At 37.1% G+C, this 72,089-nt stretch overlaps 1 protein-coding gene across 2 annotated transcripts; it reads right to left on the reverse strand.

The window, feature by feature from the left end:
- Positions 1–678: 678 nt before the first annotated feature.
- Positions 679–47,804, reverse strand: LOC131149132 (chaperone protein dnaJ A6, chloroplastic-like). Of its 2 annotated transcripts, none has more exons than XM_058099251.1 (8): positions 47,666–47,804; positions 43,020–43,189; positions 37,497–37,638; positions 37,293–37,350; positions 16,792–16,834; positions 2,234–2,282; positions 2,033–2,113; positions 679–1,947 (listed from the first exon to the last, which is right to left on the reverse strand). In XM_058099251.1, the coding sequence occupies exons 2-8, from the start codon at positions 43,124–43,126 to the stop codon at positions 1,093–1,095; spliced, it is 1,335 nt and encodes a 444-aa protein (XP_057955234.1). In that variant the 5' UTR covers positions 43,127–43,189; positions 47,666–47,804; the 3' UTR covers positions 679–1,092. The 2 variants fall into 2 exon arrangements, with proteins under 2 accessions (XP_057955234.1, XP_057955235.1); XM_058099252.1 differs by having other exon boundaries at positions 43,020–43,137; positions 47,666–47,770.
- Positions 47,805–72,089: the final 24,285 nt, after the last annotated feature.

Below are 72,089 nucleotides of genomic sequence, written 5' to 3' on the forward strand. Positions count from 1 at the left end.
ATACAAATGTTATAAAACTGAAAAACTGATTTTTTTTAATGATGTAAGAAAAAACTAAAAATAATAAAAATAATTTTCTTCCAAGTAAAAAGTCCCTAAATACTTTTTTCCCCGCTCACCACAATTCACAACACATCAGCGACTCTGGGCGCTGCCCCTGCGTCCTTAAAAGGATACTCTTTCAACGTTATGAAAAGAAGAGATTCCATATTTTCATATTTAATTATTAAAAAAATAAAAAATATATCAAATTTATAAATAAAATTTTAATTTTACACATTATTAATATTTATTTTTTCTCAATTTTAATCATACAAAAATAAACTTTCATTTCTAATAAAGTGTAATGTAGAAGAAAAACATAATGAAAAATTATTTTTCTTTTTTTTTTTTCTTTTCTTTTCTTAAGTAAAATTGTTGATCCGCTAAAAAATAGTAAAAATTATAGAAAAGCCTAAAGTAATCAACCTGTAGAACACTCCAAATATTCCACGCCGGAGGTTCGGGAAGGAAACCCGTCTTCCCTCACAGCTCTTTACAAAGGTCATTCAATCCTCCAAAAATATCTGCTATGGAAATTGTGTAGGGTTTTCTATGGATACTATAACGTGCATCCCAATCTGTATATGGTAATTTGACTCTGCTAAAAACAATAAACTCCGTCTCAACGCCAGTTCAGAAATGAGAAACTGATCCTCTACATTTCACAGGGATTGACAATGTAATGCAAAAAATAAAGCCCAAACATGTTACAAATTCTATGTGCCATTAAAATTTTATGATCAAAACGTATGCAAAACTTCAAGCTCTTGCATTCGAGCTAAGCGAAATGTCCCTCACACCTTAAACTCTGTTTTTTGCAACGGCCCAGCTCGTTTTCCCCACCCCGTGTCTACATGGGGCAAAATTATCATAAAATAATTTTACCTACAGCTAGAAACACCTGCTCCTCCACGCTTCAAACTGGTCGAGCAACTGCTAAATTTTCCCTCAAAAGTGATTTTCCTAGAAGTTGCATCCTTGAAGGGCGAACATAATTATAACCGGCAAGGGGCGTATACAACCTAAACAAGGGCGAGGCGCATCAGGCAACTATCTCCGGCTGCTTGCGGTCGTTCCCTTGCTTAGATCGGCAAGCTCCTCAACAAGCTTTCTCTCTTCACTGCTCAGCCTCTTAGGAATTTCAACCTGAACACGGACCAACTGATCACCTCTCCTGTTACTTTTATTTAGGAATGGTACTCCCTTCTTTGCCATTACTAGTGTTGTGTTTGGCTGGGTTCCTGCTGGGATTTTTAAATCAACCATGCCATCAACAGTTGGAACACTGATTGTCGTCCCCAGGATTGCATCAATATATGAGACCTTGCAGGTGTACAGAATATTAGTGTCATCGCGTTTAAGTGTAGGGTCAGGGGCAACGTCAATAATGACAAACAGGTCACCTGGAGATCCACCACGCCTACCAGCATTACCTTCAGATCGGACCCTCAAACGGCTGCCAGAGTCCACACCAGCAGGAACTTTAAGACTGATCCGCTTTGTTTTCCTGACCCGACCATCCCCTGAACATGCACTGCAAGGGGTGGAAACTTCACCAGTCCCGCCACAAGAGGAGCAGGTCATAACCTGCTGGAAGACACCCAATGGGGTCCTTGCCGATGAGACAACCTGGCCTTGTCCCCCACATGTACTACATTTGGATGGCCTGGTCCCTGGTTTGGCTCCTGAACCATTACAGGTCCCACAATTCTCCAGTCGACTTATTTCAATTTCCTTTTCAGCCCCAAAAACTGCCTCCCTGAAATTTAAGATTAGATTGTAATATTCATCCTGACCGTCAACTGCTCTGCTCCTGGAAGCTCTGCCCCCCATGCCACCCATGCCACCCATACCCCCCATGCCCTCGAATAAAGATTCAAATAAATCAAATGGATTGCTGAAATCCTGCCACAATAGAACAATCAATTGCACTAAATTGAAAGCATCTTTCTAAATCATTGAATTTTTCCATCACGAAAGTGTTACTCACCCCCATGCCCATCCCAGCACCTTTAAGTCCAGCTTCTCCATATTTGTCATATAAGGATCGTTTCTCATCATCTGACAAAACCTGGAGCATAAGTTGATTTCAGACACATCAATAATTTAAGCTCGTGGTTTTTAAAACCGCCATTAAAAATCACGAATCACAAAGCAGAACCAATGAACAATTGAAAAACTAAACTTTTACCTCATAAGCATTGCTAATTTCCTTGAATTTTTGTTCTGCTCCAGGATCTCTGCAGCACAGAATAAAATGATTCCAGACGAACAAAGGAAATGAATATTTGTAAACATTGTTCACACACACATAAGCTATTGTGAGGAGAAGATTCAAGTTCTATCAGGGAATGTTATATAATAAGAGGAATATCATACAAAACCCATGAAATAAAGTTTGATCCCATTCAAGGAGATTCCATGAATGTCATTCCAAAAATATAAATTTTGAAAATTTTTGGAGATTGGATACAATTAGTAATTCATGATTTGGGATACACAAAATCAAAGCTCCATTCTCCATTCCATGCCAGCTTATAAGGAAGTGCTTCATTTGCTCATCCGAAGACAGAATAAACCCTAATGTTTTGCCTCAGCAGGCTGGTCCAACTTGGTTCGACCAAACTGGTCACAGGCCATTTTGGTTGAGACCCCAAAACTGAAAATTGCATGAACTGGCAGTGACCCACTAACCCGATCCGAGCCAGTCTGAACCGGACTAGACCAGGGTCAGCACCAGATCAACTCAGCTCTTCACAGAGAAGAAGAAGAAGAGAAAAGTAAAATAATAATAATAATAAAAATGAAGATACAGAGAAGGCAGCCCAACTCAAACCTGAGAGGATAAGCATTGAGGTTATGACTTACGAGTAACCGCCAAACCAACTTGTTTAATTACCGAGTACAGAATATTTATATGAATAAATATATATACACAGAGTGAGTAAATAGTTAATCACTCAATTGAATCAAACACTTTCACGTCTCTATCTTTCAATATTTGTTTCATGAACAATAATAATGATGATCATGATTGTGATCATGACCATGATGACGATGGTCATGATCATGACCACATGATGCTAATAATAATAAGTTTCAAGAACATTTTAGAAAACAGTACTAGTTTTATCTAGAATATGTTAGTTAATCTAAGTGGCTAACAGGTTACTATGACCAACATTTTTGTAATATTTTCCCTGACTGGTGCAATACTATCATTGTGTGTGTGTGTGTGATGCAGACATCACCAGTTCAACCACCAGATCCACGCACAGGTTCAACAAGACAGACCCAATGCTTTTCAATGTTGAACACAAGTCACTGTTTTAAATCTATTAGTTCAACCTCATATGCTGCTCCTCATATTTTTTCTCCTCAACAATTTCCTCAATAAGCATAATCCTCCTACTATTTTCCATTTAGGGATTGAACTTTGCAAGAAATTCCAAGCAAATCATTGCAACAAAATCTTTTAATTTTCCTATGTATTCATCTCCATAGATTACATCCATGAGTGTACAGAAATGGGTATGACAGTGTGCTGTTTGTAATATAAAATAAACTCCCTCCTACACTGACAATATTCTGCCATTTTCTTCAAGTGTTGATGCTATCCTCCAACCAACTGGGATCTAATATTTTGTCCGCCCACACCTCCAGTCCTGTCTAAGATTTGTCCTTCAGGGAGTCAAATTTAGTTTGTTGCCTCAAGAATGTCTAGGTGGTCAGAGCACTGTTCAGCAGATTTGGTCATTTAAAGATGTGGGGTACAATTCTATTTTCTACCATCAAACCACTACAAGAAAAATACTATTGATTGAGAATGTGGAATATATTAGTTGCATGATACAAGGAAATAGAGGAGTTGAATTCATTCTCGCAGAGTTCTCCAAAAACAAATCTGGGACAATAGAAGTATCCTTCAGACATTTAACTAGCCAGGCCATGATTGAGGATATTTCTATCACAAAGGAATCTGCGCTTGACCTGTTGAGTGAAATGGAGATGTTAGGATCTGAACCCATTGATGTTCCTATGGGTCCTGACATCAAATTAGAAGCAGATGACGAATCATTGACAGATCCATTGAATTATCTCACGCTTATCAGACCAGATATTTCATTGCGGCTAATGTGATTATTCAGTTCTTAGACACACCATGAACAATTGGATGCCACTCTGCTCACCTTGACACGTATCTCAAAAGTCCATTGGGTCAATTTCTATAACAGAGTCAATCAAACTCTGATTAAGGGATAGACAGATGCAGATTGGAGTATTGGACTGGATCTTCATCAAGATTTACTACTTGAATTGTATTCTTCTTTCAGGGAATTGATGTGTTTGAAAAGCAAGATTTATAGCATTGCAAGGTATAGTACTGAATTTTTGAGTGCAAATCACGACTCATACCACTTGCATGATCTGGTTGAAGAACATGTTGGCTCTTGAGTTCCAACATTCATAACCTATGGAGTTGGGAGTGTGTAAAATCAGACAGCAGCACATGTTGCCAAAACCCAGGACTGTACAAGAAAAAGCACATGGAAGTTGAATGTCACTATGTCGGAGAAGAACTTCAACAGAAACTAATGAGGATCGTGGACTACCCAAGTGAAGTGGATAAGCTTGATTTGTGTTGAGCATGAGAAAAGGCATTATGTTAATATACAAATTCTATAAATACTAGGCAACAACAATGGCTATGCCATCTACTTTTTAGTACTCCACAACTCTCTCTCTCATGAAATATCGTCGTAAACATTAAAATTAGATCTTCCAGAAGAACAGACAACAACGATAAGGATCTCCAAGAGCATTTAGCATTCTTCCCAGAAAAGAGATCTCACTGGACTCGGGATTCTTCATTATTGGAAAGATACAATGAATATCAACTCACCCATTCCCATTGATAAACGGCAACAAGTGAAAAACTATAGATGGAAGACTCATTACGATTCAACAAAAAAGAGTTTCAGTTTTCATAGAGCAACACTTGAGCATGAACACAAAACAGAACGTAGAATAGGATATGTGGACAGGCTTTTTTCAGTACATCATCAAAATTACTAAATCCTGAATAAAATGTAGCAGAAGCATCTACCCTGTCATAGTGTTGTAGAGTCACTAAAATCTACATAGCTATCTGACTCCTTTATCTTACTTAAGTTTTTTATTAATCCACAATTCAAAGTTACATATTAGAAATTTGTAAAATAATAGTGATATCATCACATCTTTCCCATAAATTTCATGGTAACATTGAATAATGCATCCAAAATTGCTAACTATTTGGAAGTCATGTTCCAAATTGCAGTTCACTAGAGGCATAGTGGCATAATGAATTATGTTTATTATGTCCTGCAGGATAAAAACAATGAAAGTGCTCCCAATGCAAAGACTAATGATAAGCAAGCGGAAGAGTTATCCTCGTTGTTAGTATTGTTGAATAACTGTCACATTTCTTTGGAAGCAAATAGCCATTCCTGGCCCTTCAATCCTACCAGGGTGTATTCTTGCAAATCCTTCAGTGAATTTTTTACTGATTCTAACTCTTTTCCTCTCTACAATTCTATTTGAAAGGCCTAAGTCCTCCCAAAACTCAAAATTTTTATCTAGTTTGGTTGCACTAAATAGAATCAATAACAATAACTTATTGCAGATTAGATGACCGTAAGGGACCTTCTCCAGATGTCAGTATGCTTTGTTTTAACTGTTCTGAGTTAGCATCTCATCTTTTTCTGCAGTGTGATTTTGCCTCAAGGGTAAGCAATAAGTTTTTTTTTTGTTGAGAGAGTGTTGGGTTTGCCCAAAGATGGTGGAGGATATTTTGGAAGTTTGTTTTGTTGGTTTTGGAAAAATAAAGGACAGGCAGGCTTTGGAAATGTGCTTTCTTTGCAGTGGTATGGGGGCTGTGGTTGGAACATAATGAGCACATTTTTTCGAGAGAAGATTGTTAAGATTCCCAAATCAATTGGGATTTCTAATTAATGTGTTATCATTCCCAATTTATGATTCCCAAATCAATTGGGATTCTATTTAATGTTAGGATTTTTATTTGACGCGTTAGGATTCCCAAATCAATTAGGATGGAGTCCTTTAAGGACTTGGATTGAGATATTTTACATTCTTAATAGAAGTAGGATTCCCTACCTTATATATATGCAACCCTAGGGACTTCTTCATTCAAGCAACAACATAATTCAGCAGTTCCATATGGAAAATGGGCTAAAGGTTGAACTTAGCAATATGCTTAAGCCTCAATTTGAAGAGATCCAAGCATCACTCTCAAAACTACTCATTACTTCTTCCCATATAAAGAGAGAAGATTGTCTATACATAAGCTAATCGTAAGGAGCAACTGTACGTGCACGAAGGAGGTTACCAAGGAGAGTGTGACCATGGTCCTTCTCATATGAAGGTGGAATTTCCTTGGAGGGATAGTGATGACCCTACCGGCAAGGTTTCTAGGGTTGAAAAATACTTTCCCTTTCACCACACTCTCTGGATGGCAATGCTATTTAGAGGTATGACTGGTTTGAAGCTCATTATGGAATGCTTATATGTGTAGAATTTGTTTCTGAATTACTTGCTCGATTTGGGCCCACTAGATATCAGAATATTGATGGAGAGCCTGCCAAAATACGCCAAAGAAGCACCGTCTTGGAGTATCAGACCCAATTTGAGCAATTATCAAATAGGACTAAAGATTGGAATGAAAGCCAACTCGACGGTACTTTTATTGAAGGTCTCCTACCTGACATTCAACGTGATAAGGCTAGTACTGATAATTTCATGGACACTAAAATTGCTAAACAACTAGCCTATCCTATGAGGAAATATGAAATGTTTGATGTGAAGGTTGCAGATGGAAGGACTTTGACATGTCAGAGCAAGTGTCCAAAGGTTAAACTTACCATGCAAATCATGGGTTGTATGTTGATTTCTTTTTTGCTACCGCTAGAAGAGAATAAAGTTTGGGTATTGAATGGTTAAGGACTTTAGGTGACATTGTGATGCAGGGGCAGCAACAAGGTTTTGCAGCCATGGAGAAATTAGAAGAGGGGAAGGGGAAGGGGAAGGGGAGAGGAGATGCCAGGGGGGGACTCACGTTCACTTCAATTCACAATTATCAATAACTGCCTACAACATAGCTTTCATACAGTACTTATAAGAAAGCCCCTTTACATGAAATTACACATAAACCGCTAAAACTACATTACACTACAAATGTACCCCCGATTTACACAAATATTACAAACAACCCCCAAATACACATAATCATATACTAATTAATACAAAACACACATAATAAACTACTAACTAAAACCCCACAATTCCTTGACCGAACTCTTCTTAATTATTTTCCAACAAGGATCTTCCCAAGGTCTTACTTCTTGTCCCACATCACATTGCTTGGAATTTGTCCACACTAGTTTCACCATGAACGGCTAGAGAGTGACTCTTAAAGGCTAATATTGTGGTAAAGTCACTACAATTTCAAGTCATCGTATAGACAAGCTCCTTAAAAAGGAGGGAAATGGCTGCTTGGTACACCTTCGAGCACTAGAGGAGACACAACATCAATCTGGCCAAGATGAAGGGCTGGAATCTCTTATTTCAGAGTTTTCTAACCTATTTTGTGGAGCCACAAGGATTGCCATCTCAACGAAAACATGATCACTGCATTCCTCTATTTTTCAGGTAGTGCCCCAAATAACACCCATCCTTATCCTTATTTTCAGAAGGCAAAAATAGAAAAGATAGTGTAAGATACTGGTATAATTCAATCAAGTGTCGGACCATATTCTTCTCCTGTCTAATTGGTGAAGAAGGATGGCTATTGGTAGATGCGTGTTGATTATCAAGCATTGTACAAGAACACTATAAAGAATTAATATCCTATCCCTGTTGTGGGTGAATTGTTAGATGAGTTGGGAAGTGCTCAGCAGTTCACCAAACTCAACTTGAGATCAAGCTATCACTAGATTTGGGTACATGAGGATGACATTCAAAAGACTGAGTTTAGAATTCAAGATGACCATTACAAGCTCTTGGATATTCCTTTTGGGTTAACCAATGCATGTTCCACCTTCCAAAGTCTCATGAATAACATTTTTCAAACTTACTTATGTAAGTTTGTTCTCATATTTTTTTATGATATCCTGATATATAGCTTATCTCTTGAAGATCATTTATGTAATTTGCGAATTGTACTAACCGCACTTTGTGAGCATCATCTATTTGTCAAGAAATCAAAATGCAGCTTTGCTCAACTACATCTGTAATACCTCAGGCATGTTGTTTCCCAAGAACATGTTTTAGTTGACCCTTCTAAAATACAAGCGATGGCCGACTAGCCTATTCCACAGACAATAAAAATGCTGCGATGATTTTTGGGGTTCACTGGTTACCACCACAAGTTTATCAATGATTATGGAAAGCTTAGTGCACCACTAACCATTCCATCACGGTTGTAAAGCAGGCAGGGATAACATGAGCATCGGAGGTTCAATTCACAGCGGTGTCAAGGTCTTGGTGCACTTTGCAGCCCCTCAGGGGATCCCATCCACATGATGTAAAGGAGGGGCCATGGGAGGTTGACCACTTCCCAAAAGTCAACCCAAGTGTGAATAAGCCATGACTGCATTCGGATTAACATTGGGAGGCGCATCAAGGGGTAGGCGAGGGGGTCCAAAGGGCTCGTCGGTGGCTAGAGTTCCCAAGTGAATCAAAAAAAAAAAAAAAGGGATACATTTAAATGGAGCAAGGAAGCTAAACAAGCCTTTGTCAAGCTTGAGCATGCAATGTAACACCACAGCAATTCTTGCCTTCCAATACTTCAACAAGGTGTTTATCATTGAGCTTGATGCGTCAGGAGTTGGCATTGGTGCAGTTTTAATGCAAGACAAACGTCCCATTGCCTTTATCAGTAAGGCCATTTCTCCATCCCACATCCACATGTCTGCTTATGACAAAGAGATACTAGTCATTGAGATGTAGGATAAGAAGCGGCTTTTTGGATGGATCATGTCAACCCAATTAGGAGGCCTATGTCAAAGAATAGGGTGAAAGGTTTACTGGTTCTGAAACCCAAATGTGCTTAGTTAGTTAGTTGTTTAAGTATGTGTGTGTAGTTTTCTTGTATTAGGATTATTTATGTTGGTGGCTTGTTTGTAGTAATTGTGAATTCTAAGGGTATGTCTGTAATGCAATGTAGTTTTAGGGGTGTGTGCAATTTCATGTGTTTAGAGGCTTTCTTATAAATAGTGTGTGAAAGCTATGATGTAGGCAGTTGTTAATGAATTTTAATTGTTGAATTGAACCTGAGTTCTCCCTTGGTATCTTCTCTCTCCTACCTTCCATTTCCTTCCTCTTCTAAATTCTCCCATGGCTGCAGAACCTTAATGCTGCCCCTGGATCATTTGGTATCAAAGTGCGACTTCGATCTCTGAATGTCAGTTTAAAACCAAAAAAAAAAACAAAAAGCAGTTCTGCAGTTTCTAAACTTCTTCAGAAACTCCAGTCATGTCCCATTTTTCAAAACAAAATCACCTTCCAAACCCCTTTCCTGCAACAGCACCCATCCCATTGAAAACAGAGAACCCCAAAACCCTCACCCTCAAGTTTTCATCGCCATAAGACCATTGGCAGAACCCCCACGCACAGGCCAAACATACTCCAGCTGTCGGCCTTCAAGAATCCCTATAGTCCTGTGTTTTTCTCATCACACCACCACCACCACTGTGCTCCCCACCCATTGATCTGCACTCGCCTGAAGTTTCATCGCCAGAATTTTGTCCCCAGCGACTCACGCACCCCACGCGCCAGAGAAGCGTGTGAGAAAGTTTCCAAAAGTCTACTGCAATTTCCTGTCTCGTGAAAAATTGCCTGCAGCCATGATATTTCAAGTTTCTCCATGATAATTTGATCTACACAATATATTGTAAGCAAGCGCAGTAATGTTTTTTTTGCTGCAATTGTGAGTTTTGCTAGTGAATTTGTTTCATTTCTGCATGATACTGAAGATAAAATGTGACTTCAAGACTGTTCTTAAATAATTGAAAGTGAAGTTTCTGGTTTGCCTCATATAATTGCATCATGGTGACCATTGTTGAATTGTCTGCAAAGGTGGAGTTGTTATCCGGTAGGGTACAAAATATGGAAAATGCTTTGGAGGCTATTATTGGTGCTTTGAATAGGCTAACAACTGAAGTTGCAGCCTTAGTCAAAAGGCCCATGGAATTTCATGCCAAACAAGATAGTGGAATAGCTGCTGTCCCTCATGCTTTGAGTTGTGTGAAGGCCAAAATAATCATTTAAGCGAATTAAACTAGAAGTCTTAGATTTTAATGGTGATGATTCTCCTGATAAATTTTATGAATGGGTGTATTCTTTGGAGTACTATTTCAGATGGTATGACATGAATGAGGCTAGAAAGTTGTACTTCGCTGAATCAAAATTGAAGGGAACTGATCAAAGTAGGTGGATTAAACAAAGGGAGATCTTTAGAAGGAGACTTGGTGAGATTACATGGGATAAGATGGAGCGAGCCATGCAGGAGCAATTTGTGCCTCCCAATTATCAGCAGCATGTTCATCTTCAGCTCTTTGATTTGAAGTAAGAAGAAAAGATAGTGATGCAGTACACTAGTAGATCCGCCATTTGGCTACTCGTGCCAATATAGAATGGAAAGAGGACATTATGATAGCTTTACATAGAAAAGTGTTAAAGCCAGCTATTGCCTCCAAACTTGCTGCATGTTGCCTCATCACAGTTGGGATACAGCACAGGTTGCCACTCAGATTGACAAGGACATGCAACATAATCCTCCTAGAGCTACATCAGCCCTTCGGTTTGAGAAGAGTACTAGTCGAGTTGTACGAGAGAAGACTGTTGAGCAATTAGGTAAAGGTGTTCAGACTAATAACTCTTGGGAAAACTCCTAAGCATTCTGGAACAATATATAAGAGCCAACCATCACTCAAATGCTTTAAATGCCAAGGTCTTGGGCATTGAGCTGCACAATGTCCTCACCAATTCTTGGTTGTAGTAGGAAAGGACGAAGAAGATGATGATGGTACTCAAGTAGTTGAAGCTGAAACAGAAATTCCAAGTGACTTAGATGATGATGGCAATTTTTGAACCTGTTTAGTGCTTCAACAAATGCTCTCTTGCAAGGTTAAAGAGATAGAGGATTGGAGGTGGATCAACATCTTTCAAACTCTAGTGATATGCCAAAAACAGCTTTGTACCTTGGTTATTGATCCTAGTAGTTGCAAAAATGTAGTTTCTAAGTGAAGAAGTTAAATTTGGAAGTTGAGCCTCATCCCAAACCATACAAATTTGCTTGGGTGAATAATACCAACTTGAAGTTCCGTGATTGTGGCTTACTTACCTTCAAGATAGGTTCCATTATGGAGACAGTACAATGTGATATTCTTCCTCTCAAAATTTGTCTTTTGAGTCGACCATGGTTATTTGATAGGAAGGTGAAGCATAATGGATATGAGAATTCTTATTCCCTCTCCATTGACAACAAGAAGTATAAGTTGATGCCATCACGAATTCTTCCATACACCAAGTTGAAGCATACTGCTGGTTCCTTTCTTATGAAACGAGATGACTCTATTCATGGTGATGGACTCCTTTGGTATTTTTCCCGTCGAGTTCTTTTCAGGAGGGAATTGATGTAGGACGAGAAGCGGCTATTTGGATCATTTCGACCCAATGAGGAGGCCTACGTCAAAGAATAAGGTGAATGCTTTATTGGGTCCAAAACCCAAATGTGCTTAGTTTGTTAGTTGTTTGTGTTTGTAGTTCGCTTGTACTAGGATTATTTAAGTTGGGGGCTTGGTTGTAATTATTGTGTATTCTAGGGGTATGTTTGTAATGCAATGTTGTTTTAGGGATATGTGTGTAATTTCATGTGTCTAGAGGCCTTTTTTATAAATAGTGTGTGAAAGCCAGGATGTAGGCAGTTGTTAATGAATTTGAATTGTTGAATTGAGCGTGAGTTCCCCTTTGGTATCTCCTCTCTCCTCACTTCCCTTTCCTTCCTCTGTTCTATTTCTTCTAAATTCTCCCATGGCTGCAGAACCTTTGATGCTGCCCCTGCATCACATTGTGCATGCAGTTACAAAGTAGAGACCGTATTTAATTGGATAGAATTTCCAAATCTGAATTGATCACAAGAGCCTGCAGTCGTTTTTGGAGAAACCAATCCCTTCCATGCAACAACAGAGGTGGGTCACTAACTTGCTGGGCTATGACTATGAGATTATTTACAAGAAAGGGACCAAGAATGTGGTGGTAGATGCACTCTCACAACTTCCTGAACAAGTTGAACTGGCAGCTATTTTTGTACTTGCATGTACTACTCTTGAACAAATTGAATGGTGGCAAAACCCAGAGACTAGAGGTATTATCCAAATGCTACAAGAAGAGCCAGCTTTGATCCCTCCTTACTTTTGGGACTCTTTAAACTTACGTAAGGGGAGGATTTTATTAGAGCCTAATCCAGCCCACAAGCAAACCATACAGCAAGAATTACACGCATCACCGGCTGCAGGTCACTCTGGTTTTCTTAGAACCTCAAGAATTTCTCAAGAATTTTACTGGAAGGGAATTAAGGGTAAAAACAAAAAAGTTTGGTAAAATATGATGTTTGTCTATGACAAAAAGGTGAAACTGTGGCAAGTCCAGGCCTTCTACAGCCTCTTCCTATTCCAGAAGAAGCTTAGATTGATTTCTACATGGATTTCATTGAGAGACTACCATCTTCTCATGGTAAATCTACTATTTTTGTTGTTGGGGATTGTCTCACAGAATATGCTCAGTTTTGTGCTATAACTCACCCTGATATTGCTACTAGTATTGCACGTATTTTTCTTAAGAATATTATCAAGTTGCATGGAGTTCCTCAATCTATTGTCAATGATCATAACAAAGTCTTTACCAACAACTTTTGGAAGGATCATTTACGTTTGCAAGGAACACAATTGACTATGAGCACTATAAATCATCCACAATCAGGTGGACAAACTAAAGTTGTCAACAAGCGCTTGGAGACTTGCTAGCAACAAACCAAAGGATTGGGTGCAAAGGCCTCCATGGGCTCAATGGTAGTACAATACCACTAATCATTCCTCAGTCAAATTGACTACATTTGAGACTGTTAATGGTCGCCTCTTGTTCTTGCTAGGTATTCAGCTGGATCATCCAAAGTCGATCGAGTTGACAAGGAGTTACATGATCGAAACAAAGTGCTTCAGCTCCTCAAGGAAAAATCTCATTGCAACTCAAGCTCATAAGAACAGCAAGTTGATAAGCACCATAGTGAAATGGAATTCTCAATGGGAGATTGGGTATTATTTCTCAGGCTACAACCCTATAGACAACACATATGACTATTGGTTCTTCAATGAAGTCATCTCCTTAGTTCAATAGGCTTTATAAGATCCTAGAACGTATAGGCCTTGTTTCTCATTGTCTTGACTTACCAACAAGTTCTAACATACATCCAGGTTTTCATGTCTCTTGCGTCAAAAGTTAGGAGTGCAAGTTACTGTGCAACACCACTTGCCTGATATTTCACCTACTAGTGAGGTTCAAGTGCAGCCACAAGCAATTCTAGATCATCTTGTGGGCCAAATGTAGAAGTCAAGACATCACAGAAGTTTTAGTTCACTGGTCACACTTACTAGTTGAAGATGCAACTTGGGAAATTTATCAATCCTTGGAGGAGAGATTCCCGGAGTTTATTGCTGCTAAGGCTTGAAGTCAATGCTGATTTGGAGCAGGCAAGAATGTTAGGATTCCCAAATCAATTAAGATTTCTAATTAATGCGTTAGGATTCCCAAATCACTTGGGATTTCTGTTTAATGTTATGTTTCCCAAATCAATTGGGACTTCTAATTATTGTGTTATGATTTCCAAATCAATTGGGATTCTATTTAATATTGGGATTTTTAGTTAATGTGTTAGGCTTCCCAAATTAATTAGGATTCAATTGATTAAGGACTTGGATTGGGATATTTTACATTCCTAATAGAAGCAGGGTTCTCTACCCTATACATATGTAACCCTGCAGAGCTTTTCCATTCAAGATTTCATAGCCTTCGGCTAATTTGACCCTATTTTTCTTTCTATTTTCCATTCTTTCAATTTCCCCAATTTTTCTATGATAAAGCCCTAGGATCTTATCAAAGATTCATTACGTAGCATCTCTTTTGTGTGCTGGTTATGGGAATTTTAAAGGAGTGAGCTTTTTGTATATTCAGAGGTGGAGATATTTGTTGGTTTGATATTCCACATCAAACAGTGAAGACCTTCAAAATACCAAAAAGAATGGGCCCAAAAAGAAGCATAAAAAATTACTTTCTCCTGAAGTAAGAAAGAAGGGGTCTTCTTCTCTCTGAAAATTCTAGCATTACTTCAATCTATAGCACCCACAGCACTGTGAAAACTGCACAGATGCGAAATTTCCTTCCTATTTTATTCTTCCCAAAGCCCCAAAACTTTACCTTCTAAAAGTCAGAGATAAATTTTAAAGCCACCCAGTCTTCTCCAAAAAACAAAATTTTATTCTTCCCAAAGCCCCAAAACTTTACTTTCAAAAAGTCAGAGATAGATTCCAAAGCCACCCAGTGCCCTCCAAAAAACAAAAAACAGGTTATTCCACGTGTCATGCCACCTTACAATGAAGAAATAAATGAACAGATTCTCAATTGAACTACAGCACAGCATACAAATATTTGGACTAAGAGCTTCTGTAGGGCCCCTTGGTCTGTAACACATCATTCATATTGATCTTATTAAGTATGTGAGTCCAAACGAAAGCTCAGACTTTAAATGGAATCTTTGCTTTCTAGACAACTTTGTTTAATGAGAAAGGGCTAGGATTTGTGGATTTGATGAGATTAGAGAAAAAAGATTTTGAAGAGAAGACCCCAAAGTGTCCCCAATCCAAAGCCTTGAGTCCCCACTCATGTTTGGCAAGAAAGAACCCAATATGCTAAGCAATCGAGTTAACTCATCAACCTCTCTTTCGTTGAGACTTCTACAAAAAATGAAAATCCCAAGAAAAAGAGCACCACCTCCCCCCCCCCCCCCAAAAAAAACAGAAATAAAAAGCTGAAATTGGTGCCTCATGGACAAGGGAAGTCTAAACAAACGCAGCCCCAACAGCTCCAGCAAAGACTCACCAACCCACAAATCCTCCCCAAAATGAATTTTATCCCCAATCCTTGCTTTACAACGAATGAGCAGAAAGAAAAGACAAGCTATCTGTCAAACAAACTTCAAAGGACTTGCCTGAGTAGCATTGCAACTTCCTTTGGATCCCACCCATTCCTGAGCTGGAATTTTTTGCTTTTTCTTCTTTTTTATTTCTAGTTCTATTTCGTATTTTCATCTGGTTTGTCCCAGATTTCTTTAAGGATATCCTATTCTCCTTGCTGTAGATTCTTAATATATTAAAGAACCTCTTCTTTTGCTATCCAAAAAAAAAAATGCAAAGACTAAGATACTTCGCTCAAAAGCCCCCACTGACATGAACATAAGGGAAATTGCCTGATGAAGCTGCCAGTAACAGGTCAACTCAGAGGCCAACATGAAAGAGTAGGAAATGACAATGAGATTTATCCTGGCACTCGCCAAGCCTGCATACCCTCCTACAGGTCATGCTTTTTGAGCACTTTTCTTTTGCATAAAAATAGTTTTGGATTGATCCAGAGAGAAGACAAACACACAGATTTGCAATTTCTCCAACAGGGGGCCATAAACCTGAAGCCAAAGCTGCCTACAGATAAGGAAGGGCATACTTTTGCCAAGGCCTATTGGCTGTCCCAACCATAGGATAAAGTGTTCAGATTGCCCCTATACTTTAAATACTAGTTTTCTCTAAATTATATTTCAATATTACCTCAATACCTCCAATATACAGTGATAAATTTTATAATCCTTTTTTCTATTTTTAATATTTGAAGTCCATAAAGCTAATTCTAGTTTTTCTATTTACAGGTACAATTTTAGTTTCATTCCTATCATTAAATAGCTATTGTTAACACAAGAATCCCCATATTGACAACCATGCTTCTAAACTTTGTAGCCTCAATACCTGTACGAGGAAGCCATCTCCTTCTTGGATACTCCTTAGAAAATTCCATACTTTTTACATTCTCAATTTCAGATATTTTTCCAGCTATGCCTAGTCATTTTTCCTAGGCTTTATTCATTCTCTTTAGATATGACAACAATATACTGGGATATTGTTTATCATGAGAGATGAAAAAGGCATGGTGAAATACTATCAGTGACAACCTGAAATCTATATTTGGCTATTTTATAATAAAACTGGTATGAGAATTTGGATTGGAGAGGGATTTTAAGTGCTTTTATGAGTATGCATGCACCTATTACACACACACACACACACACGTATATATATATATTGTGCCTAAAACAGTATTATGCATACCTAGGTTCACATGCCATACAACAACAACAACAAACCAAGCATTAAGTCCCACTAAAGGAATTCTCATGAATCATGTCCACATTCAGAATCATGTCGTGAGGCTGATACCCTATATAAAGTATAAGAATAACATTGCGCAACTTGTTCACAATCTTTTTGGCTTTTCAGAATGAATGAAAGAGGAGATTGCCAGTGTTGTCACAAAACAAAGAAATGAAAGGGGAGAGACTAAAAATGTAAACAGAGAAACATAAAATCAACTCACTTGCTCACATCTGGATGGTAACTTCTAGCAAGTTTTCGATAAGCTGAAATTTGACGAGCATGAAAAGAGTAAGATTAAATTACTCACTGCTAATAGAAAGCTAACCAAAAGTAAAAATACAATTTTAAGTTTGGTGCCCAACCAATGAGATGATAATAGGTAAACTAATCAACATAAACAATTCAGATTCTGGTAATCATTTTTCATTTCCGGTAAGTAAAGGAAACTTTACTGAAGAGGCATCAAGGGGATGCCAGTTTAGGTATTTCTTTACATGTCATATGAAAGTTTATCCTCCCTTTTATGAATTTTGTGAGGAAATCCTATGCTACAGGGATGCAGTCAAATTCATTCAAAAACTGCTTCAATTGTGAGTTTGCATCAATTCATTTTGACAGTCTCACTTTTTAAGAAACTTCTAGCTCTCAGAAAGCAGGATTTGGCTCAATATTGCCCATTCTCAATTCTGGGCTTCACTTGAAACAAGAAGTCATCAGTTAGTGGGCATCCATGTGAAGGCTCAATGAATCATGATCATTAGTTCATACTATCTGAGATATGTGTGTGCATGTGCACGTTTTGCTGCTGTGATCTAAAAATATTAAGATTCAATGCCAGAAAAGCTGTCAGAAACTGACAATGCAATGCCAATCTCTGCTTGCATGAAAATGATTAACAGCGGATATCATCAGCCTCTCCATAACTCTTTGGTTAACCACTTATGTAGTTACTTTTCCCATCATAAATAAAATATTAAGCAAGCTTAGATTGTCCAGAAAATGCAGAGAACAAATAATAATACATTTATGCAATTTGTTTATAAATTCAAATGTTATTGATAGTTTTTCAATACGTCTTCACAATTTTCTATAATACTATACATTTTTTTTATGATAAGTAATAAGTTTATTGATATCAAAAATGAACACTAAGTACACAAGGAGTGTACATGGGGTAAACAAATCAAAAACAGAAATTACAAGAATCTAGTAAATCAAAAACAGAAGAAAATGATTGGTTTCGCAAAGCAGCCAAATAATCCATCAAAGTTGTAAAGAAAAATAGCTTCAAGTCCGAAATGGATCTTTCCTTACCTTCAAAACACCTACTATTTCACTCCCTCCAAAGACACCACAATAAACAATGAGGAACCATTAACCAAATAAACCCATTTCGATAACGACCAAATCTGCCTTGCCAACATGCTAGAAGTCCCACTACAGATTGCGGCATAACCCAGCTCACTCCAAACAAACCCAACACCATAACCCACAAGTCCATTGCAACCGTACAATGAATAAAAAGATGATCAACCGTCTCATTATTACACTTGCACATGTAGCACCAATCCAATATCCAAACCTTTCTTTTTCGTAAATTGTCAATCGTTAAGCATTTCCCTAAAGCAGCAGTCCAAACGAAAAAAGCTACTCTAGATGGAATTTTCTGTTTCCAAATACTTTTCCAAGGAAAGCCACAATCTTTGGAGCCCATTAAAATACCATAATAACCTTCAACCAAGAAGCCCTTCTTCTCTATCAGATTTCCAGCTCATCTTATCCTCACCGAACCCCTTCACCGATGCACCACATATGGTATCCATAAAACCAGTCAAGTCCTCTAATTCATGAAGATGCATACCCCTAAAGAAACTTACATCCCAAAACAAGACTCCATTATCAAACTTCATAAGCTCAGCCACGCTAGCTTCTTTATCTCAGCAAAATCTATAGAAATCAGGATAGCTGACTGCAAGAGACGTCTCACCACACCAATGGTCTTGCCAAAATTTCACCTTAGACCCATTTCCAATATCATATAGAACGTGGCACAAAAAAGAAGGCCATCGCCGACTAATATTTTTCCACAAGCCAACACAATGTGAACCATAAACAGGCCTAGTACACCAACCACCCCATTCACAGCCGTATTTCACCTCTTATCACTTACCTCCAAAGAGCGGCCTTCTCCATCCCAAATCTCCATAACCACTTCCCAAGCAAAGCTTCATTAAACTGTCTTACCTTCCTTATCCCCAAACCACTCGAAGAAATGGGAGAGCAAACAGTGTCCCATTTAACCAAATGGAATTTTGGTTCATCACCAATGCCACCCCATAAAAAATTCCTTTGAAGTTTCTCAATACGGTTAGCCACAGCAGCAGGAATAGGAAATAAAGATAGAAAGTGGGTAAATTAGTGCTTTTAATTAACGTGACTCTTACCTCCCTTAGATAAGTACAAATGTTTACACCCTGCTTACCTTCATTCTACCTCATCCAAAATTGGGTTCCATATTGTCTTATCCTTGAATTTGGCTCCCAAAGGAAGACCCAAATATTCCATAGGATGATTACCTTGTTTAAAGCCAAGGATGTGCAAGAATAAATCAAAATTAAACACCGTACCAACAGGAACCAACTCCGACTTGACCAAATTTATCTTTAAACCAGAGACCGCCTCAAACCACGTAAGTATCACACGGAGAAACAAAATCTGATCCAGATCAGTGTCATAAAAAATTAGAGTATCATCCGCAAAGAGAAGATGAGACACCACCAAAGCTCCTCCCTCTTTATGCCCCACACCAAAGCCTGACATGTGACCATCATGGACAGCTTTATCCAACATTCTCCCCAAGGTTCAACCCCCTAAAGCTCTCAAAAAACCCACAAGTCAATCAATTTGTTCCAAAGTTGTTGCATCTTAACAGTGACATTCCCAAATTCCGCCTCGTTCCACTTTTTTAAATCCAACTTCAATGCTGCCAATTTCTTAGCTAGTATGAAACTAGGATTTCCTTGGAACTAATAGGATGCCTACCACTCCTTCACTTTATCAACAAAGTTCTCCACCCTCAACCACATATTTTCAAAGTGAAAAGGAGTTCTACCTCTCCGATGACTTCCCCCCCTCCAACAGAATTGGGTAGTGATCAGAAAGTATTTTGAGCCTTCTCTATGAAAATTGAGTGAAGTGATCCGCCAAAAATGGAGAGAAAAGAAACCAATCTATTCTAGAAGCGCAGGAAGAATTGGACTAGGTGTAAAGGCCTCCTTCCATAGACATATCCATCGGCCCATGAAAAGAGATAAAATCCGAAAATTCATGCATAGCCCGAGTATAACTTATAGGTCCTAGTCTTTCTGATGGGAAGCAAATTATATTAAAATCACCTCCTAGGCACCATGACAAATCCCACCAACTAATCAGCCTTGTCAGCTCCTCCCACATTTTCCTACACCTCTTGTTCAAATTTGGCCCATAAACACTTGTGAAAGCCCACTCTAATTGATCACCGAAATTTTTAAATTTGCATGAAACAGAAAAACACCCCACTGCTTCATCCACCTTTTCCACTACCCTTTGATCCCACATCGGGACAATACCTCTAGAAGCACCTTCTGAACCCAAGTACAACCAGTCTACATATGGACAACTCCATATACTTCGGACATTTCCTCTAGTAATCCATTCAAATTTAGTCTCTTGCAAACACACAATATCAGATTTCCATGTACGCAACAAATTACGAATCTGTAGCCTCTTCTCAACTAATCCTCTAAGCTGGTAACACCTCCAAAATATCTGCAGGCTTCAACAGAACCAAGGACAATTGGTTTTGCTCTTCCAAACCCTCTATGACTTCACCAGGTTGCAAAGAAATCTGAATTGGAACCGCAACTCTTCTTCCATCTCACAACTTAGGCACCCACTACTAAGATTTTCCCACTTCCTGAAAATATTGCCGAAATGTTCTTGAAGAATCAATTGGATGTCTTGCTACAAGTTTTCCTCACCATCGGATGTGTTTGCTGACTCACCAGGGGTGAGACACTCTTTATCGGCCTCATCATAACCTAAGTGCTCAGTATCGGTCTCGTCGGAGCCTAAGAGCTCAGTATCGGCCTCATCAGTGCCGATACTGTCAATTACAATGTCATCAAAAGATTTCATTGACTGGGCTAGCATCGATGCGCTTCGATGATCAACTTCAGATTGCTTCGAATCGAGAACCACGACATTGCCCCTTCTCCCTAAACTCCCCAAGGCTAAAGATGACGATTCTGGATTCTAGGTCTTATTGTTTTGAAGGGCTTGTGTTGGTTTGGGCCGCCAGAATGAGATGGACTTGGGATTAGGTATGGGCTTTGGCTTGAAAGGAGCTTTGGGCTTAAAACTTTTATTGTTTTCCTTGATCTTCTCTGTACAACCCACTTCCAGAGCTTGAGTAATTTTGGACCATATTACCTCCCATTCTCCATCTGGCCCACTATGCAATTTGAGTCTTATATTCAGAGATACATAAGAGTTTGTGTTACCACTAACATTCTCAGTAATTTCCACCGAAACATTAGCCTTTTATTTTGCTTGTTCCTTCCCTATACCCAAATCACGTATATCGTGGCTAAGATTTCTCAATTTTGAATTTTGAGAATATGGCATTATTTGCTTTCCATTCTTGCTACCACCATCATCTCTTCGACCCCCCTCCACCGTTGCCAACAGAAAAGTTTTGGAATGCTCCCATTCTGCATCTGGCCCACTATGCAATTTGAGTCTTATTTTTATAGATACATAAGAGTTTGTGTTACCACAAACATTCCCAGTAATTTCCACCAAAACATTGGCCTTTGATTTTTCTTGTTCCTTCCCCATACCCAAATCACGTATATCGTGGCTATGATATCTCGATTTTGAATTTTGAGAATATGGCATTATTTGCTTTCCATTCTTGCTACCACCATCATCTCTCCGACCCCCCTCCACCGTTGCCAACAAAAAAGTTTTGGAATTCTCCCCTGTGAGTTTAAGTGCAGATAGGGATGTTTGTTTGCTAGCTAACATCTCATGAGCAATGGCTTTCCGTAGATGAAATCCAAACCCTCTCCACCCACTGCCCAGTTTTCCTTTTGGCACCACCAGAAATCTTTTCCGACGGCCATGTATAAGTTCCGAGATCATTGAAAACAACCATGTGCATTGGATCCCAACTGCAAAATAAATACTTTCTCACCATCTCTGAATGTTCGTGCAAAATTACCAAGAATTACATTGGACATTAGCTCCTCCACAATAGCTAGCAAATGTTTTGCACTCTCTTTGCCCACACAACCTGATCGGAGAAAGTATCAATTTCGCTCAAAAATGCGTAACATGAAATAAGAACCACCCTCCTCAACTGAGAATTCAAACGTCTTGGATTCTACGAAAAATAAAATAGAACTGCCCATTCTTGAGCATATATCAACCACTCTTAAGTTAATCTTCAAACTTTCTCAAGAACTGAATCGAACTTGTGTCGCCCATTCGCTTGTTTCTGCACTTACTCCAACACTCGATTGGCTCCCTAGCGCCCCAAATGAAAGAGAAGACAAAAAATGAGAAAGGTATGGCGCATTTGTGGAAAAAATTGGAAGTGGAAGGCGAACTAGAGCGGGTGCGATGGCGTCGACAGTTGAGAACGAGTTGTGGCGGTCTGTGGTACAGCAGTGATTTGGAAGATACAACGGCTTTGGGTGATGAGTAGAATAGTGGCAGAAATTAAGTGATAGGGGTTAGGAGGACTTGCACAAAACCCTCCATGGCATTGGCGTCTAGCATGGGTGAGAATGAAAACAAGCCATTTACAAACCGAAAGGATAAGGAACGAATTGACATACTTTACTTATTCATCAATATGAAAATAATCCAAAATGCCTCTACCTCGACACTGCAAAGCTTGTTTATGCTTAATGGCAAATGGGGTAAAGTGCCAGCACTTGCACTTTCAGCTTTCAAGATGATATTTTAAAAATCTTATCAAAAAGTGGAACTTCACACGTTCTCAATGATCTTTTCTACATAAGCTCCATAAGTGCATATAAATCACTTTTTGTAGCGACAAGCATGCTCTAATGGAGTAGTTACTAGCATAACATTATTTAACTTATTAACTCTGCTTAAGGGATGTCAAGTGGTTTGGATAAATTATCATTTAATCAACGACAAACCTTGCAAGACCTGTGCTTAAGTGAGTACAATCGTACAAATTTTCCATGCTCATGTTAGTTGCTAGTGGTTATAGTTCTTTAAATTCAATACAGTCGGTGGAGAATTATATATATATATATATATATATATATATGATAATAAAAGAAAGTATATTAGATAGAGAAACAAGAAGGTACAACATGTGGGGACAGAGAGTACACCAAAAGACTAGAAATTTTTTTTTTAAGAAAAAAAAAACCCCAAAGATCACACCATGAAACTAGATAAAATTAGCCAAGAAAACCCATTTTTTAACCCTTTCCATCATAATTTACCGAACTCTTCAAACTTGCTAATTCTCTTTGACCCTTCAACTTACAGCTTTTGCCACCATCCACGAGCCTCGTTTCCTCCAATATCACTCAACTTTAAATCCAATTTATCCAAAAGATCTTGGGCTCCTAAATCCTCCTTGGGAATTTCTTCCACAAGAGTAGGCAATATTCCATCCCTACCCTGTGATATGTTGACTAAACCATCATTTTCAAAAATAGATGCTCCCTCCAAACCTTCCAGTGGGGCAGGCTGAACATAAAATAAATCCCCTACTTCGTTGCAATAATCAAAAGCGTACCCGTATTGTTTGTGAATCTCATCCAACAATAATCCCCAACCACAGTCAAATTCACTCAAATCATCACTTTCTGAATCCAAAATATTCCCCCATTTCTTAACCTTATTTTCTTTCCTTTCCCTTCCTGCTTCTTTGTAAGAGAGTTTTCCACTATGCTAAATTCTCCTTTAGAGTCCTTCCTTAAAAGCTTTGTCCCTAACGCACCAGAATTTTCTCTCTTCTCATCAAACACCTTCCTCGCTTGGCTATGGTTGGCTCGAGCAAAATGATGGCAACCATTGTTGACTTTGGAAGCTCAGCCTTGCTCATGTAAACTACACCGCCACACCTACAGCACCTATCCTCCTTAACAGCTGCCATACCTCGATCTCCAAAGAGGGCTTGGCTATTTGACCCTCGCTTCCCCATATATTACCTTTCAGCACAACCTGCCTCCACGATCTAAAACGTGGGTCATCTACAGCCATAACTCCCAAATCTTTTCATAACTCCTTCACCAAATCGCAAAAAAAAAATTCACGAATCTTCTCCATCCCTCACCTTCTGTGTCGCCAGGAATGAACACAGCAAATCTTCTACAATTCCAACCCAACCCTAACTCCAAGAACTTCCCACCGCCCACCTAATCAATAGCCAATAGTTGGTAATACCTTACGAAAACTCCAAAAATCCCTCTCCATCCAACTAAAAACCATCAATCCTTCGAAAAACCACAAAAAAACCTCTTCCATTAACCTTACCCATTTAACAAACATCATTCTTCTAGACCACAAGCAACGATGATCTCCCCTCCCCCTTATCTAGTCCCAAATCAAAACCTAACCCAATCTTCATTGTAGGGAACGCACAAGGGAAGGGAGTAATAGTATCGTGAGAGTGAAAGAGACGGGAATAAAGAGACGAATAGGGCCATTGACTGCATATTGGCATCAGCGTCCAAACACTGCTAAGGCAGTATAGCAGCAACGCCGGCTACATTCGAAACCCTAACCCCGTATTGATAATCTAGATTTCTTTTCTCATAACAGCTTTTAGCCCAATTGGTAGAGAATTATATTAAAATGGAAGACGAAGAAGGAAGAAGCAAGGATAAAATGAGAACTAAGACGGCCATAAAAAACTCTTTATTCTCCTTGGCCACGGGTCAACAAGGATGAATAGATTAAGACACAAAATAAATTCACATATTGATCCTTGGGAGAAATAGGGCCCCAATGAGCCATTGATACTAGAGAGAACTACAGCTGCAAATGAACCCAGGTGTTCATGAACATGATAGGGAACGCACTCACAAGACCTTTGTGTCTACCAGAAGCATAACTATAATCTAGGGTTTTCTAATTATGTAATTTTCAGATTTTAAAGATTTCACAATTATGTCATTTTCCAACTTGTAGTGATCTGATATTGTTTTCTAATTTAGTTTTAGGGGAAAAGCCTATACAAAGGCTTGACATGTAATGATAGAAGGTATCTTGTAATGTTGAGCATTAAACCCTAATGGAGTTTGCTTTTGCCCTCTTTGTTTAATTTCTTTTTAATTTCTATTTGTTTTCTCTTTATTTTTCCAGTTTCCTACTATTGTGCCAGTTAGTCCTACATTAATTGGCATCGGAGCATCAACATGATCCTCACTGTCAAACATCATCAACCTTCTTCCCTAGACATGATACCTATCAACTTGATTTCAAGCTGCAACCTTCTGAATCACTCACACCAATGGCAACCTGCTTCACCCTCTAAGCTCTAGCTGAACTCTACCTCACAACCAACAATAACAAAACCCTAACCGTTCAATCAATCCCACAATATCAGTCCTTTTCACTTTACAGTGCTAAGAGAAGGAAGAAATGCGACGCAGCCCCAGACAAGAGAGAGAGAGAGAGAGAGAGTTGCTGCCAAAACAGAAGTAAGCAGACGAATAGAAAAAATAAATTGCTGATGGAATAGATGTTTGTTCAAATAAGTTTAAGATTGCATGGTTGTTTTGTCAAAGAACAATTGATTGCTCTTAACTGGAGCAAGTTTGTCAAATCCTCCTCATCGTCAACTGGTAGCAAGTCATTAGAGGCTCATGCCCATTAAGGTTGTCACAGATTGAGATCCACACCAGATGCCATCATTGTCAAATCATTCCTGGAATGTCATTCTTGATCTCGACCAATTGTTGAAACCCTCAGCCCAACTTCTTGAAGCTCAGGTTGAAAGCCACTAACCTTCTCCTTTTACCCGCTTTCCTTCATTTTATCCAACTCTGTTCACTTGTCCTTGACCCAAGCCACCCAACCATGTACCCATATTTCAGACCATTACACAACTAAACCCAGATTTTATTGACCTAACATAATCCAGCCAAGCAATCCCACATAAGCCCAATCCAACTTCTATTATAATCTTACCCCCTAGATCAAACCCAGACTCAAACCTGACTGTACCCAAACAGAACCAACCAGCCTTCATTTAATTTGATCTAGTTCAGTGTCAACAAGAGGACCAAAAAAAATAGTTGTTGCTCAACAATATTTATTTCTTCTTTTGTCATCGTCTCATTCATGGACATCACCCCTCCTTTCAACAACTAGTTGGCTTCTTGGTGAAATTATCTAGAGTGAGCTCATCAATGGTCTCCGAATTACACACATCAAATTGCCATGATTTGTCAACCCAATCATATTTAGGACACATATTGGTAGTCTTTGTGACTTAAGAAAAGGTACGGATTCTATTGGTGGTTCATAGCCCAAGTTTACTCATTGTGCCCCTTTGCATTTTTTATTCCAAAAAATAAAAAACACCCTCATTGTGATGCTTGCCCGCATTACACCTCACAAACCACACCGCAACATAGGAACTCATTATTGTATCAGCACATTTCATCAATTTACCAATATTCCCTCCCATCATGACCATTAGAAACTTAGAAGAAGTGCATGCAACCATGGAGAAAGAAATTGAGGCAGTACTTATCAAACGTATCTTCAACAAAACAAGGTGCTCTCAACTCTAGTCATATGCTTGTGACTGCAAGGCCATGTCAAGTATGTACTCCAATTCTTCCCACATGAAGCATGTGCAGAAGCCTGTCCTAGGCAACTTTCATCACCACTGCATGGTGTCACGGTCCGACTATTTTCACACCCTTGTGAAGGGCCGTGCGGCACTAACTAAAGCACTCTTGTTTAACTAGCCAACCTATCATTTACCAACATTTATCCACGAAGCACTTTCATTAACATTCATTCAGATAGCAGCGGAAACAATAATCAATTCATGAAAAACGTGGTAAGCAAGCAGTAAACATTGAAGCAAACGTAATTCATTAACAAATCCTCCATTGATATGGTGTACTTAGCGAGGGAGGCAAGTAGGCTAAGCACGTTGACAATTGCTGGTGAGTTTTACAATGACTGATAAGCACTCACCCTCCCCTAAAGAGGTTTTTATGTAATTATCATCCTGACACTAGGAAACATCAAAGTGACCGAGGAGTCATACTGCCTTATTTGGCTTACAAAGACTCTACTAGCAGAAAATAACCCTAACACTAGCATTTACATGATGGAAACTCATCCCAAGCACACGAGATAAGCGGTCACAGGCAAGCATAATGCCCTGAACAAGCTTAGCTCGTGACATTCTCCCCCACTTATGCGGTCGACGTCCTCGTTGACTTTTGGCGGTAGGTACACTTCAAATTTGTCCACGAACGGTTGAATATCTTCCACAGAAATCCTGATTTCTTTGTCATCAAGGCATTTCCACTTCACTAGGAACTTCTGCCGCTTCTTCCTTGAGGATATGAACTTTCTGTCTGCAAGGATCTCTTCAACGTCATGTTTGTCAGGTTGCATTATCTTCAACTCTGCTCTGTTGAACTGACTTCTGTGTCCACCAGCCGCACTGAACCCACCCTCGGGGCATCATCCTCTTCCTCATCGTCTTCCACTTCCTGCTCTGCAATGGAAGCCTGTAAAGCATTAAGTGATGCTTTGTGAGGGCACTCAAAAACTCTATGAGGCCCACTACACAAGTAGCACAAAATTTTACTCTTCCTCTTTCCATTGGGTGTGTTGAACCCTTGAGACGACGAAGCTTCCTTTGAGGTTGATGATTTAGAGTCGGCTCCCCCACTCTTGGGTTTGCCATTCTTGAAAGACTTTCCACTGTTTCCCTTTCTGCCAAACTGTTTGGACGAAGCGGTATCATCACCAGCGTAGTCAGTCAAGCATTCTGCAGTCGCTTGAGCAGTTGACAAGTCTTGAACCCTTTGCCTATAAAGTTCAGTTCTTGCCCACGGTTTCATCCCCTCAAGAAAATAGAACAACTTGTCCTTCTCCGACATATCCCGAATATCCAACATTAAAGCAAAAAATTGTTTCACATATTCGCTGATTGACCCCGTATGCTTGAGATCTCTCAATTTTCTCCTTGCATTATACTCAACATTCTCAGGAAAGAATTGGGTCTTGAGCTCTCTCTTCAAGTCTGCCCAACTATCAATTACACAACTTCCATTTTCAATTTCTCTGTACTTGGTACGCCACCACAGTTTGGCATCACCAACTAAGTACATGGTCGCAGTATCCACCTTTGCCTGTTCTGAGGCCATCCTCACAACGCGAAAGTACTGCTCCACATCAAACAAGAAGTTCTCTAACTCCTTGGCATCTCGGGCACCCCTATACGTCCTGGGTTCTGGCACCTTGGCCTTGCTAACTCCCGGAGTGTTGGAGTTCCCCATAGCAAGAACCATCAGATTCACCTTTGCATTCAGATCAGTCATCCGCGACTGCAAAGTTTCAACTGTGTGGCGAAAGTCCTCTAACATGTCGCCTATCAAACCTGTTTGATGTTTTTGTGATCCCATCACCTCATCAACAAGTTCTCTCATTTGGGCCACCTCCGCGGCCATAGTGTTGGTTGTTGTCTCAACCTATGCTTCCAGCACACTAATCCTCTCAGCAGTGTTTGGTGCCATGGTCACTTACCAAATCTTCCCAAATCCAACAACGAAAGCAATCGAATTCACGTAGCAAATCAACCTTGGGCTCTCACCAAATGTCACCGACTTGGCTCTCATACCAAATGTCACGGTCCACCTATTTTCACACCCTGGTGAAGGACCATGCGACGCTAGCTAAAGCACTCTTGTTTAACTAGCCAGCCTATCATTTACCAACATTCATCCACGAAACACTTTCATTAACCTTCATTCAGATAGCAGCGGAAACAGTAATCAATTCATGAATGTCGTGGTAAGCAAGCAGTAAACATTGAAGCAAACGTAATTCATTAACAAATCCTCTGTTGACATGCTGTACTTAGCGAGAGAGGCAAGTAGGCTAAGCACGTTGACAATTGCTAGTGAGTTTTACAATGACTGATGAACACTCACCCTCCCCTAAAGAGATTTTTATGTAATTATCATCCTGGCACTAGGAAACATCAAAGTGACCGAGGAGTTATACTGCCTTATTTGGCTTACAAAGACTTTACTAGCAGAAAATAACCCTACACTACTATTTACATGATGGAAACTCATCCCAAGCACACGAGATAAGCGGTCACAGGCAAGCATAATACCCTGAACAAGCTTAGCTCGTGACACATGGCACATAAACAACTTTCTTTTGGTCTACTGCCAAAGGTTGATATGCCTAGTCTCTCTCCTAAGGATGTGTACAAGTTTCCTTCTGATGTTGTGGACGCTCGTCCTCACCCTTTTGCTCCACAGATTACGAGTCCTAACTTTATTACCATGGCCATCAATGGATTTGGTCAAACAGACCCCACACATGGACCTTATTCTAGGGTTACGTAAAATTCTAAGGGTTATGAATCCATTCTTGTGGTAATTCATAGGTATTCAAGAATGGCCTATTTTGTACCAAGTAGGAAAACCAGAGATGAGTCACACATTGCCAAACTCTTCTTTCATGAGATTGCGAGGCTCTATGATTGGCTACATCAAAAGTCTCCAATCTAGATGTGGAATTTGTCAGCCATTTCTGGAAGACCTTGTGAAAACTCTTTAGTATCTAGCAAAAGTTTTCATCCGCTTTCCAATCCTCAAATATTTGTGGCCAAACTGAGATGGTTACTCATTATGGGATAAATTGGGATTGTTTGTCACCCACTGCGGAGTATGTATATAATAATTCAGTGAATTGGTCTAATGGAAAGAGCCCTTTTGAGATTGTCTATGCTATTCCCCTTACCACATGTTGGCCTTATATTCCCTTGTCACTTGATGCCCGCTCATCTGAGCTGAGTCTTCTGCCTAATGCATCATGACCTTAATGCTGATATTAGGCAAAAGATCACTACGAATGCCTCTCAATATAAGCGTGCAGCTAACACACTCCATAGACATGTCGAATATAATGTGGGTCTAATACTCACCTTAGGCAAGTCGAGTATAATGGGGGTGACTGATGGTATGCATCCATCCTGAACGTTATTCCAAACATTCCTATAAGAACTAAGAAGTCATCTGCACATTTGTCTGGTCCTTTTCCCATTATCCATCATTTAGGCCCTAATGCTGTTGCACTTGAGCTACCATAAAAAATAAGCATTAGCTTTATTTCCATGCTGAAGACTTGCTTCCTTATCGAGGCAGCTTCAAGCCTCCTTTGTGCTGCAGATATCTTTCCTTGTGAAGCAGCTCCTCCATCAAGTCTGCTTCCTGTTCTTCCATCTCTTCCACCTTCATCAACAAATCGTATTGAGAGAATTTTAGAGGACAAGCATGCAGCAACTACACAAGAAGGTTACAGATGACAACTGAAGAAAACCACCAATCACCCTAATTCTAAGTCCGCATGGGTGACCAAGGATGGGTTGCATCGCATAATTTTGGGGCAGCACACCCATGTTCTGTCGCCAGTGATGAGATTTACCACTCTGGGGGGATTGATACGGATCAAATTCAGCGAGACCTTTGCATCTTCCACGAGCATGGACATAATATAAGGTTTTCTAATTATGTAATTTTCAGTTTTTAGCAATTTTACAATTATGTGATTTTCTAATTTTTAGGGGCTTTAATATAGTTTCTAAAAGTAAGCTTCCTTGTTTAGTTTGAGGAGAAAATCCTATATAAAGGCTTCGTGTATAACTATGAGAAGCAGCTTGCAATGTTGAGAAATGAACCCTAGTTGGGTTTGCTTCAGTTTCCCCTTTTTCTATCAATTTTCAATCATTTTTTGTTTGTTTTCTCTTTATTTTTCTGTTTACTTTCTCATGCCAATCAGTCCTGCATCAGAACTACCTGGTACGGGCTTGTTCGGGCTCCATAATTTGCATAAATGCTCAAACCTCATTTTGAGGCTTATTTATTAAACAAGCAAGCCTAAACAAGGCTGTTGTCAGCTCATTTGTCCTCATAAACAGTCAGTTTCAAGGCTTGTTTCAGGCCAGTTTATAGGTTCAGTTTAAGCCTGTTTAGAAGCTCATTAATTGACTTATTAAGACGCTCAAATTGAAGTGGGATAAAAAAGTTCGTTTGCACCCCACTTAGAGAGAACACGACATAAAAGGAAAATAAAATAATACTTAAATGCAGCTTAAAGAGGACAAAATTATAACAATAGAAAGACCAATTATCCAGGCTAGGGAATAGCCAACAGGAGATTTTTGTGAACGATATTTACTAAGAAAATCCACCATCTACTCTTATATCATGCTAAGACATTTTTGGTACAACTTTTTTGTAAGAAGCTATGTTATATTCTGTAGTTTTTTTTTTTGTTTCTGTAATCATAATTGTAGACACCTTATTTTTGTCCTAACCAAATGGAACAAGGGGTCCTTTCTCATTATATTATTATTATTATTATTATGTTATTTTTATTATTATTATTTTATTATCACTATTATATTATTATTATTATTATTATTACTATGATTTCTATTGTTGTTATTTACACTATTATTATTATTTTCATTTTTATTTTTATTTTTCACTATTATTATTATTGTTAACTATTTTTCTATATTTATGTAAGTAATTTATTATTATTACTATTATTTTATTATTATTATTTATTTTCCTATATTGATATAAGTAATTTATTATTATTACTATTATTATATTATTATTATTTTCCTATATTGCTATAAGTAGCTTATTGTTATCACTATTATTTATTTATTATTATTATTATTATTATTTCTATTTGTTATTTTTACCACTACATTTACCACTATTATTATTATTATTATTATTTTTATTAACATTATTATTATTTGGCTATTATTATTAATTTTTATTACTCTTGCTATTATTATCATTTATTATTATCATTATTTCTATATTCACTTTATTATTATCTTTACCTTATTATTATTATTATTATTATATCATTATTACCATATTAGTAATTATGCTCATATATATTATTTCCATAAAGGTATAAAAGAAAAAATATAATAAAGATACAATAAACCAAAAAAGGAAAAGAAAGGAGCTAGGGTTTCTAAAAAATTTTTATAAAAGGACCCTCTTCTTCTCTCCAAAAGGACAGCCGGGGGGGGCGCTACACTCATAGCCGGATCTCTCACCCCTTCAACCTCCCTTCCTCCTCATCTCTCCATTCTCTCATTACATCCTGGTTCCCTGCCAGCCCCCTGCGCTCACCTCACAACCAACTCACGGCTTGACAACTCCTCCAAACGGCCGCCTGGCCTTCCTCCCAGCCATCACCCATACACCAGCAGACCCGGCGCACGGCCGCTGCTAACACCAGCAGACCCGGCGCACGGCCGCTGCTAACACCAACCACTCGAGGCTCACTCTATAGCAGAATAGAGCCCCAAGCTCCTCTGCTGCACAGAGCACCGCAGCACCGCCACGCCGTCGCTCCCCGCCCACCAGCATAGCCACGCTCCGGCAGAGCCTCACGGCTCTCTGCAACACTCCACGGCCAGAACCCCACGAGCACAGCCACGCTCCGGCAGAGCCTCACGGCTCTCTGCGACACTCCACGACCAGAACCACACCACACCAGCCACGGCTTCATCATAGTTGCAATCCAACATCACAAGACACCTCACTCCCAGCCACCGACGCCTACGCTGTCGCCGTCGCCGCCCATTAACTCCGGCGGTACCCCCAGGACCTCGGAACCATCCCACGGTGAGTCCCCTGCCTCCCTATACCTGCACACACACACAAACACTGTACATGGACAGAGCACACACGTACTGTCATACACATGCATTTTGTGTTATTTTTATTTACTTATTTTTTTTTATTTATTTTACATCTTTATTTGTTTTGGTATATTTGACACACTAAAATTGTTGTTTATTTTTGCAGGCATACATGTATGTATATATATACGTATGTGGATAGATTCATTCAAGTCTGGATTTTTATTGTGTTTGCCATATATTTTAAAATACTGAATATTATTATTATTTTAGTTGTTCATGTTTGTGCAGGATTTTTTATTTTTATCGAATTTTATTGTACCTTTTTTTATTCATTCTAGTTTAAAGTGTTTTATGGTATATAATAATGCATTTTAAGGAGTAGTTGTTGTTACAGTTCCTATTCATGTTAATATTTTTACTTTATTTTGTTATTATGGTAGAAGTTTTATTAACTTGTCTCAATATTTAAAGTGTAAATTTTTTTTGACATATAATATTATTTGGGGGATATTTTTATATAATATTTGTTAGTATCTAGGTTTATGTCTTTTATGTAGAGTTTTCATTATCAATGTATATTCAAGCTTAATTACTATGAGTTATTATTGGTGTTATGTGCATATTTAAAGTGGTCATCGTGATTGTTAAATTTAACGTTGATATTAGGTTTTTTTTTCTTTATCATCTTGGTTATATGTAATATTCATATTTAGGGTTTGTCATTGAGGTTATTGTGGCTTATTCAATGCATATTTGTTCATATTTAGGGTTTGATACTTTGTTGTTACATTGTATATTAGGGTTTCGGTCTATCATTCTCATTAGTAATATGATGGTTTGTTATTAAGGTATTATTGTAAGTATTATTTATTATGGTAGTTTATTATTAAGGTATCATTATTATGTAGAAATTTACTATTGGATATATAATATTTACGTGGTTTAATGTGGTGTATTAGTGGTATGTTTTCGCTTTCTATTTAGTTATTTGAAATTTTGGTGAAATCTAAAAATATAAAAAAAACAAAAAAATAAGGAGAAAATTCTTAGAATATTTTGATTTGACTTTTACTTATTATCTCTTGTTATTTCAAAATTCAGAAAAATGTGAAAGAAAATATAAAAATCAGAAAAGTAGAAAAAGTCAAGAAAAATACTTCGAAACTTAAAAATCATTTTTTTTTTAGATCCAAAAACCTCCCAACTAGTATTTTAATACTTAGAAAAGCCCTATGAGATTTCCAAAATTTGGGAGTGTATTTTGTAAATTATCTTCGATTTTATCCCTATGATTTTATTGCAGGGGTATGAGCCTTCGGGCATCACGTATCCTAAGCTCTGAGGGAATATATATGTATATATTATATTTATTTATTTATTTTTCATATGTATTTATAAATTCATAAAAAGGAGTAATTTAAAGACTTATTAGATTAACTTAGGGATAATTTCAAATGGGTGCTTGTACCTTCCCCTACGCGCCCGTTCTTACGAACGGTACCTAATTAATTTGAAATTATCCCTAAGTTAATCTAATAAGTCTTTAAATTACTCCTTTTTATGAATTTATAAATACATATAAAAAATAAATAAATAAATATAATATATACATATATATTCCCTCAGAGCTTAGGATACGTGATGCCCGAAAGCTCATACCCCCGCAATAAAATCATAGGAATAAAATCGAAGATAATTTACAAAATACACTCCCAAATTTGGGATAATTTCAAATGGGTGCTTGTACCTTCCCCTACGCGCCCGTTCTTACGAACGGTACCTAATTAATTTGAAATTATCCCTAAGTTAATCTAATAAGTCTTTAAATTACTCCTTTTTAGGAATTTATAAATACATATGAAAAATAAATAAATAAATATAATATATACATATATATTCCCTCAGAGCTTAGGATACGTGATGCCCGAAGGCTCATACCCCTGCAATAAAATCATAGGGATAAAATCGAAGATAATTTACAAAATACACTCCCAAATTTTGGAAATCTCATAGGGTTTTTCTAAGTATTTTTTGGATCTAAAAAAAAAAATGATTTTTAAGTTTCGAAGTATTTTTCTTGACTTTTTCTACTTTTCTGATTTTTATATTTTCTTTCACATTTTGCTGAATTTTGAAATAACAAGAGATAATAAGTGAAAGTCAAATCAAAATATTCTAAGAATTTTCTCCTTATTTTTTTTGTTTTTTTTATATTTTTAGATTTCACCAAAATTTCAAATAACTAAATAGAAAGGGAAAACATACCACTAATACACCACATTAAACCACGTAAATATTATATATCCAATAGTAAATTTCTACATAATAATGATACCTTAATAATAAACTACCATAATAAATAATACTTACAATAATACCTTAATAACAAACCATCATATTACTAATGAGAATGATAGACCGAAACCCTAATGTACAATGTAACAACAAAGTATCAAACCCTAAATATGAACAAATATGCATTGAATAAGCCACAATAACCTCAATGACAAACCCTAAATATGAATATTACATATAACCAAGATGATAAAGAAAAAAAAACCTAATATGAACGTTAAATTTAACAATCACGATGACCACTTTAAATATGCACATAACACCAATAATAACTCAAAGTAATTAAGCTTGAATATACATTGATAATGAAAACCCTACATAAAAGACATAAACCTAGATACTAACAAATATTATATAAAAATATCCCCCAAATAATATTATATGTCAAAAAAAATTTACACTTTAAATATTGAGACAAGTTAATAAAACTTCTACCATAATAACAAAATAAAGTAAAAATATTAACATGAATAGGAACTGTAACAACAACTACTCCTTAAAATGCATTATTATATACCATAAAACACCTTAAACTAGAATGAATAAAAAAAGGTACAATAAAATTCGATAAAAATAAAAAATCCTGCAAAAACAAGAACAACTAAAATAATAATAATATTCAGTATTTTAAAATATATGGCAAACACAATAAAAATCCAGACTTGAATGAATCTATCCACATACGTATATATATACATACGTGTATGCCTGCAAAAATAAACAACAATTTTAGTGTGTCAAATATACCAAAACAAATAAAGATGTAAAATTAAAAAAAATAATAAGTAAATAAAATAACACAAAATGCATGTGTATGACAGTACGTGTGTGCTCTGTCCATGTACAGTGTTTGTGTGTGTGTGTGTGTGTGTGTGTGCAGGTATAGGGAGGCAGGGGACTCATCGTGGGATGGTTCCGAGGTCCTGGGGGTACCGCCGGAGTTAATGCGCGGCGACGGCGATGGCATAGGCGTCGGTGGCTAGCAGTGAGGTGTCTTGTGATGTTGGATTGCAACTGTGATGAAGCCGTGGCTGGTGTGGTGTGGTTCTGGTCGTGGAGTGTTGCAGAGAGCCGTGAGGCTCTGCCGGAGCGAGATTGTGCTGGTGGGGTTTTGACCGTGGAGTGTTGCAGAGAGCCGTGAGGCTCTGCCAGAGCGTGGCTATGCTGGTGGGCGGGGAGCGACAGCGTGGCGGTGCTGCGGTGCTCTGTGCAGCAAAGGAGCTTGGGGCTCTATTCTGCTATAGAGGGAGCCTCGGGTGGTTCGTGTTAGCAGCGGCCATGTGCCGGGTCTGCTGGTGTATGGGTGATGGCTGGGAGGAAGGCCTGGCGGCTGTTTGGAGGAGTTGTCAAGCCGTGAGTTGGTTGTGAGGTGAGCGTAGGGGGCTGGCAGGGAACCAGGATGTAATGAGAGAATGGAGAGATGAGGAGGAAGGGAGGTTGAAGGGGTGAGAGATCCGGCTATGAGTGCAGCGCCCCCCCCGGCTGTCCTTTCGGGGAGAAGAAGAGGGTCCTTTTATAAAAAATTTTTAGAAGCCCTAGCTCCTTTCTTTTCCTTTTTTGGTTTATTGTATCTTTATTATATTTTTTCTTTTATACCTTTATGGAAATAATATATATGAGCATAATTACTAATATGGTAATAATGATATAATAATAATAATAATAATAATAAGGAAAAAATAATGATAAAGTGAATATAGAAATAATGATAATAATAAATGATAATAATAGCAAGAGTAATAAAAATTAATAATAATAGCCAAATAATAATAATGTTAATAAAAATAATAATAATAATAATAATAATAATAGTGGTAAATATAGTGGTAAAAATAACAAATAGAAATAATAATAATAATAATAATAATAATAAATAAATAATAGTGATAATAATAAGTTACTTATAACAATATAGGAAAATAATAATAATATAATAATAGTAATAATAATAAATTACTTATATCAATATAGGAAAATAAATAATAATAATAAAATAATAGTAATAATAATAAATTACTTATATAAATATAGAAAAATAGTTAACAATAATAATAATAGTGAAAAATAAAAATAAAAATGAAAATAATAATAATAGTGTAAATAACAACAATAGAAATCATAGTAATAATAATAATAATAATAATATAATAGTGATAATAAAATAATAATAATAATAAAAATAAGGTAATAATAATAATAATACAATGAGAAAGGACCCCTTGTTCCATTTGGCTAGGGCAAAAATAGGGTGTCTACAATAATACAACACTATCTTTTCGATATAAAAGATGAAGATCCTTAATTAACTGCACTCAAATTTGAACAGGCAATTATATATGTAGAACAGTCCAGCAGAAAACACATTAGGAGAGTGCATATACCGCTTTTAATTTCAGATTTACTGGCATTTTTTGACACCCCAAGGACAGAATAGTAATCCTGCAAGGGAAGAAAATATTAGTACATACATTATTAAGCAAAACTGAACAAGCATCCCTATTGCAAAAGAACACACACACATATAGATGTGCTCATAATCATCATTTTCATCATGAAGCAAAGGGAAAATTGGTGTATACACTTACAGAATCAGCTTTAACTACAAGTCGCGCTCCTCTACGTTGATGTGAATTTTGAGATGTCCTTGTATAGAATAGTGCACTCAAGGAATCTTGTGAAAATAAACTTGAACTTCGAGCTGCCAGACATTTCATTTTATTGCTAATGCTGCAAGGGATAAAAAGGAATCACATCAAAATATCCAAGTATGTATATTAGCAGTGCAAAAATTAAATGTCTTTTGTTAGATCACCAATATCCCAAAAGCTTAAGATATTTGGGCCCAACAATGTATATGTGATTATTCTGTAAATGACCTAGCATATCAAGTTATTTGGTGATGGATTGTGGAGTCCATTTGTGCAGTAAAAAATGTAATATGTCTTAAGTAATAAAGGGGGCAAGGCAAATTGGCTGATGTAGCCTCATTCTCATTTCTATATCGCTAGGTAACTCCTTATTCCCAAGGAGCAGTATACATAGAACTGCAATAGATTTACAGAGACGAGAGAAACGTTGAATCGTTTGTTTCTTGAAAAGGTTTCATTTCTCAACTAGGGTTCATTTCTCAACATTGCAAGCTGCTTCTCATAGTTATACACGAAACCTTTATATAGGAATTTCTCCTAAAACTAAACAAGGAAGCTTACTTTTAGAAACTATATCAAGCCCCTAAAAATTAGAAAATCACATAATTGTAAAATCACTAAAAACTGAAAATTACATAATTAGAAAACCCTATATTATGTCCATGCTCGTGGAAGATGCAAAGGTCTCGCTGAATTTGATCCGTATCAATCCCCACCAGAGTGGTACATCTCATCGCTGGTGACAGAACATGGGTGTGCTGCCCCAAAATTATGCGATGCAACCCATCCTTGGTCACCCATGCGGACTTAGAATTAGGGTGATTGGTGGTTTTCTTCAGTTGTCATCTGTAACCTTCTCGTGTAGTTGCTGCATGCTTGTCCTCTAAAATACTCTCAATACGATTTGTTGATGAAGGTGGAAGAGATGGAAGAACAGGAAGCAGACTTGATGGAGGAGCTGCTTCACAAGGAAAGATATCTGCAGCACAAAGGAGGCTTGAAGCTGCCTCGATAAGGAATTAAGTCTTCAGCATGGAAATAAAGCTAATGCTTATTTTTTATGGTAGCTCAAGTGCAACAGCATTAAGGCCTAAATGATGGATAATGGGAAAAGGACCAGACAAACATGCAGATGACTTCTTAGTTCTTATAGGAATGTTTGGAATAACGTTCAGGATGGATGCATACCATCAGTCACCCCCATTATACTCGACTTGCCTATGGTGAGTATTAGACCCCCATTATATTCGACATGTCTATGGAGTGTGTTAGCAGCAAGCTTATATTGAGAGGCATTCGTAGTGATCTTTTGCCTAATATCAGCATTAAGGTCATGATGCGTTAGGCAGAAGACTCAGCTCAGATGAGCGGGCATCAAGTGACAAGGGAATATAAGGCCAACATGTGGTAAGGGGAATAGCATAGACAATCTCAAAAGGGCTCCTTCCATTAGACCAATTCACTGAATTATTATATACATACTCCGCAGTGGATGACAAAAAATTCCAATTTATCCCATAATGAGTAACCATCTCATTTTGGCCATAAATATTTGAGGATTGGAAAGCGGATGAAAACTTTTGCTAGATACTAAAGAGTTTTCACAAGGTCTTCCGGAAATGACCGTCATGATAATCCTAATCCAGACCCTTTCACACTTTCCATGCCACGCCTGCAATGTTCTCATGAATGCTCCCAAAAGACTAATCATACAAATGTCCAACCCATACTTTTAGGAAGAGATGAAAGTACCATTCAAAGTCACCTCTAAATTACTTCTTTCATTAAATTCATTAGCACCTTTTATCACATCTTCCAGCCATCTCTAGCCTTCATAAAACCCACAATAGACCCCACTTAATGATCAACTAACATTCAAATACCACCTATCCAAGGTTCCTTTTTTGAACAAGGTTCAACTCTCACTGGCAGTAACATTAAGAAAAATGATTTGGTGGCCAACAGAATTTACGCAAAATTGCCTATTTAAGAGATTAGATTTTTACATTGTCCAACTAACTTTGCACATCTTTTGTGCCTGCTATCGTACCAATAATTTTTGTGATTTTTTTTAATAACATGAGAAGATGAATCCACTAGAATAGAAAGAACATGCAAAGAGGAGAATAAGAAATCCTCCTAAACAAAAAGAAGAAAATAACAGAATAAAAGAAAAAGAGAAAAAACAACCATTGGGCTAACAAAGCTAGCCAATCCTGCCGAATATCATAAAACCTCACTCCTTTAGAACAACCAGCAGCAGCATGCCAAAGTGAGGCTCAATAATGAATCATCACCCATAAACAAAGAGGAATTCAGCTCTTTTCCAGTAAAAATTCAAGCATTACACTCCAACTACAAACCTCACAAAACATTGAAAACTACTAACCTCCACAAACAGCTGCTTCCTTCCTTCTACGAAAACTAGGAAAGGAGATGCCAACAATTCCTCCACCGACTCCACACAAACACAACTCTCTCCCAAGAGACCGAAAAGCTTATTCCAAATATTCCAAGCAAAAGTACAATGCAAAAACAGAAGAGAATTTGTTTCTGAATTTTCTAGACATACGACACACATCAGGAGAAAGTGCCGCTGAAGGTTTCCTACTCTACAACAGATTGTTGGTGTTAACTCATTTAAGAACAACTACCCAAATAAAAGCTTTGATTTATGAAGGAATTTTGGCCTTCCAAATAGTTTTATGGAACAAAAGGAGATATTAGAATTAGTCAAAAGACTTAAAAACAAAAAAAAAACAAAAACAAAAACAAAACCAAAACCAAAAAAAAAAAATTAAAAAAAAATATGCAAGAATAAACCCCCGATGCACCCAAAGACCAACAACGACTATTCCTCCTAAAAGAAGAACAACAGTTCTCCAACAAAATCAATAAAGAAAAAAGCTCTTTCACCTCCATATCATTTAGAGTTCTACGAAATTGAAAATCCCAAGAAGATAAATACCTTCAAAAATCAAACAGAAGAATAAACATCATCATGCCCAGAAGCCAAGCAATAAAGACGTGTAAGAGAAAAGAGCAAAGAGGTATAAAATACCCAAATATCTTCTCAATACACAAATTTGAGAACCAATACCAAAACAAAATTAGCACAAGGAATGAAGAGTATCTGAAAAAAATTAATGAAATTTTTTGAAACACACAATCCACTCTGTCATTAAGAAAACCAACAAGCAATCAATACATCCATAACAACAGCAATAACAAGCCTAAGTCCCACTATATGGGGTTGGCTATATGAATCCTTTTCCATCAATTCATGCGATTAAAGGCATTTTTTTCAACTAACTTAAAAGCAATTAACCATTCCTCACTACCTCATTCCAAGTTATTTTAGGTCTTCCCCTTCCTCTTCTAGTACCATTTACAATGACTAGCACACTCCTCCTCGTTGGTGCACTAATTGGCCTATGTTTCAAATGTCAAAACCATCTAGCCACCCCTCCCTTATCTTATCTTCTACCAATACAATGCTAACTCACTATGAATATGTTCATTCCTTAATTTATCCTTTAATGTTATAACACTCACCCATCTTAGCATGCACATTTTAGCCAATTTTACTTTTTGGGTGTGTTGTTTCTTAGTTACCTAGCATTCGGATCCATAAAGCATGGCTGGTCTTATAACCATCCTATAGAACTTTCTTTTTAATTTAATGATACTCTATATCTCATAACACACCCAATGCACTCCTCAATTTACCCAACCAACTTTGACTCTATGTACTCATCCTCTTCAATATCTCCCTCCACTTGCATAATAGGTCAAAGATACCTAAATCTATTAGTGTTGTTGATTTCTTAATAATCAAGTTTAATTTTGTCTTCAATATTCCTCCTTATCAAGTTACATATCATATATTCTGTCTTATTTCTATTTATCCTAAAACCTCAAGACTCTAAAATTGTTCTCCAAAGTTCTAACTTTGATTCTATCCCTCTTTTACAATATCATCAGCAAACAATAAACATCATGGGGTCTCGTTTTGGATATTTCTTGTAAATTCATCAATCACTATAGCAAACAGATAGGCGCTTAAAGTAGAGCTTAAATGTACTCCTATTGGGAATTCTCTAGACTCTCCTGCAATATCAACGCTAGTTGTTACTCTATCATACATATCCATAATGGCATCAATATATCTACTGCATACTCCCCGCTTCTTTAAAACCCACCGAAGAACTTCCCTAGATATTCTATCATATGTTTTCTCTAAGTCAATAAACACCATATATGCAACAGCCTCTTCTTTTCCCAAAACTTTTCCATTGATCGCTCTTAGTAGGTAAATAGCTTCTAATATCGATTTCCCAAGAATAAAACCAAACTGATTTCTCTAAGACCCTCGTTTCTATTATTATTCTTTGTACAATTATCCTTCCCCACAGTTTCATTATATGACTCATAAGTTTAACTCTGCGATAGTTATTACAATTTTGAATATCACCTTTGCTTTTGTAAATAGGTATTAACGTACTTTTCCTCCATTCCTTTGCCATTCTCTTGGTTTTCATAATAGCGTTAAATAGATTAGTTAACCATATACTTTCTTTATCCCCTAGACATTTTCCAAACTTCAATTAGGATGTCATATGGTCTATAGCTTTCCCACTTTTCATCTTTTTAAAGTCATCTTAACTTCAGCGACTCTAATTTTATGACTAAATCTCAGATTTTGTCTTTTCCTCCTTCGTCATTTCTAAGTTTAAGTTTTCAATTTGGCTTACATTAAACAACTTATTAAAGTATATTCACCACCTCCCTTTTATGCCTTCTTATTCTGTGAAGACAAACACTCTAATCCTTTATGAATTTTACATTCCCTAAATCTTTGCACTTTCTTTCTCTAGTTCTAGCAAATATGTATGTCCCTTTCCCCTTCTTTTGTATCTAAATTAGCACATAGGTTATCATAAGCTCTATGCTTAGCCATAACATAGCCACATTCCCAAGTTAAATAATAATGCAAAGTGAAAACACGGTTCAAACTTCCAACTCAGGTTAGTGCAAGTTCACAGAAGTTAAAACAATAAAAATTGATGCATATTAATCAAGGTTTTGAACCGTCTTCAGGTTGAAATTCAATTTATTTGAAGGCAGAGTGTATCCGTTGTAGTAATTTTATCCAGCTTTATAACCATGCCCACAACACTGCAAAAATAAAAAAGAAATTGGCGGAAGAATGCAATAAATTCCCCAGATGGTATCTCTCTTTTATTTAAGAATGTTCCAAACTATATTTTCTTCAAAATCCCCAACTATACTTACGACAGCATTCTTACCACGATAGACTCTTCAATCACAAACCAGGTTGCTCAACTATAACCATGCCATAAAGACAGCAAACACTCCCCAAACAATGGATGTCTACAGCCAAACTAGCCAATTTAGTCCATTATATATAATAATAACACAATCAAAAGAAATGCTCACCCATATTTGGATGCAGGGATCCTATTTGCAACAGGATATTGTAGCATAAGCTGAGGATGAATACCCCAATGACCAACCCATGTACTTCCACAAGATATAATGGCCATCCAAGATATTTCTGTTAATGGAAAAAGCAGCACACCAGTTTAATGCTCTGTCACCTCTGCAAGCTGAAATGCAGGCATATCATAACTTAAGTGTCATCCATAAAAAAAAAAACAAAACAAGCCAATAAAATAACTATAACAAACTGAAATAATGCCGCTAGAAAAGACTACACATTTAGATAAATGACTTCACAAGAATCACATGCTTAAGAGCACGAAGCATTTAAAGATAAATATTAGAATGTAAACAACCATGTGTCATTCCATTAAGAATGATGCCAGAGAAAGTTGTATTATTGCTGTCTCAATCAGTAATCAAATGAACCCAGTTAATATTGTCAAGTAGAATAATAAAATTAAAACAGTAAACACCAAAGTTTAGGTGACTAAGGGATCTACAAAATATGACTTCAAAGCCACAAGACTGCAACCGAAGAAAATTAAGGGTGACCTGAATATATATATTTCACTACTTAAACTCAGGAGGGAAAAATATTTACATTCAACCCTACGATTTAGATGATAAAACTCCCTAGATGCATTCATTTAAAATGTTGGTCACATCAGGGATTCCACATCATAGCTGCCAATATAATATGCATATTTAACGTATGTCATACATCATAGGCTTTGTCCTCCTGTATGCCCTTTTACAGTAACAATCAAATAAATGAGGGACACAGCCACACAGGTACTAAGCAGTTTATTAATCTGTAAGCTGAGGGACATATGCCCTTTTACAGTAACAATCAGATAAATGTGGGACACAGCCACACAGGTACTAAGCAGTTTATTAATCTGTAAGCTGAGGTTACGGAGATGGTGCGATCACAGAAGTCATGTAACTAAATATACCTTAGGCACGAGCAGCGAAAATAAACCACACATCTCCATAATACTGTCCGCATTTAGGTACACAGTTCGAGACATAATTAATTAAGAAGATATTGAAATGGTTATGCAAAGAATTGTAGTATGACGATTGGCAACCAAAAATATCTTCTACAAGACCAAAATATTTTTTTTTCTATCGCAAAAGAAGCATATTAATAAAGAAAGAATATATAATACAAAAAAAAAAAAAAAATCTTCCAAAAAAAAATAAAAAAGGAAAACTAAAGTAGAAAAAAAAAACAATGAATACAAAACAGCAGACCAATCACGTTCTACAAGACATAACCCTTAAACATTCAAAAGCAACAGCCCCAAAAAAAGCCAAATGTTGAATCTTGTCCCAAATGAAAACCCAAGAAGTCTTCTTCCTCTTAAAAATGCAAGTGTTCCTTTCCATCCAAATACTCCACAACACAAACAAAATACATCTCCCTAGAGAAGCCTTCTCTTTGCTCCTTCCAAACCTGAAAAAAGAAATAAGCGTATCCTCCACAACCTCTGGACAAACCCCACTGTCGCCAACAAAGCCAAATAATCTATTCCAAATCCTCCATGGGAAAGAACAAAGCAAAGACAAATGAGAGGCAGAATTAGAACCATCAAGGCAAAGGACCCATAGCCTTAGAAGGCTTCCTACTCTGCAACAGATTGTTAGCATTAACTCTATTAAGAACAACCAATTGGAAGGACAGCAACCTCCACTAAACTCAATAAAGAAACAAGCTCCTCCACCTCTCCATCATTCAAAGATACATGGAAATGAAAATCACATGAAATTCCACCCCACCCCAAAAAAATTAGAAAGCAAAAAGAAAGAAATAGGGCCATTATGCAATGAAGAAAGATGATTTGAACGAGGAAACAATTGGAAAAGAGTTTAATTCTCCAAATCGTTCAAATGTCTCCAAAGAGACAAAAGAGCCGAGTTCTCCACCCAAGGGAAAATGAATACTCATACCATTGCCCACCTCAAATTTGGTATTAGGAATAAAATGGAGGATAAAATTGAGATATAAATCTCCAAGGACTCTCAAAAGAAGATCTAAAACCTACATTAGCATCCCATCAATTTCCTTGATGCCAACTTTACATTTTAATTAGTTTATGCCAACGTGAGTTCTCTAGAGGAAACCTCTATAACCATTTTCTCATTAAGGAAATGTTTTAGACCCCAAATTCCCAAGACTGAAACCCCTTATTTTCTAGATCTACGCACCACCTCCCATCTAACCAAATGATCTTTCTTCTCCCACACCCTAGACCAAAGAAAGTTTTCATGTTTCCCTCAATAATTATAGCCAACCATCAAGAACTTTAAAAATAGAAAAAAAAGTAAAGAGGAATACTAGAAAGTCAGCACTGAATAGGCCTACAACCTATAGAGAAAAGCACAACCTTCCACCCATCAAGACACAAGAGCCAAAAGCCCATGGACATAGGATTACCACCCAAAAGAACCTCTTAACAACAACAAACCAAGCCTTGAGTCCCACTAGGTGGGTCAACTACATGAATCTTTTTCTGCCAATTTACACGATCATGGACAATTTCCTCCAACAAATTCAAGGTTATTAAATCCTTACTCACTATTTCATTTCAAGTTATTTTAAATTTACCCCTACCCCTTCCACTACCCCTCAGAATAACTAGGTCACTCCTCCTCATTAGCGCACTATTTGGCCTACATTATAAATGCCCAAACCATTTGAGTTGTCTCTTCCTTATCCTATCTTTTACAGGAGCTATGTGTAACTTAGCATGAATATGTTCATTCCTCAATTTATCTATTAATGTTATACCACTCATCCATCTTAGCATTCTCATCCCGACAACTTTTACTTTTCGGATATGTTGTTTCTTAGTTGCCCAACATTCTGATCCATATATCATAGCTAGTCTAATAGCCATCCTATAGAACTTACCTTTTAATTTTTTAAGGGAATTCTACTATCACATAGTACACTTGAAGCACTTCTCCATTTTAGCCAACCTACTTTAACCCTACAACTTGTATATGAGTAAGGCCACTCAAAAAAAGATAGCACACCCTGTTAAAGAAGCCAACTCCAAAGATATATCACCTCCGAGATTAAAACCTAAAATCCCACTTTGCCCTAAATTCACTTATAACCCAAAACACGCTCAAAAAGTTGCGAAATGGTGAGCATCTTCAAAAAATGCTCTCTATGATCCTCCATGTGCAAGTGTAATAATGAGACAGTTGATCATCTTTTTATTCATTGTCCGGTTGCAATGGACTTGTGGATTATGGTGTTGGGCTTGTTTGGAGTGAGCTGGGTTATGCCGCAATCTATAGTGGGACTTCTAGCATGTTGGCAAGGCAGATTTGGTCATTATCAAAATGGGTTTATTTGGTTGATAGTTCCTCATTGTTTATTGTGGTGTCTTTGGAGGGAGAGAAATAGTAGGTGTTTTGAAGATAAAGAAAGATCCATTTCGGACCTGAAGCATTTTTCTTTACAGCTTTGATGGATTGGTTGGCTGCTTTGCGAAACCAATCATTTTCTTTTGTTTTTAATTTACTAGATTCTTGTAATTTCTCTTTTTGATTTGTTTGCCCCATGTACTCCTTGTGTACTTGGTGTTCATTTTTTATATCAATAAACTTATTACTTATCAAAAAATAATTAAGCATCCCAAGTATCATCCCAAGTATTTTAAGTCGCAACATGAGAATTCAAGGATAGGGATAGGGGCGACCTTAGCTAAGGAAAAATCAGTTACAAATAAAGAGCAAATAGTATTGTCATGTTTGGCTGCACGATTGGTTAAGAAAGCATTGGAGCTATTAGGATAGCCTATGAAAGAGGGGAATGGACATAGAACACTTATGCTGGACAGATGCAATAAAATAAACAACAAAATTCAAGAAAATTAAGAGAGCATACAAAAAATTATTAAGGTTAAAAACACATGGAGTGAAGAAAGGTTGTTTAACAAAACGTCAATAATTCATTTATTTTGTTTTTTAAATCATAATTTTGGAACTCAAACCCAAGTCATACGCAGGAATTGAAATTCCAGATAACCTTATAAAAATTAATCATTTCAAATGCTGTAAACCCAAGACAGTCAAATATAACATGTTCCGCTGAAAAGCTAACATGGAATGACTCCTTTGTTGAACACAGAAGCGCTTTATCCTATCAGAAGTTAAATTCAATGACAAAACAAGCATCATTAACAAGCGGAAGCAGTTCAGGGAAGTAGTTAAGGATAAACATAGAAATAGATTATGCTTAACAAATGCTTGTGTTGCATAGAACCCAACCTTTTGCTCTTTTCAAGGATCAATAGAGAGGCAACCAATGACTTCACGTCCCTATTATAATATTATAGTTTAAAACTTGACTAAACTACTATAAATCCAAATCAATATGCAGTACTATTTAAATTTCTGCATATGTCTCAAAAATTGCCAATTATTGGGTTCCCCGCGTTGAGTTTCCTTTTGAGCGAGAGTAAAACGCAAGAATAACGCCAGTGTTGACGACCGAACACCAGAGCAGACATGCTCACATGCCAGCACCACTACTCCGGAAAACTGTGGTCAATTGATATACATACATACAGAGAGAGAGAGAGAGAGAGAGAGAGAGAGAGAGAGAGAGAGGTTTGCATTACTGTTTCTTGGAGGTGCGGCTGCTCGGGGACAGTGAAGGCGTCGCCGAGGGAGAAGCCGAGGGAGGAGGCTGATGGGGAAGCCGCGAGAGAGGGGAGGACGATAAAGATTGGGTTTTGCCCTTAATATTTGCAATTTTTCTTTAATTTTTAATATTTTTTGAAAACCAGTTTCTTTTGGAGGCCCATTTATCAGCCAATTTGGGCCCAAAATCAAATTCTCAGTCTTTGGTGGATAGAAAGATTTTGGGCGCGTTTAACCAAATGGATAGGAACTCATCAATTTAGATCAAATTTGATTGACTTAAAATATTAAGCTCCACGAATATATTTTTAAAAAAGTTTACCCATTGTTTAACGAGTAGATCAGTTATATCTAACCAATATCCACTAATTCATTAAAAGTAGGGTTTTAACAATATCCAATACCCCAACCTACCAATTTCCAAACCCATTTTACAGCCATACAATGCAAGATTCGAAATCAAATAGCGCTTCCCATATCTTAATTAAGCAACTTACGCTATAATATTGTGCCAAGTTGCTAATGTGCAGAAAAAAATGATGGGGATCAACAAGTCTTATCTATCTCTTTTGCCGACATGGTCACACGTGGACGACCTCCCAATATCCACTCCTTTGCTAATATGGTGACACGTGTACGGCCTCCAAACGTCCCCTAATGTTCATATATGTTTTATAGGAACACATAGGATTAATTGAAAATCATCTATTTCTTGTGATGGAAGATTTTTTTGTTGAAGACTTTATTGTTATGCTGATTTTATAATTTGTTTGGATATGTTATTACAAGACTATAAGGTGCTTGAAGATCATATTTGAAGACCCAAGTGAAGTATTGAAGCAAAAATTCAACTCAAGACTCATGTGCGCCCCACACGGCTCCATGGGCCCCACACAGATTTGACTTTCTTTTGGCTTATGTCTTTATATTTAATTTGTAATATTGCAAGACAATCAAACTTGCATGTGTGTACTTAGTAAGTTGTGATAGTGTTTATTGTGTTAGTAAGTTGTATTAGCATTAATTGTGTTTGTCTCCCATTTCTGTGTGCAAAGCGTAAGTAATGTTTTGTCCGCCCATGCTAGCTAAGCTTGTTAATGCTTTGTTCCCCCCATGCTAGCTATATATATCCCTTCATTGTAAGAACTAAAAGTTTAGAAAAGTTTGAATATTGAATAGAATTCCATTATTAAGCTTGAAAGCTTGTCCAATCTTTCGATTGCATAGTGTGAAGCTACATCGTTCTCTCAAGTGGTGGGAGACCACTAATCTATCCAGCGACTCTATCCCCATCTCTTCCCTCTTACCCACACGGCTACCACCCAAACTACACCCCCACAGCCACTGCCTTTATACACCAACATGGCTACTATCCCTACACTCCAGTGCTGCATTCATCTTGTGATTCAAAGCGTGTACGAAGGATTTACGATGTGGTCTATCTCGTGTTGAACAACATCAAGTCATCCAACGAATCTATTGGTAAATTAGTATTTGTTTGAACCCTTACTTTTTATTGTGTAAACCTTTGCTTGAATCTTGAAATTTCATCTTTGACGAGTCAATTAAATCCTTAGATTTCAATATTTATACTTGCTAGCTAGAATCAATTGTATGAATGTTAACTTGTTAAACTTGGAACTTGTAATCTTCTCTTTGAAAATAACATATATATGCATAAGGCTTGATTCCTTGACTAGTAACTCCTGGGATTTATTTTTTAGACAAACACATACACCTTTTCAAAAATCCAACAACTTGTGAAAGGTAGCATATTTTATGGTGTTTATAATAGTTAATTGAATTTTTAGTCCAAAGTGTTTAAGTGTATATGCTTGTGTGAGGGTTGAACCATAGGACATAGGTCAACCAATCCTGTCTTACATCATCTTGGTATCAGAGCCAAGGTCAAATTAGGCTAAACATTCAAAGTCCCATTTCCATGGCAGCCACAGGATTTAAGTTTTAGACTAAAACTGTCGACGGTTTTAGGAAAGTAGTTGATGATTTTGCCCAAAATAGCCTACCCATATTCTGAATTTTGGATATTTGAAATGACAAACAGTCGACGGTTTGGCCCTAGACAACTTGTGCAGATTTTGAGCTTTGGGTATTTAGACGTTTGTTAGGTTAGGTTTACACTTGACCCTACTTTTTGTGACCAAACACCATTCCAAAGGGCTGCCCTAGTGTTGTCCGAGTCCATCCCCAACCCCTAGGATGTCTACTCAAGTTAGGAATCCTTATCTAGGTCATAAGATTGATGTTGAGAGAGATACTTCAATAGATGAGTTGTAAAGTGAGTTAAATGAGAGTGCAAGGTTGAGTTTGATGAGACACATTATGATCAGTCCCAATGATCAAGAGGACTAGCGTAGCACTTCTATTTTCCATACTTACATTAAGTGTGGGAGTAAACATTGCAAGATGATCATAGATCATGGTAGTTGTATGAATGTTGTGTCAAAATCCGCAACTAAAAAGTTGGGCTTGAAAGTTGAGTCACACCCACAACCATATAAGGTAGCTTGGGTTGATGCCACTACCATGCCCGTGAGCCATAGATGCCTAGTCCCCATTAAGATTAGTGATTATGAGGATGAGATTTGGTGTGAAGTCCTTCCCATGGACATTGCCCATATTCTTTTAGGAAAACCGTGGTTGTATGATTTGGATGTATCACATAATGGACGTACCAACACTTATTCCTTTAGGTGTAATGGCAAATGAATTATTTTGAGTCCGCTGGAGCCAATAGGTGATAAAAAGGAGGAAAAGAAAGAAACTATTGGAAAGTCCTTGAATATCATAAGTAAAAATCAATTTAAGTAGGAGAGTCGAGATACACAGGTAGTATATGAGGTTGATACTAGGGAGACTGAAACACCCCTTTCTAAGCATGAAACACCACTAAAAGTATCACCTATACTTTCCGAGTTTAAGAACATTATCTCTAAGCCACTTAGCGAGTTACCTCCCATGAGAGAGATTCAACATATCATTACCCCTGTTCTTAATTCATCTCTACCTAATTTATCACATCATAAAGTAAACCTGAGAGAACATGAGGAGTTAATGAAACAAGTGAATGAATTGAGGGAACATGACTTCATTCATGATAGCATAAGTGTATGTGTCTACCCTACTCTCATTACTCGCAAGAAGATGACACTAGGAGAACATGCATCCATAATAGAGCAATCAACAAGTTTATCGTCAAGAATTGGTTTCCCAAGACCATTGTTTCTGATCGGGAAGTCAAATTTGTGAGTTATTTCTGGAAAGCCTTATAGGCATGATTAGGTACCAAACTCCAGTTTTCTAGTGCATACCATCTCCAAACTGATAGGAAAACTAAGGTAGTTAATAGGAGCTTAAGTGACCTTTTGAGATGCCTAGTAGGTGAAAACATGGGTTTGTGGGACTTGTGTCTTTCTATGGCTAAATTTGAATTTAATAGCTCAGTGAATAGAACCACGAGATTGAGTACTTTCCAGGTTGTCACTAGTTACCAACCTAAGAAGCCCATAGATCTCATCCCATTACCTCCATAGCCTAGAATGAGTGAGCAAGTTGATATTTTTACAAAGCAAATACATGATCTACACTCTGAAATAAGAATGAAAATTAACTTAAACAATGAGCATTATAAATCTAGTGCTAATATACATCGCAGGTTGCAAGAATTTTCAAAAGGTGATATGGTTATGGTTCGTATTCGTCCTGAGCGGATTCCTGTAGGAAAGGTAAGAAAGTTGCGTGCTAAAAAGATGGGTCCTTTCAAAGTTTTAAAGAAAATTAGTTCTAATGCTTTCATGCTTGACATTCTTATTGATTTTGGCATAAGCAATGTGTTTAGTTTTGAAGATCTACCACCTTTTTTTTGAAGCGTCATCTTTTGGGGAGCCTTGAAATACTAACCTTGCAGATGATTCTACTCCATTCTCCACTGCTCATGAACCTAAAAACTTGAAATTGTCTTTGCCTCCACCATTACCTATACCAAAGAACCTTGATGAGATTGATGATATCTTGGATGACAAGACAACATTCGCATGAGTAGGATTATACCAAAAGTTCTTGGTCAAGTGGAGAAGTAAGACTTTCTGAGAGGAGCTAAATTCTTAAAGAATACCTCCTTCGTCTCAACCCAAGGTTGTATTCCCAGTACATCACTTCTCATTCTTTTGAAAAGAATTATTTTAGGCCCGGGAGAGATGATATGGATCAACATGCCTTGTCTATCTCTTTTACCAACATGGTGACACGTGGACGACTTTTTGATGTCCACTCCTTTGCTGATATGGTGACATGTGGATGACCTCCAAACGTCCCCTATTGTTCATATCTATTTTGCAGGAACACATGAGATTAATTGAAGATCATCTACTTTAACTCACTCTAAAAATGAGCAGCGCAAAGGCTATCCCAAGTATAGGAGTTCTGTCGTGTAATAATTAGCCCAAAAAGACCAAATCATCTTCTCAGGGAATACAAATTGGTTTCAAACTCGTGTAAAATAAAAAGAAGAAAATAAGAAAACAAATTTACTGAACATAGTTCAGATTTGAAATCTTGGGCTTTTTGAAAGTCTGTTGCAAAATTAAAACAAATTGAAACATAAAACAAGAACATAAGATGCATAAACAGGAAAATAACTGCCATGCAATTAAACAAATAAACCAACTAAGCCAACCCAGTATAATTCATTCAACCATCCAAATAAGCGATAACGAAATCAAACAAGCAAATTAACCAACTCTTTAAACATTTAAATAACGAACTAAGACAAAAGACTTCATTAATCTCTTAAAGACACTCAACAACTAAATGAACTTAAATAAGGGTCTAAACAAAAAGTTCTTCAACAATAAAATAACCTTAACACACTACTTAAACAAATATTTAAATCCAACATTAATTTTAAATAAAGCAGCATAGCAAACTCAACAAATAATATAACTTAAACAAGATTTAATAACTTTAAATAAAAAGAAAAACAAACTGACTTTAATAATAAATATTAACCCAAACAACTATTTAAGATTCAAAACAAAGAGGGAGGCAGAGAGAGAGAGAGAGAGAGAGAGAGAGAGAGAGATTAAATAAAAATTTATCTAATAAAAAAAGGCTTCAACAATGAAATAACTTAATACACTGATTAACTTAAACAAAGAATTTAATTTCAACAATAGCATTAAATGAAAAGAACTAAACTCAATAATGGAAATAACTTAAGCAACTATTAAAATTAAATAAGGTAGGAGAGAGAGAGAGAGAGAGAGAGAGAGAGAGAGAGAAGGTTGTGAGGTTGAGTGTTGCTATTCGAGTTCCTCCCCAAAGTAGCCCCTGTGTGGCGCCCCACTCTTGTATTCGACTCTCCTCTCACACACAAAACCCTAGGTAATAATAAATATCCCCCCAAAAGCAAAACCTCTTAAAAGCCCTACAAAAGCAAACTCTAAAGGTGTTGACCTAACATGGCTTTCGAATCTCGTTTTGATAATAACAAATGAAGGTTGATTTAACATGTGATGTTAAGTGATGATGTTTCAGGAATGCTTAATTGACAAAGTTCACAAGATCAAAGGAAATGCAAGTTCAGATCACCAAGGACCATAAAGACACTCCTATCTTCAAAGTGATCCAAAAGCCCAATTGGACCCAAAATGATAAAAGCATATGGAAGGCTAAAGTTGAATCAAGCTAAAGTCTAAGAGGATTCAAAGCATTACTTATATGAAGACTTCAAAGCTTAGAGTGTTTAAGGCTTTAGGATGAATTTTTATAAGTAATTCACGCTAAATATTATGTGGAAATGTTTTGAAGCTCATTAGGGGTTATCTTGGACTTAGAGACCTTGTTTTAAAACCCCGAAAAATGTTTTTATAAGTAAAAAAGCAAGAGAGCCAAGTGTTTTCGAAAACTAAACTGAAAAAAAAAAAATTTTTGTTTGTTCATGCGACTGAAGTGTAAGCTCAGACGCCTGAAGATTTTCCTTAGGCGACTGAAGAATAAGTTCAGGAGCCTGAAGATTTTTCTAATGAATTTCTAAAGAGGCAGTATAGGCTCAGGTGACTGGCCCATGTCACCTCAAGCGCCTGAGTTTGTTTTCAATTAGAATTTCATTATTTTAAAGAACCTCAGGCGACTGACCTCAAGAATTCAGGCGCCTGAACACTATTAATGACTATATTTTTAAAAGTTTTAAAATTCAAATTTAAGTTTCTTGTGCCCCAAATTTTGTAAAAACTTGGGAAATACTCCAAGTAAACTTGGGCAACATGAATTAAGCTTTTTGAGCCTATAAATATATGTTTTCACAAATCAAACTCACACCAAGCAATTGAAAATCTGCTCTCAAGTTGAAAGCTCTCTTGTTCTCTCAAAGCCCTCTCTTGCTCACTCTTGCAATCTGAGAATTACTGAAATTTTGAGCTGCTGATTATTCTTCTCTGAGCACTACAATCTAAATTGCTGATTCTTATCTAAGAGAAGTAATCCGATGAAATTGTTCTTGACTTTCAACTCTATTTTTTTTTATATTTGTTATTGAAGTATATAGTGCTTTCAATTGTACTAATCAACTCTATCTGAGAGCATTCTTTATACAAAAGAAATTTGTTTCTTGTTTCTTATTTCTTGACGATTCAGGTGATTGGATCGTTGTAACCAAGCGTGGGGTATCGCTTGGAGAGGGTGCTAGCAATGCCTCGAACCCGCCAGTGAGACCTAGAGGTCACGTGTTACATTCACCTGTTACTGATACCATACTCCATAATCATGCAGTGGAATTAAAACATACAACCTCAAATTTAAATACCAAAGTCTACCTATATACATATTTGTACCTCATAAACAACTACTAGTACTTATTTATTACGTACCAGTACTTAAAAGCATAAACTATACATTAGATGTTTATACAAACTTTCCAAAATTACCCAAAACGCTACCCTGCCAGAGGCCTAGGCTCGATCTCCCGATGGACCTGAAAACATGATTATCCACTAAGGTGAAACTATAATGACCTGAAATTTCCATCCATTTTTTCCCTTTTATATTAATATATATAATTTTCGATACCTTGCACGAGCATAGCTGACATCATCACAACCCGAAGTGTGACTGTGGTATCTTGTGCATTTCATATAACACCTAAGCAACAGAAGTACATACATATCCAACATATTCCAAAAATACAATACCAAAGTACTATAAACCTAGTTGTACACATACACGCATATACATAACTTTTTTGAAAAATTCCAAAATATTGTGGGCTCCATAAACTAGCCCAAAACTCACCCCAAAAACTACGCCGAATCAACACCACATCTACCTCTGAGTTGACCCTGCTCGCCTCTCTGGATTACCTAAAATGTTTAATAATGCTGGGGTGAGACACCTCTCAGTAAGGAGAAACATGTTATTACCAGTGTGTAGCATATGAGTCAATTGGCAACATATCATTTAATTAATACTATATACGATATACATCAAGAAAAACATTTGTATAATAACACATGCTTATATCATATAGAATATGAAAATTTCTAAGTTATCTATTCAAAAGTACTTCTATCTATAATACATAATCTTTGCTTTCTATGTGTACTATACGTAACCATATATCTATAAACTTCGCCCTGAATGGCTATATGTCATGACTTATCCCCTTATGACTGGGTTGTGCGGCCCATAGGAGGGGCTAAACACTGGTTGGCCCTCTAATGCTAGCCTAACTGTATGCATATCTAGATGCCTATAGCACGAAAGGCCCGCTCCACCTAGTCTGGACGCCAGGGAGCTCACAACTCTACCTGAGGGCACAATCGGCTGTACCATACTCTATCTAAGACATATGGTTGCACTGTCTATACTATATTGTAACGGTACCGTGCTCTATAAACTGTTGTGTTCCATTGGGGTCTGATACTGTATAATAATATTTCTATATAAATCTAGTTGTTTTACCATGACTCTGTATTTCTGTAATAACCATGATCCTGTACAAATTGTATAGCCATGACGCTGTAATAATTGTATATCTGTATAATTTGTAACTGTAACTGTAATTATGTATTCTGTATGTTATGACTCTATATTCTAAATAATCTATATTTCTATATATCATGGTTCTATATTCTGTATATCATGGTTCTATAAAATTCTGTATAATCATGGTTATGTATATTTCTGTATAATCATGGTAATAAAAACGATGTACAATGAACTTTGTAAAACACTGTACAATCTTTTTTTGAAATATACTACGTAATCGTATTTCTGTAAAATACTGTATAAGCATGATTCTGTAAAATACTGTATATCATATAAACTATATTTTTGTATAATTCTGTATAGTCGTAGCTCCGTATATAAAACTGTATAAGCTATGTTTCATAACTCTGTAAGCTACATAAAATCATGCTTCTGTAAAACTGTATAACATATTCTATAATATTCCAGTATTTCTCATGCCACACAATTCAATAAAACTCTATAAATATGTTCTGTAAAACTATATAATGTTCATGCTTTGATCAAATACTATATTATACTAATAAAATGTTTAATAACACTAGCATAACATGTATTCCCCTTACCTGGCTATCTAGCTCTAGCTACTATTTAACAATCTTACGAATGCGGCGTTTATGATTTTCAACTCCTTGAAATAACACCCATATAATTCCTAGTCACACAACTGAATTTACCATAATAATTATCACATTCATATTTTCCCCAACTCCACATATTCGGCATTTCTAAACTATAATTTACCTGAGCTCTTGGAACGATACCCGTTGGGGTCCTCAACTCATACCTGCAAGGTCCCAAAAACACCTTAACCCTGCAAACATAATACCCCAGTTTTAGTCAACAAAATACCAGTATATTTCCATACAACACAAAATCTAAACTCAGATAAGCCTAATAATACTGAAAATACCCAAATAATCAACTTACCCTGGTTTTGGGATGGTGCCCAAATTGGCCTAACCAACAATCTACTCCAGCAGATTTGAAGAGAATCTTCTCAAGAGTAGCGTGGTGACTTCCGATCGTCGAAGCGGGGAGAAATGGAGCCAGAAATCTAGAGAGAATGAGAGAGGGACGGGATTTAGAGAGAGAGAGAGAGCGAACTTTTGCATGAATTTCTTACTGGAAAACCCAAGTTAAGCCTATTTATAAAATGCAGATTGGTCGACGAGACACGTCACCTCGTCAACGAGTCCATGAAGGGAGTTCGTCGACGAACACATAACCCTCATCGACAAACTTTAGGATCTGCTAAACCCCTTATGGTAAGTTCTCGTCAACAAGACATGTGTCCACATTGACAAGCCCAAGAAGGATGCTCATCGACGAGCACACTGTGTTCGTCGATGAGACCCTGCTAGTCCCTTTTGAAAATTTCCTTTTTCTCTCTTTTCTTTTATTATTTAATTCCCATAATTATTCGGGTTACTATAGAGACACATCTCAGTAAGGAAGAAGAAATCATAGTAGTGCGTGGTAGAGTGTTTAAATATTACAAAATATATATATTTATTCTTTTGCCATTCATTTTCAACCGCAGCTAAGAAACACATCATTAATAACAACATTGATCTTTGATTTCTTACTCACATCTAAAATGCATAAAGACTAGCTTCTGATTTCATACTCACATTCATAATTATTTTTAATAATAATACCTGAGAATAGGGAAGATTACCCGCCCATACAAGTAGCTTCCCTCTGCTCTAATATCATATCAGGGCACTCACCTTACTCAATAAGCCCTCGGGCTATGTATATAGACAAAGTCTCCAAGAATATGGAAGTTTACCCGCCCATACAAGTAACTTCCCTCTGCTCTGGTATCAAACTAAAAATACCAAGGCACTCGCCTTTCTCAGCAAGCTTTTGGCAGAAAGTTTTACCTTACCATAGATATATATATATATATATATATATATATATATATATACATATAATTAAATTATTATATCATTCATCTTATTAGATCACATTTCACATAAACATATTGTCCACACAGGACTCTCATTCATACAAAACACACGCTCTACAAAGAACAAACATCAACTTATGGTCCACACAGGACTATCATCAACACATGGTCCACATAGACTATCATCAACACATGGTCCACACAGGACTAGTCCACACAGGACAAACATCAACGCATGATCCACACAGGATAAATATCAATGCATGGTCCACATAGGACTAACTTCACACAGAAACATATCGTTGCCCACACAGGCACCACTAACCACTAGTACCAATCCCCATGACCTACCTATAGTATATCAGTAAAACAACCTCCTCAGGCCTGCCAATGCTCTACCCCCAATATATAATGACAATATACGAACTCTTCAGGTATGCCAACGTTATATTGTGATACACATGAATAACCATATAAAATGATCCATATACACACATCACAATATTTGTCACACAACAATCTCAACAACAGTATTTACAACCAATCAAAATTTATCACCCATCAGTATTCACAACATGCTAGTATCCCTAACCAACCAATGATCACAATCCAACAATATATTTCATCATTTTGTACTTACAACAGCCAATTAAAATTATGAAAGTTGTATTACTGCTACACATATTCTTTTCCACAAATATATACGTATATATGGTGTGACGCCCTGATTTTCATAATTTTTTTTAAAAACAAAAATAAACATATATTCACTCATCATTGATGACATTCTCAAATCGGTCACATCAACAATCCTACTACCATTCATACGACCTGACCCGCATTGGGTTCCGAGTAAAAAGTCATTTTATTTATACAACCTAACAACGGAAGGTAGTATATACTTAACAACCAGAATACAATACCCAGAGTGTCAACATACATATATATATACATCACCATCACAAACTCGAAAAGAACTCAACTCTAGGGGAATTACACCTCCCCTAGTCCAAAAACTCACCCTATGTGTCAGGGTCCCAGCTCCCTAAGGTCACGGAGCTCTATCACCTAGCCTATCCCTGTTCCCTAAAAAAATTTAGATAATTTGGGTAAGACACATCTCAGTAGGAAGGAATAAATTATTTACAGTGTGTGGCCATATGAATTCAGTTATAACACACTTTACTTTTTAAATCAACATTTCATTTGAGAAAAATACACTGATAAACATATTCTCAAAATCATATAGATATACAACACAAGCTTTTATAAGCTTTAAAATCATTTCTCAAATTTAATCATTCCCAAGACATATTTACCTGCAAAGTTCCCGAGAATAGGGAAGGTTACCCGCCTATACAGGTAGCTTCCCTCTGCCCTAAAACGTTATATGGTCAGTTATGGCCACATTTGACACCTATCAGGGCACTCACCTTACTCAGTAAGCCCTCAGGCAGAGAGTTTCACTTCGCCTCAATTATTTATATTATTAACTCACATAGATCCATTTCTCAATTTTATCATTCTCTATTTTTCAATTTCCATTATTTCTTTCATTTCTCATTTTAGCCAATTTTATCATTCTTCTACTTTTTGTTTCCATTTTACTATCGAGCTCATGAGTATCCTTGGTACCTAGTACCAACATCGTGTTTGTAACTCATGGCTACCCTGAGGATCTTTCTTTCTATGCCATGCTTCCCCCCATGGTCAAGGTTGTGTGGCCTGAAGGTTGGAAATAACCGCAGTTGGCCGACCCGATTAGATCAAAATATCATATCACATATCGCGTCTGTAGTACAACTGGCCGGCCTGTAGCCCTGATCCGGACTCAAGGGGCACAACAACTCTACAAAATAGCATAGTCGACTTTCACGCCACACGCTCCAAGAGTCCATGTGGTTGCGCTACACCACTAGCAACGGTACTGTGCTCAATATCACAACCCATCATTAGGGTTTCCATAACTATCCATCAGGGTTCACTACCACATACCCGCAATCACTATGCGATATTGACATTTCATCAATCATATTTCAATTCCATATTGCAGTATTCTACTTTCTATTTTCACCAGTATTTCCATATCAGTATACATCATTATTCTCATATCAGTATATCTTAATTCATCTCAATATAAACGTTCTCATCATTTTCTATGCACATTTCATCATCTCATAATAGTATATATCATGTTTCACGTATTTCAACATTTCTCAAAATACCCATTTCAGTAATTCGCAAAATCTCATTCTTCATACAAATCATTTTTACTCACATATAAATACCATATTTCATTATTTTCCACTAATCACAACAATAATTCTCATTTCAATATTTTCTCAGAAATTACTCATCGTTATATTTCATATTTTTCAATACACATCATATGCCACACATTTCTCATCTAATATTCATAACATATTAATTTCACACACCAAAATATCACAATTTAATATTACTCAAATGTCACACAATTTATATGATATTTACATCATAAAAATTTTCAGACAAAATATCATATGCTCATTTTCACATATTAATTCAAATAGTAGTTTTAAAAATACTATTATAATTTATTCCTCTTACCTGACTTACTGAGAGTCTCATTAGGACCCAAATCCTATGCCCTTGGCGCCCGAAATTCAAATCCTGCAATTTACATTTTTCCCAGATTAATTAATTCATTTTCCTAATATAATACCCATCTAACCTTCCCTAGGCTCCATATACCCCAAATTAACATTTAAACTAACATTTAACACCCTCACTTAATTTTCTGAATTATGCCTGTGGGTTTCGAAATTACATCAGTGGCGCTCACCCGGTCCCTAAATTTCAAAAATCCTACTTCAACCCCAAATGTTCAATATTCTAGCATTTCTAAATCAACACTAATTAAATAACAATTAGACCCTTAATAACCCCTATATCCCAAATTTGGGGCTATGTCTATGACGACCCCATGAGAATTCCGCTCTGTTAGACTTGTAGAGAATTATCCCTAGATTCTCGTGGTGGTGTCCGATCATCAATTGGGCTTATAATTTACAAGAAATTGAGGTAAAAGAAGAAATTTGGCTTACTCGAGGAGAAACACCTACGCTGCTCCTACCATCAATCCGCTCAGTAGAAATGATGGCAGCGAAAAATGGAGCCCAACGGTATCTTCTGATTTTCGATCGAGCGAAAATCCGTCACGGAAGTGAGGAGAAAGGGAGAGAGAGAAAGAGTAATAGGAGGGCTGCGTAGACCTTCCTCAAAGAAGCTTCAGGCGAATTGTTATATAATAATAATAATAATAATAATAATAATAATAATAATAATAATAATAATATATTTACTTAATATTGATAATATATTTTATTAATAAAAATAAAATTAAATTTTAAATATTATTTTTTTCTTTTTTTTTAAAAAATTTAGTTAGTTAGTTAATTAATTAATTATTATTTTTTATTTATTTTTTTTGAATCACCCCACTAATCTTGTATAGCCATTTTTAAGGTTATTACATTCTCCCTTCCTTGTAAAAATTTCGTTCTCGAAATTTTCTATTCATCGCCTTTTCACCTTTAAAGAAAACACTTCCAATTTTATTAATTACCCTCACTTATGGCGGAGGAACACCATAGTTACAAAGAGGGTTTTGGGAGATTACAATTATTCAAAATTCTCCCAAAGCCATTCACGTTCAAAAACTAAAAACTTTATCTATCCTGCGTTACACTATACAAATCAAAATAAACAGTATTATTCACTTTATTCTGATTGGCTCAATACTAAACTCCACTGAATAAGTGTGGATATCTCTGGCGCATCTGATCCTCTAGTTCCCACGAAGCCTCCTCAACGGCATGATTGTGCCATAAAACTTTTACCAGTGAAATCTTCTTCGTGCGTAGCTCCTGTTCCTCCCAGTCAAGAATCTGCACTGGCACTTCCTCATAAGCTAACGTATCACCCAACTCCAGTGCTTCATAGCTGATCACATGGGAGGGGTCTGAGACGTATTTCCTCAACATAGAAACATGGAATACGTCATTGATCCTAGACAGGACCAATGGTAATGCCAATCGATAGGCAATTGGACCCACTCTTTCAAGAATCTCGAATGATCCAATATACCTAGGGCTTAGCTTACCCTTCCTCCCAAACTTCATAACTCCTTTCATCGGTCCCACTTTCAGGAATACGTGATCTCCTGCATCAAACTCCAATTCTCACCGGCGAGTATCTGCATAACTCTTCTCCTGGCTCTATGCTATTCTGATCCTATCCCTGATGACTCTGACTTTATCCCGAGTCTCCTATATCAGTTCTGGCCCCAATATCTGTCTCTCCCCAATCTCATCTAGTATAACGAGGATTAGAACCTCTTGCCATATAGCGCCTCATACGGTGTCATCCCAATGGTGGCCTGGTAGCTGTTGTTATATGCAAACTCGACCAATGGCAAATACTATATCCAACGACCTCCAAAGTCTAGCACACATGCTCGCAGCATATCCTCTAGAATTTATATTGTTCTCTCTGTTTGCACAACTATCTGAGGATGAAAAGCTGTGCTAAATGACAACTGAGAAACCATGGCCCCTTGCAGACTCTTCAAAAAACAAGATGTGAACCGTGGGTCTCTGTTTGAAACTATGGACACTGGGATGCCATTGAGCCTAACTATTTCCTGGATATATAACTCAGCCAATCTGTCCATGGAGTAGCTAACTCTGATCGGCAAAAAGTGAATAGTCATTGTTAATCGATCCACCACTACCCAGATAACATCATGTCCATACAACATCAACGGTAATCCTGTGACGAAATCCATCGCTATATGCTCCCACTTCCACTCAGGAATATGGAGTGGCTGTAATGATCCCGCCGGTCTCTGATGCTCAGCTTTCACTTGCTGGCATGTCAAACACTGATCCACATAGTGGGCTATCTCCCTCTTCATGTTGCTCCACCAGAAGGATTCTCGATCTGTACATTTTAGTGCTACCTGGATGTACAGTATACATGGACCGATGTGCTTCTTCCAGAATAACCTTCTTGATCTCAGGGTCGGTAGGAACGCATAACCTAGTACGGAACCTCCAGGCTCCATCATCTGAGATGCTGAACTCTATTTCCTCACCATCTTATACCTTCCCCATAAGCTCTACTAGTTCCGTATCATTCCTCTAAGCTACTTTAATTCTCTCCTATATAATCAGCTGCAAGACTAGGTTAGCAATAAATATCTGGTAATTGCCCTCTACCAACACCACACTGAGCCTCTCTAGATCTATCCGGATCGGATGCTGAATCTCCACTGCAGACACAAATGAACCCACTGATTTTCGGCTCAAAGCATCAGCGACCATATTAGCCTTTCTTGGGTGGTAGCTGATAGTGCAGTCATAATCCTTTATTAGCTCCATCCATCTCCTCTGCCTCATATTTAATTCCTTCTGTGTGAAGAAATACCTTGAACTTTTATGGTCATTAAATATTTCACACCTACCCCCATATAGATAGTGCTTCCAAATCTTTAGTGCGTAAACAACTGCTGCCAACTCCAGATCATGGGTAGGGTAGTTCTTCTCATATTCTTTCAACTGTTGTAAGGCATAGGCTATCACTCACCCCGCTGCATCAACACACATCCGAGCCTTTTATGGGACGCACTATAAATTACGAAACTCTCTTCTTTTGAAGGAATCGTTAACACAGGCGCAGTGATGAGTCGTTGCTTCAATTCCTAGAAGCTCTATTCACATTCATCAGACCACTCAAACTTCACTCCCTTCCTAGTCAACCTGGTCAATGAGCCTAACATTTAGAGAAGCCCTCAACAAACCTACGGTAGTACCTAGCCAATCCTAGGCAACTCCTGATCTCGTGCACATTCTTTGGTCATACCTAGTCTACTACCGTCTCAATCTTACTTCGATCAACAGAAATACCACCCCTGGATATAACGTGTCCAAGGAAGGTAACCTATTCCTGCCAAAACTCGCACTTCTTGAGCTTCGTGTACAACTTCTTTTCTCTCAGCACCTGAAACACTATCCTTAGATTTTCCTTATGCTTTGCTGGGCTATTCAAATACGCCAGTATATCATCAATAAATACAATCACAAACTGATCCAAATACTGGTGAAAAACCCTGTTCATCAAATCCATAAACACTGCAGGAGCATTTGTCAAACCAAACGGCATATCCAGAAATTCATAGTGTCCATACCGTGCTCTAAATGCCGTCTTCGAAACATCTTCCGCCCTGACTTTCACCTGATGATACCTAGAGCGTAAGTCTATTTTCAAAAAGATCTGTGTCCCCTGTAACTAGTAAAAAAAAGCATCAATACGCGAGAGCGGGTATTTATTTGTGGTAGTTACTTTTTTTATTTCCCTGTAGTCAATGCACAACCTCATTGACCCATCCTTTTTCCTCACAAATAAAACCAGTGCTCCCCAGGGCAACACACTGGGCTGAATAAACCCTTTATCTAATAGTTCCTGCAACTGTTATTTCAATTCTTTCAGCTCTGATGGTGCCATTCTATACGGTGCCTTCGAAATCGGCGCTGTCCCTAGAACCAAATCAATAACAAACTCTACCTCACAATTAGGAGGTAATCCCAGCAAATCCTCGGGGAATACATCAGGAAAATCCCTCACCATTGGGATATCCTCCATCCCCAAATCCCCTTCCGATACTACCTTCACACAGGCTAAATACCCCTAGCAGTATTTTGATAGCAATCTATGTGCCTAAATGGCAGATAGTAACTGAGGTGGGAGACGTACATGTGATCCCAAAAATCTGTACTCCTGTCCTTCTAGAGGTCTGAACACTACCTCTATCTGATGGCAATCAATGTTGGCATAGTGAGTAGCTAACCATTCCATTCCCAAGATTACCTCAAACCCATGCATATCTAGAACCACCAAATTAGCTAACAAATAACTCCCTTGAATACCCACTGGACAGTCTTTGAGCACCTTTCTGCATATCCCTACAGCCCCAGTCGGCATAACAATAGACAAACTAATATCTAACTGCTGAGGTTCAAACCCACACAACTTCACATATTCTTGGGCGATAAAAGAATGAGTCGCCCCAGAATCAAACAAGACAGTAGCTTTAAATTACAGTATTGAAATAGTACCTGTCACCATATCTCCTGCCGCCTCAGCATCTCCTGGCGTCAGTTCATAAACTCGTGCTAGAGTAGTATTCCTTTGCTATCCATCTTGAGGTGCCTGATAGCCTCCTCTGTATGGTCGAGGAGCAGTTGCTACCGCTGGCGGTGTTTGACAGTTCCTCGCAATATACCCAGGCTGGTGGCACTAATAGCAGACAACCTCCCTCGCTCGGCACTCTCTTGGGTGCCTCTTTAAACATCTGGGACAAAGAGGGGGCATCTGTCTACCCTGCACTGCTCGATCTCCTCCTCCCTGTCGTCATCCCCCTATGCTATCATATCTCCTCCACAGCCCTCGACTAGACCCTGCCTAAAAATCAGAAGGCGCGTGCCTCTTCCTCTAGCTCTATGTTGCTGTGCCTCTCTGTAGTCCGCTCTCAATCACTACAACCCTGTCCATTATCTCTGAGAAGGTCTGAGCTCGAAACCCTACCACCTACTCATACAAGTTCTACCTTAGGCCCTCCTCAAACTTCCTTGCCTTCCTCTCCTCATCTGGCACCAGATACGTGGTGAACCGGGACAACTCAATGAATCTCGTTGTGTACTTCTGCACCGTCAAAGGCCCCTGTGTCAGATACAGAGCTCTGATGCCTTTGCACTCTTAACCGTAGTAGGAAAGTATCACTCAAAGAAAATCTCCCTGAAGCAACTCCACGTCATCGCTACAGGGTCCGACCTTTGCTCCTCCAACAACCTCACCGACCTCCACCAGTGCTTTGCTTCCTCGGTCAATTTAAATGTAGCAAATAACACCCTCTGCTCGTCTGTATAAGAGGACTACCAGTATATCCTCTATGTCCTAAACCCAGTTCTCTGCTACTAGTGGGTCAGCTCCTCCAAAAAAAGACAGGGATCACATACGCATGAATTGCTCGATTGTGTAGCTCCGCTCCCCCGAACTCCTGGCCATCTCAGCCATCACCTGCTGAGTGACGCTACGTAACATTGTGTCAGTGTCTTCACCACCCATATTGGATGGTCCTACTCCATCACCTCCCGCATTTGTGTTACTGTTCCCCGGATCCTGCAAAGAGAGCAACTAATCTCAGCATACAATTACTATCATACAACCAATACACCACTATAATTCATATATTACTCTTCTACGACCATTTATCTCCACATCCTTAATCCCTATTTAGGATTCAGTCCTACCACTTAGAAATAAGACCCAACGATAGTATCCATGGTTTTCCTGAAATCGTCTCCCCAGGAAAAACATAGAAACAACCCCGGTACTCCTATCTCTAGCCCACAAGATAGAACCCTAAATTCTCACCTCATCCTCTAACAATCATTAACTTACATTTCAATCTACCCATCTCCTATTTCCCTCAAAATCCACTCCTATACTCTGGTATTGTATTCCGCTGTCTACTAAAGTCTACAGAATTTAGCAACCTAGGCTCTGATACCAAACTGTGACGTCTTGATTTTCGTACAATTTTTTTAAAATAATAATAAACATATATTCACTCGTCATTGACAACATTCTCAAATCGGCCACGTCAACAACCCTACTACCATTCATACAACCGGACTCGCATTGGGTATCAGGTAAAAAGTCATTTTATTTATACAACCTAACAGCGGAAGGTAGTACATACTTAACAACCAGAATACAATACTCAAAGTATCAACATACATATATATATATATACATCACCATCACAAACTCAAAAATAACTCAATTCTAGGGGAATTACACCTCCCCTAGTCCAAAAACTCACCTTGTGTGTTAGGGTCCCAGCTCCCTAGGGTCACGGAGCTTTATCACCTGGCCTATCCCTGTTCCCTAAAAAATTTAGACAATTTGGGTGAGACACATCTCAATAAGAAGGAATAAATTATTTACAGTGTGTGGCCATATGAGTTTAGTTATAACACACTTTACTTTTTAAATCAACATTTCATCTAAGAAAAATACACTGATAAACATATTCTCATAATCATATAGATATATAACACAAGCTTTTATAAACTTTAAAATCATTTCTCAAATTGAATCATTCTCAACACATATTTACCTGTGAAGTTCCTGAGAATATGAAAGGTTACCTGCCCATACAGGTAGCTTTCCTTTGCCCTAACACGTTATGCAGTCAGGTATGGTCACATTTGACACCTATGAGGGCACTCACCTTACTCAGTAAGCTCTCAGGCATAGATTTTCATTTCGCCTTAATTATTTATATTATTAACTCACATAGATCCATTTCTCAATTTTATCATTCTCTATTTTTCAATTGCCATTATTTCTTTCATTTCTCATTTTAGCCAATTTTATCATTCTTCCACTTTTCGTTTCCATTTTACTATTGAGCTCATGAGTATCCTTGGTACCTAGTACCAACATCGCGTCTGTAACTCATGGGTACCTCGAGGATCTTTCTTTCCACACCATGCTTCCCCCCATGGTCAAGGTTGTGCGGTCCGAAGGCTGGATCTAACCGCGGTTGGCTGGTCTGGTTAGATCAAAATATCATATCACATATCGCGTCTGTAGTACGACTGACCAGCCTATAGCCCTGATTTGGACTCAGGAGGCACAACAACCCTACAAAATAGCACAGTCGACTGTCACGCCATACGCTCTAAGAGTCCTTGTGGTTGCGCAACACCACTAGCAATGGTATCGTGCTTAATATCACAACCCATCATTAGGGTTTCCATACCATCCATCAGGGTTCACTACCACATACCCGCAATCATTATGCAGTATTGACATTTCATCAATCATATTTCAATTCCATATTGCAGTATTCATATTTTCCATTTTCACATTTCAGTATTTCCATATCAATATACATCATTATTCTCATATCAGTATATCTCAATTCATCTCAATATAAACGTTCCTATCATTTTCTGTGCACATTTCATCATCTCATAATAGTATATATCGTGTTTCACGTATTTCAACATTTCTCAAAATACCCATTTCAGTAATTCCCAAAATCTCATTTTTCATGCAAATCATTTTTACTCACATATAAATACCATATTTCATTATTTTCCACTAATCACAACAATAATTCTCATTTCAATATTTTCTCAGAAATTACTCATCGTTATATTTCATATTTTTCAATACACATCATATGCCACACAGTTCTCATCTAATATTCATAACATATTAATTTCACACACCAAAATATCACAATTTAATTTTACTCAAATGTCACACAATTTATGTGATATTTACATCATAATAATTTCCAGACAAAATATCATATGCTCATTTTCACATATTAATTCAAATAGTAGTTCTAAAAATACTGTTATAATTTATTCCCCTTACTTGACTTGCTGAGAGTCTCGTTAAGACCCAAATCCTACGCCCTTGGTGCCCGAAACTCAAATCCTGCAATTTGCATTTTCCACAAATTAATTAACTCATTTCCCCAAAATAATACTCATCTAACCTTCCCTAGGCTCCATATACCCCAAATTAACATTTAAACTAACATTTAACACCCTTACTTAATTTTCTAAATTATGCCCGCCGGTCCTGAAATTACACCCGCGGCGCTCACTCGGGCCCTAAATTTTAAAAATCTTACTTCAACCCCAGATGCTCAATATTCTAACATTTTAAAATCAACACTAATTAAATAGCAATCAGCCCCTTAATAACCCCCTTATCCCAAATTTGGGGTTATGCCTACGACGATCCCACGAGAATTCCGCTCTGCTAGACTTGTAGAGAATTATCCCTAAATTCTCGTGGTGGTGTTCGATTGTCAATTGGGCTTATAAGTTACAAGAAATTGAGATAAAAGCATAAATTTGGCTTACCCTAAGAGATACACCTACGCTGCTCCTACCATCAATCCGTTCTGGTAGAAATGATGGTAGTAAAAAATGGAGCCTAACGGTATCTTCTGATTTTCGATCGGGTGAAAATCCATCACAAAACTGTGGAGAAAGGGAGAGAGAACGAGAGGAGAGAGAGAGAGTAATAGGGGGGCTACACAAACCTTCCTGAATTCACCTGAAGCTTCAAGTGAATTGTTATATATATATATATATATATATATATATATATTAATATAATAATAATATATTTTATTAATATTAATAATAATATATTTTATTAATAAAAAATAAATTTTAATTATTATTTTTTTCTTTCTTTTTTTTAAAAAATTTTTTTTTTAGAATCACCCCACTAATCTTGTATAACCATTTTTGAAGTTATTACATATAGTATACCAAAGGTCAATATTTTTCCCAAATGATCAATTGTTCAAATACAACATACTTAAATATATATATATATTTATTTTATATTCCCAAATTCACCGGTTTAAACTTTAATAAATATCCTACTATAATTATATCCCCTTACCTGGTTCTCCTAAATTACGCTTGCAAAAACCCTGATATGTCATCTACGGTACTCACCCGAACCCTAATTCAAAAGCCTAAGTTTATCAACACAAACTTCAATAAAATGTTATTTTATCATTCCCTAGGCCCTTTATACTCTATATTATTAATGGAACTTAAAAATACCCTACTTACCCTGGTTTTGGAGTGGTTCCCAAGTACTCCAAACCGAAAATCTACTCCGCCTATGTTGCAGAGAATCTTTCCAGGAGTCTCGTGGTAGCTTTCGATCGTCAAATCGGGCTAAATCTGGGTCGGATTTGAAGAAAATAGGTAGAGGAACTAAAACCCAGGGAGAGAAAATGAGAGAGGAGAGAGAATTTCGTAGAAAGAAGTGCCAAGGCCTATTTATAACCAGGCGCTCGTCGACGAGTCCACACCAGGCCCTCGTTGACGAGACATATGGACTCATCGGCGAAGCCAAGAAGAACATTCATTGTGATGACCCAAAAATATATATATATGATTAAAGTACAATAATAATAAAATAATAAAAATAGTCATTAAGTTAATATCAATACAGAAGTGTTTTTCTGTAGGATCCTTGATTCCATGTTTGATGCCTAAGAAAGACCTTGTCTTAGCGAGTGCTCAGAGACCATTGCGGCTCAGTCGCTCCCTGGAGGTCGGCCTGGTCAAAATGGAATTTCATAAGATAAACAGGATAGATACTGTTTGTATACGTAAATAAGTATATATACATAAAATAGTGTTTTGACAGACATAATTTGTACAAATACATAATAAGATGATAATAATATAGGTATCATATGTGGGGCCCACAAGACTATGTGGGGTCCACATGAGTCCCGGAGCCACAAGACACTGTTTATATACGTAAATAAATACACAAAATAATGTTTTGACTGATATAATTTGTAGAAATATATGATAAAATAATAATAATATAGGTATCCTATGCGGGGCCCACAAGACTGTGTGGGGCCCACATGAGTCCCGAAGCCGTATGGAGGTTTACACAAGTCTCAAAGTTATGTAGGATTTATAAAATCGTATAAGAGTTATTCAAGTTACGTATGATCCATTCGGGTCTCGAAGTTGTGTGGGGCCCACAAGACCATGTGGGGCCCACATGAGTTTTCAAAATTTAAATTTAATTCTTGTTCAAAAATAAATAATAAAATAAATAAATACTAAAAGTAGTTTAAAATTAATAACAATGATAATAATAATTATAATAATGATTAGGAAGTTAATGAACAATGAATAAAATAATTAATTAAGTAATTGATTAATTAATTAGGTAAGTAATTAATTAAAAAAAAAATTATTTAGTGGGATTGGTGGCAAGCACTCCCACATGGCCTCCATCCCTATCCCATACACAACTCATACCTTGCCCATTCTTTAATTTTTAGTAATTATAATTTCACCCATCTCCCCACACTTTTACAAATTTCATTTCTTCCCCAAAATTTTCCTATAAATAGGAAGCTCTCAACCTTCATTTTTCACAACAATTTTCCAAGGAAGAGAAGAATTAGTGAGTGAAAGAATTTGTGGTGGAGAGAGAATTTTGAATAAATTCTCAATCACCCACTTTTTCCGATCTCATTTCTTAAAGATAATTATTGTGTTCGTAGCACACGGTAAAAGAAGAAGGTAAGTAAATTTTGATTATGTTAGTTTCTTTTTATTTTAAATTCATACCCGAGTTTATTTTGTACGTAAATTTTAATTATGTTACTTAGTTCCACAAAATTTCCATGAGTTTATTTTTACGCATATTTAATTATACCAGTTCTATCTTTAATATACTTGCATCTATTTTTGGGTTAAGAAATGTTCCAATCCCCTCGGGTAAATTTTCAGCATTTCTTTCTATTCAAAAATAAAATTATATATATATTTAACACAAAAATTGTGTGGCATGAGTTTATTTGTACGTTGCATTTTTATGAAAATATGAGTAAAGATGAGATTTTCACGATATTATTTTTAAATTGCATAAATTATAATAAGATGATTCTAAAACCCCTTATGGCAACGAAAGTTCAAAGTTACAGATGCTCGGTACCGCAGCTTAAAGTTTATACGGATCAGAGTGCACCCACACTGTTTACAGAGTGGTTATTTATGTTAGTGGATTTCTCCTGAGTGCACACCTGGTTCCGGACCAGAACTTAATAAGGAAAATCTCACTTAAAGTTTACGTACGTTGATTTAGTTTGGTCGGCCAGCCAGCTAAGTCCAGTCTTCGGACCGCACAACCCAGTCATGGGGGTAAACATGACTTACGGCAAACAGGCCTAAGGGTGGTTTTTATAATATATGTTTATACATATTTAATTACGTATACAAGTTACTGATGATTTGAAGGAAAAGTATAAGTTTACGTGAAAAGGATCATTCTGGTGCTTAAATGACGATTTAAGGAAAACTTATAAGGAAAAGTATATGTATGTTTATCATTAAATGTTTTTATAGTTTTAAAGTTAAAAGTTTAATTTAACAGTTATAATATATGATTATAAAAATTTACTGTTGAAATTGATGACAAAAGTTTTATGCAGAAATTTTTAAATTTATATCTATTCTAAAAGCAGTCTTGAAGTTATAGTATTAAATATTGTTTTACGAAATTCTTTAAAGCTCATTTTGGCCACACACTAATAATAATCTTATTTACTTACTGAGCGTCGTCTCACCCCAATCATATTTTATTTCAGATAACTCTGAAGGATGTCATCGGCTTGCAGCATCGGGTGATTAGAAAATAAAGATTTATTAGAAATAAGTATGGTTTCAGATTTTATATTTGTGTGCAATTTTTCTTCTTTTGAAATAAATGATTGTAATATGGATAAGTCTCTGGTTTAATAAAAATTGAAT

Source organism: Malania oleifera, chromosome 2 (assembly GCF_029873635.1).
Source record: "Malania oleifera isolate guangnan ecotype guangnan chromosome 2, ASM2987363v1, whole genome shotgun sequence".
Lineage (NCBI taxonomy): Eukaryota > Viridiplantae > Streptophyta > Magnoliopsida > Santalales > Ximeniaceae > Malania > Malania oleifera.

What these genes read in the sequence shown, in the direction of transcription:
- LOC131149132 (XM_058099251.1), bottom strand. Translation starts at nt 43,126, where the DNA reads ATGGCCATTATATCTTGTGGAAGTACATGGGTTGGTCATTGGGGTATT. An exon ending in TTGTAGTTAAAGCTGATTCT is followed by an intron (nt 37,351 to 37,496) that starts GTAAGTGTATAC and finishes CTTCCCTTGCAG; the next exon opens with GATTACTATTCTGTCCTTGG. An exon ending in TACCATCCAGATGTGAGCAA is followed by an intron (nt 2,283 to 16,791) that starts GTGAGTTGATTT and finishes TCTGTGCTGCAG; the next exon opens with AGATCCTGGAGCAGAACAAA.